Source organism: Cupressus sempervirens, chromosome 2 (genome assembly GCF_028749045.1).
Source record: "Cupressus sempervirens isolate cs-2001-9-10 chromosome 2, ASM2874904v1, whole genome shotgun sequence".
In the NCBI taxonomy this organism is placed as follows: Eukaryota; Viridiplantae; Streptophyta; class Pinopsida; order Cupressales; family Cupressaceae; genus Cupressus; species Cupressus sempervirens.
In genome coordinates this window covers 638,237,852-638,309,940 of record NC_143119.1, presented here as the reverse complement: position 1 = coordinate 638,309,940, position 72,089 = coordinate 638,237,852, and positions in this window count along the sequence as shown.

The following is a 72,089-nucleotide window of genomic DNA, read 5'->3' as shown; positions in this document are numbered from 1 at the left end:
TTTTCCTTTGAGATATAAGGATGACATGCTTTGCAGATTTGAAAAGGCATTGTATGGATTGAAACAAGCACCTAGAACTTGGTATGCAAGATTGGAAAAGTATTTCATAAGTTTAGGATTTGTGAAAGGTAATGTTGATAGTAATCTGTATTTGAGACATAATGAAAATGCCTTACTAATTGTTGAAATATTTTGGATGACATAATTTTTGGAGGAAATGATAAAACAAGTTAGGTATTTTTAGAGGGAATGAAGAAAGAATTTTGGATGAGTATGATTGGAGAGATGAAATGATTCTTGGGATTACAGAATCTACAGAGCAACGATGGCATTCTTATATCACAAATGAAGTATCTTAAATATTTGTTGAAAAGATTTGGATTAGAAAGTTGTAAACCTATTGGAACACCAATGATAACTAGATGTAAGTTATCTAGCAAAGATGAATCCACCACTATTGAATAGAAAAAGTATAGATCTATGATTGGTGGATTGAAATATTTGACACACACTAGACCTGATATAGCTAATGTAATTGGAATTGTGGAAATATTTTAGGCAGAACCTAAAGAGACACATTATGCATCAATAAAAAAAATTAGATATTTGAAAGGTACACCTAATTATGGATTATGGTATGATAGATCACATGATTTCACTTTATGTGCATACATTGATGTTGATTGGACAAGAAGTATAGATGACATAAAAAGAACCAATGGTGGAGCATTCTTCTTGGGAGGAAGATTGGTTTCTTGGCTGAGCAATAAAAAATATTATATATCACAAAGCACCACAAAAGTAAAGCATGTAATAGCAACAAATAATTGTAATCAAACTATTTGGATGAAGTAGATGGTGAAGGATATTGGAATAGAGTTTACTGAACCTATTATCATACATTGTGATAATACAAGTAAAGTAAGTATGTTAAAAAATCTAGTTTTACATTCAAAGATAAAGCATATATTTATTAAGTATCACTAAGAGAGAAAGTTTCACATAAGAGATCAGATTGGAATATTTCAATATAAAGGAATATAAAGCAAATAAAGCCACAAAACCTTTGGAAAAGGACAAATTTGAGTATTTGAGAGGTATGCTTGGGGTTATGCCCCAACCTACTTTAAAGTAGATGATGCAAAGATTGCATCAGTCTGGATGGTAGTAGAGTACTATTTCTTTGTCTGGACTAGATGCTTGATGCATCCTCTATGGGGAAGTATATGTATTTGAGCTAGGTCATTAAGGACTATTCGTATTGGTAATAGTGTCTTCTAATATTGGAGCTTGAACAAATTATTTTGGAAATGATTGAACTTAGAAAATTGGCATAATGATATCTTTGTTATTGATGTCAATGAGGGGGCGGGGGGGGGTCGGGCGGTGAGATTATATATACATGAAAAACATCCTTTGATATGTATGTTTGGGGAGAGAGTAGTATCATTATCCCTTGGGGGAGAGATGCATACTTTTCTAAGATATTTATTTGATTGATGAAGAGGATTTATGAAAGATGATAACGTGTGTGGGAGATTAATACCTTCCTTATGCATGTTGGTTACTTGATGAAAAATGACATTCTTGAGCAACATGAATGGGGGAGAAAAGGTAGATAAGGAAGAAGTATATTTGGTATTCTTGGAACTTACATGTTTTTCATCTATGGTGTCATCAATACCAAAGGGTGGAATTTTAATTATGATCATATTCATATGAGGGGATTATATTAGCATTGTTGGAGACATGATTTAGAGCTTATGAGTTGTATTCATGAAAGAGTTTGTTATTGATGTCAACATATTGGTTATTTAGTGAAGACTGGCAGAACAACAAGGAGAGATTGGCTTCATGTGGTTTGAGGATTGAAGATAAACTTGTGTGAACTTGGGATTATGTTCTATAGTATCTCTAGATTCTATAGTTAAGAGCATATATAGAAATATGAAGACTAGATAGAGTTATGAAGATTTTAGTGAAGACAACTTTTAGATAGCATTTCTAGAAAGAAGGCACGGTTGTTTGGATTTTCTCTCCTAACAAAGATGGAATATGGCTGAGTGAGTTTGGATAGAGGTTGAAGACATCTTGAAGATGATGTGGTTAAGATAGCATGATCAAATATTCATCGACTGAAAAATTATGAAGACTATGAGTCAATAGATTGATTGTAAACTTGAAAAGACGTAATATTGTAATGTAATGTACATTGCAATATCTTATGATGGTCCTATATTATTATTTTAAATTGGGAAAGCCTCAAGGATGACTTGATAACTTGTTTTAGGGCTTTTTATAAAGGAAAGATTATCTCCTTGTGGTAGTTTGTGTATGTGGTGTTGAGATCATTATTGGTTATGCAAGCTTGAATGTGAATATCTTTTGGATCATAGTAGAGTTTGGTGTAGTTGAGGCATGGTGAGATTTCTTGGAAACTATATCTAAAAAGACAAGTTTATGGTTAGAAAGTTATTGTTTTACATTGTATTATTTGGAAGGAATAGTACATAATCTATTTTGATAGTGGGTTCAATGGTCTTTCTTTCAACTCCTAACATAGTTAGCACAACTCCTAATAGGGATTCGAAGCCTCCTAACAAGGACTCGTATGTACTGATTGTATTTTAATAACTCCTAACAAGGTCTATCCTCTTACTAGGAACTTTTAAATTAGTACATCATTTTGTGGGTACCGTCCCTACAGGGGTATTCCCTTTGATCAAGGGTTTCCCTAGTTAATAAATGTGGTGTCAATATGCATGGTTATCTTTCTATGGTAGTGCATCTATTGTTTACATGTTTCAAAATTGATAAAGAAGATATTGAGAGTTGTTTTAATTACATAATTGATTCACCACCCCCACTCCCTCAGTTATCTTGGTGGAATTTTTTTTCTAATACCTTGCATGAGTCCAAGTCTTCCATAGTGTAGCAAAGATATTAGAACCAAAAACCTTAATCTTAAAATCTTCTAGCAAGATATCACAAAAGTGTATACTTCTCCATTTCTTACCTTTAGAGATAGTGTATCTTTCAATATTATTCATAAGTAATACCTTCCAAGGTTCATTTCCAATAATTGCTTTCAAATTCCATTTGGATGCAAGAGTTATTCCATGGGATTTAATATATTTTAAACCCAAACCCCTAAGTCATCTAGGTCTACCAAACCAACCCCAATTAACACAATGTCTTTTCTTATGAGTTCCATTAGACCATAAGAAGTCTCTGAATATTTTTTCAAAATTTTCCATCTGATAATTGGCAATAACCAAGCCAAAGCAAAGTAGATATGATGAGAAGAAATAACTTTTTGAACCTCTTGTAATCTACAAGCTAATGAGATGATGAGTTTTCCATTTAACATGTTTCTTCTAGATCTTATCATATAACCATGTCCACATGTCTTTAGGAGATGGTTAAATAGAAAATTAAATACCTAAGTATCTTACAATGGTATTAGGTCCTTTCCATTGCCACCCATGAGAGAGAATCCAATTAGGAGGAGATTCAAACCACCTAATAACTGAAGATCCTGGGGAGCTACGTTAGCACTAGAAGTCTTATAGAAAAAGGTGAGCCTCACAAGGGTGTTAGAAAAATTAGACTCCACTAATTCTAGAAGTAGGGAAGTTTCATTAGTGAATTGGGATTTAACAAGTTTGTCACTATTAGGAAGAGGAAGACCTTTAAGGGGGAACCCAAAGAAAAGGCCCTAAGAATATAGAGAAGATCATGATCAATAATAACAAATAGGGAAGGAGCAATGAGGTAGCCTTTTCTAATAGATCTTTGTAGGGGGATGGGATGAGATAGATTACCGTTGACATCAATAATAGTAGAAGAATCTTGAAATAGGATTGGATCCAATTGCAAAAGTATTCAAGAAAATGAAAATCCTGTAGCACACCAATAATGAATGACCACTCTATTCTATCCTACTCTTTTTAAAGTAAAAAAGAACCATTACAACACTGTGTCCCTTCATCTTAGCCTAGTGCATGACTTCCCAATTTATAATAAGATTTTCCAAGATATATCTATTTTTGATGAACCTTTTCTATGTGACAAAAATGAATTTGTTTAACATATCTAAGAGAGTAATCTTACCAAAGTCATATCCCTTGATTAGGTATAAGCTTTATGTTCCCTGTATTTATTTTAACCCCCAAAGATCCTTGAGCATATGCATCTTCATATAGGACCAAATGTTCCTCAGCAATCCAGTTAATATTCATTTTGTAAAGTGAAAAAAGAAATCCATCTAAGCCATGAGATTTGTCATTAGCCAAACAATTAATGAAAATTTTGATTTCTTCTAATGAGACATGCTTCTCCAAACTTTCAATGTCATCAGGAGATAACTTCTTCGAGGTGAAATTTAAGCATTTGTTAAGGGCTTTTTGGTTCTCAAGACCATGTTTAGAAGAAACAAGTTGGCAATAATAAACATAAAAGGCTTTTTAACCACCTCAAGATTAAAAGAGTGACTATCATTAGTCAGGATGGATTCTATAAGTTCCCTCTTTTTCTTGACTTGAATAAAATTAAAGAAGGATTTTTGCCTTTGTCAATCTCATGAAGCCAATTAAATTTTGACCTAACTCTCTGATTTTGAATGTTATAATTTTGCACCTTCTTAGGTAGTTCTTAACCTTGATTAGTTCAACTTCTAGCTAGATATCCTCAATTTTGGATTGTAATTCTCTTTCAATATGATTAAGTTTAAATTTTGCCATTGATTCTTCAATATTCATGTCTATGCTTATCTTTTTAATAGTAATTTGAAAATTCTTCTGCAAAGACTTGGTTGATCTTCTCATTGTTCCCTAGGTCTAAGATGATGGTTTCAAAATTTAGATAGATTTGAGACCATTTGAGTAGTTCTTTTGGTATTAGAATCCTATAACATAGATAAGTTTAATTTGAAGGATCTTTTAATTGACTTCAATCTATTTAGAATATCTTTTTCAATCTTACTAGATGCACAAATGGTTGAATGGCTAGAAATTGATGTAGGGGAGACAACAATAGAAGAGTGTCAAACATCAACAAGAAATGAAAAAAAAAAAGTCATGGTAAACATGATCAAGTCTGCAATATAATATCTATGATCCTTTTTGTTTAATAAACCATGTAAACCAAGTATTATGAAATTCATTTTTTCCTTTTCTCTATGGGGTCCATGATAATTAATTTCCTTTTGGATATATTCTAGAAGAACATTTCATTCCCCTTCCACTTAAAATTTGAGCTCCTGATTTGTCTTCACTATATTCTATCATTTTAAAATCTCCTATGAATATTTGGTGAGTGTTTGGTAGAGAGGAAATGGTCCACTACCATAGATTTATTCTGTCTCTATAATTATTAGCTCCATAAAAATTGCATATCTCAAATCTATCACTATCTTTATTAAAAACAATCCAAATTACCCTCTAGCAATGAGGAAATACCCTTATCAATAATGTGGTGATTTATTTAGGACCGACTAAAATGACAACTCCCTCTTTACCATTTTCATGGTTAAAGTGAAAGCTAATTGTATGATCCCATAGAAATTTGAGGATTGTGTGGGCTTGGAAACATGTCACTTCAATTTCTTGTAAACAAATGAAATCTTTGTGCTTTGGTTTGTTGCACCATCTGTTGGTGTTTTGAAATGCTATTGGTTTCAAATTACCCTGATGAGAACAAGACATGTCTAGGGGCACAAAACTCCCATCCTTAACATGTTATTTCAAACATCAGGCCAACTATAAGGCTAGACCCTTCTTCTACTTCAAGCTCTGCAAAACCTAGGTGGGTGAACCCCAGTTTCAATTAATATGGTACCAGTGCTAAACATATTCTTGAATTTAACAAAGTAGATAAAACCCCTAAATCTCCTATACTTATGTAATCACAAAGATCTGCAGTGGAAAATTGCAACTCTTATGGAATTCACAAGCTAAGTGAGGGCATCCTTTTCAGCTCTTCAACATGAAAGGGGGAAAACATTTGATTAATGATGTTGATTTTAGCAAAACCCCAAATATGTAGCAGTAAGAACTAAATGATCCTATAACTAATCAGTGCCTAATCCATTGGGTAATTCTATGAATCAAATACATACATACAGATATCTAAGACATATTCATAGATTCAGATATCTCATCTATCCATTCACCTTGTAAATAGACATCTATCTTCATAAGAATCCTCACTACTTACTGAATATCCTCCTGATGAAACCTACAACCTTGTCAAGGTAAATAAGCATTTACTTGGCTCTTTGTTCCAATAGCAAACTTATCTAGACATACAACCTTAAGGGATTGCCAATGATTTTAAGCTCTTTGTTTTTAAACACAAAACATTGCAAATATCAGAGGAAGGAGATGAGAATCAAAATGAAACTAAAGAGATTCTTGCTCAATTGTACTCATTTCCTTGAAATTGTACATTTATATGCCTAAAATTAAAACATAGAAATGCCTAACAAATCAAAACTAGCTATATTATCTTTCCTACTGTTGTTCATACAAGAGAAATTGCTAAAGAAAATGTGGTGTCACAATAATGAAAACACATCAAAACTAGAACCATTGGTCTCACAGATCTTAGAAAACTCCAGATTGGAACCCTTGTGGTATCACAGCAGTGAGTCTTTTTCTCTCCAAAATGGGAACCAACCCTTTACAATGGATGAAAGAAAGAAAGATATAGACAAGGAATGGATTCCCATATCTAATCTAAAGACGAACTATGTCCACTTGAAATTCCATCCTTTTTTGTTGCAAAACCTCTTTTCTATTTCTACCCATTTGATCTGATATGGTTTTCATCATTATTGTATAACTGACTTGAAATAACTTTTGTTCAATGATGAAAACTTTTATGCAACCAAAATATCTAAAATGCATCAAGAATGTTGAAGGAATTAAGGTTTAACTAATTTGAAAGTGACCCAATTCGACCCCAACTACCTTTTTACCATGTTTTACCAAGCCTGTAACTATATTTTCACTTTTTGCCCATTTCACTAAGAAGGCCCCAAATTTCACATTTCTACCTATAACTCGAACTAGTGAATTCCTATGCAAATTTTTTTTCCATAATCAAAAAGTTTGTCTTCTCCCAGTTCTGGTGATATATAATATGCCTATATTCACCTTCAAAAACTTCTAGAACCTTAGTTTGAAGAATATACCCCCTCTGTATGGCTCAGGTCTGCATTTTTGAATTTCTTCAAAAATTTAAAATTTTCTAAGGTTTGAACTTTAGAATATACCTTTTTCAATTTAAAAACCTATACGTGCATTTAGTTTTGAAAAATAATTAAAGAGATTCATTTTTTAATTATTTTCTAAGTTTTGCCTCACCCTTGAATTTTGGGGTCAAACCTAGTTTGACCAGCTTGCCACATGGCAATATCTGATTAGCTACCCAACCACTGCACAGTCATCATCCACACATTGCCACATGGTAAATTTTGATTGGTTTTCCCACCATGGACTGCCACATCATCACCCTGGATGCACCCGCTACCACGTGGCAGCTTGGTGCTTCCCCGCTTTGCTTAACTTTCGTGCAACTCCATAATGCGAGAATGTGCCAACCATAGGATGGACCATGTGGCACAATCATGTGCATCTACTTGAGCTTTTTGTGATTCATCCATTCATGCAACATGTCAACATTTTATTTTCTCTTGGGTCCATGTTTTCTGCCATCTCATTGCTTAGTTCAAGCCTGCCCCATCACCTCTAGGCGGGGCTCATTGACATGTGTTAGCTAGGTGCTTTCCCACATTATTTAACTGTCGAGCATCTTCATATTGCGGGGAAGACCTACTGTTTGATCTAGCCATGTGTCAACATCCTGTGTGTTGGGTGCCATGTCATCATGTGAGCATCTTCATTCAAAATTTTGCCTACAATTGGATCCAGCTGTCATCCATGTCTAGCATGCACAGGCCCACCACATTAGCATACAACCTTTCAAAAGGCTCTTGTCTTTAAGACATTGTATGTTATGTGTGGGTTTGTATTTAAACATTCAAAAAACTCCCTGACTTGTGAATGTGGGATATTTGGTTTTTACTATTTTTTCTTTAAAATGCTAAGCACGAGCTTGCCAATGAAAGAGAAGCACTTTACTCCTATTTAATCATTGATTTCCTCCTCCATCAACACCAAGTGCGGTAGGATGCAGCTCTCGACTGCAAATCTTCAACCCAGAAAAATACTTGTAGCCCTCATTAAATTGACAAATCGATGTCTAAGCAATTAAAAAGAGTATGAGTGAGTCAAATTACGTGAGATGAAATCTGCATAGGGTCCATTAAAGGATGGAAGAGAGCATCCTAGCTTAGCCCGTGGCCTCCAATGGGACTAGGGGTGGAAACAAAAGAAAAAGCAATGGAAGGGGTAGTGATTCTCACCCTTTTATTTTCCTTTCCAATCTACTCTTCCCTTTACACGTTTTCTTCCCTTGCGTGGTTTTCATTTTATGTGTAAGACTAAGTTTTATGCAATGGTTTCTTTTTCTTAGCCACCCCTTTTCGAAAACATGGTCCTCGCACCCATCATACCCCTGTTCTTTTCATTTTGAAACCTGAGGCTCCCTTTTGTATGCATTTTTGGCTTCAACATGGGTGTTGACTGCCTTGATTTCTTTGTGTCCTTACTAGTATATGTGTGAGTGTCCTACTTCAAAGTGTATTGCTTCTTTTTTGCATACGTTTTCTCTCAAATCTCCCTGGCGTGGATCACTTCCTTCCACGTGGGTTCTCCTACCTCTTTGATTGTGTGGGATTCCTCCATGTCACTATGGTCTCCTCTAAATACTACCAAATTTGGTTTTTTAGCATTTAGGTTGCATTGATAAATAATACTAGGTGTGAGAAAGCTTGTAAAACCAATAAATATCTCATCATATTTATGCCTTCCAAAAACTCCACTGACTAACCCAATATCAATTGGAAAATTATGAAGCAACTTGCCAGATTGCAAGTCTTGTACTTGGAGAACATACTTAACATCACTTAAGTAACTTACTATAATTTGACACACACAACTAATCAATCAAATCCTTGTCCGACTCTAGAACTACATCATCATCCAAAAAAACCACTTTCTGAAGGTCTGGAAAAAGCTCTGGGAGATATATGTGGATATGGTTCATTATTGAGAAGTATTTAGGACTTTGTGCTTGAACTTTAGCTACCATGAAAGTGGGACTCGAGCTTGTTCCATTGACACTGTCATGATCATAGTTTCTTTGAATATCATGGTCCTTCATCATGGCATTCAAAATAGGGATGTTGTCTTTTGTCATTCATTTAAATTGATGAAGACCTTTCACTTCAATAATTATTGGAGGAAGAGGATGCAAAGAAAACCAGGCATGCATTGGTGCATATGTCTTCTTATCTGTAATAACATGAACAACTATCCTTTCCAAGAATCTTCTTATAATCCTTTTAAAAAAAACTTCATTCCCCATATCTTATTGGTCTGATGCAATTAGTCGGGTCCCAGAGCGGTTCTGGCTAAAAAACATTTTCATTTTTGGACAATTGAATCCTCAAATTAATTTATAGAACATATGATACCGATTTGATGAAGAATCAATCAGTTTGCATCACCTTTTAAACTTTTTAAAACTTATTTCACCCCTTTATGGAACTTGTCAATTTGGTGCCAGGAGGTCCTTTGACTGACTTTGAAAACTGATAAAAATACTTGACCGAGCTCTAAAATCAGAAACGTTGATTCTTTGTTCTACATACTCTTAACCTTTCAAATCTCATCTTATGAAAAAATCTCAGTCAAGAGATTTTTACCATCAAAGCTGCCCTCTTAGAACTACCTACAAGAAAACATGTTAGAAAACCATAAAATTGTGTTTGGATTTGGCTTTGAAAACTGAGTAAACTGACACTTGGGGAAATGAAAATTGGGGCATAGATTCATTGTCATGAGGAAAGTATAAATTTGTGATTTGGGCTCATGAAAAATAATAGGATGCATTTGGTGAGCAGTCAAAGTGGGCTACTCATAATTTGCAGATTGAAAGCACTAACAGAAAAGCATTTTTTGCAAATGGAATTGACCTGGAAAAGTGTGCAAATGGATTCATCATGATTTGAAGATTGGCACACTTAAAGTATTTTCAGAGTAGGACATAGTGGTACAATCCATTCAATCTCATCTATCATAGATTTTGAGATATAACATCATGAACAGGGGTACCGATCAATCTGCGCCTTTTGACACCAGTAAAAAGTTAGAAATCTCATTTGGAATCGCATTCAAAAACTAATCAAATGGATTCGTCATAAGTTCAAACTTGAAACATAAAAAGTCTCTAACCTCTAAAATGCAACGTCAAATGGATTTTCTCATTTGGGTCAACTAGGACAAAGCTATAACAAGTCAAACAGGGCTTCCCAGAATTCAGAACAAATCATATCAGCATGACATCAGTAAATAACCAACTTTGAGGGATTCAAAACCTATTCAAATGGATTCAAAATGACTTGAGATCTGAAACATAGGCTCTCTAATATGAACACTAGACATTTCCAAAGTGGTGAGTCATAAAACATTACTGAGTGTGAGATAATCAATTGCAAACAAGGCCTCCTATTGCTGTTTGACATTCAAGCAAAAATGCAAAATTAACAATTGCTCAAAATGAGACTTCACAAAATGGCTTGGAATGACAATTTATCATCATGACATACATAGAAATACTAAATTCAAGGTGTTAGAAACATTAAACACCTCTTAGGCTTCAAATGGATAGCCGGGTACATATGCATTAAAAGCGCTCGTGGGGCTTGATTTCTCAATGGTACTCAAAATCAGGGCTTCAATTTTGAGTCCCAATAGTGGCTTTGTCTGGGGATGCATGTCCCTTGTAGGCATGGAAAGGATTTAGATCTCTAGAATAATCAGACCACACACTTTAAGCAAAACTTCTCTTGCACAGCTTTATTGAAAGCAAGAAAACTACTCCTACTATGTACAAGTGATGACCCCGAACCACCGAACTTCAACAAAACTTCTTACCTCTGTCATAAATCTAATTTTCATATGAATGTGCATGAGGTAAGCTAGAAATATTATTTCTATCAATTTCATGAATCATATTAACATTCTAAATCAACTCACTTGGCCAAACTGAATCTACACCTTCACTTTCATAATGCATATAAAAACTAGCTTCACTTTCAAACATAACTTTCTCATTATGAAAGTTCTGATCAGCACACTTAAAAATATCAGACTCAAACTGAAATTCTTCTTCTTTTAATGAATATTGCATGCTATCAATCTTGAATATGAAAGCTTCATATTCAACATGGGGAAAAAGGTCACAAATACCTTGAAAATATGCATCCTTATGTATAGTCGGATTGTATTCAAATGAATAATCAGATTTCTACTCACACATGTTATCAATGTCAGCATCTAAAACTAATCCAGGATCTTGAAATGGTCCTTTGAAATAAACAAATAGATTAGTCATTACGTTAGAGTATTCATCATAAAACTCATTACAAGGTGCATGTTGATTTTCACTAATAACTTCGTCAAACACCTTGTTATTATATTATGAGATGCAACATCATCATCATAATCACTGTCAAATTTGGAAGAAGAACAATCTGATCTCTTGTAGTAGTAGGATAATGTATCATCATTAAGATCATCCTCAACTAAATCCGAACATTCCATGTCTTCTTCAAAAAATGGGTTGATAACTCCATGTAATGATCCTTGTTGAACATCTTGAAAAAACATAGGCTGATCATTATCAAGATCTTCATCATATAAAGTATTAGTATAAACCTTGAAACCATGTCTGACATCATTGTCATGAGAACTTTCAGCATGTGAAGAGGAAAAATCAGAATCATCACCATCATTACTTGAAGACATAACATCCACTTCATCAACTAAGTAAGTGGAATATAAATCAACATTTCTCACATCATCTTCACTAAGATGATCCAAATGACTTACCCACCAATCATCTCTTATTTTATCACTAGGTGCTGTTTTAGTAATTGTAGAATTACTTATATGCTAATTATTACAGTTACACACAACCCCATGGCATTCATCTACACAACTAGGCAATTGATCTTTGTAAATAATCTCTTTGTCCTCACATTGTGTACACAATTCCTCTTCAAAACTTTTAACTACATGCTGGTTTATACAATTTAAAAATAGAATTTCACTTTCATTTTTAGATCTAGAAGAAGAAATTATACTTTTACTTGGATAAGGACACTTACTTTCCTCATTTCTCTCTTCTTCCCAATCAACATCAAACTCATATAAAGATGAAGATGTAATATCATTTTCCTCACTTTGATTCGAGTAACCACTCTCATCATCTTCTTCATATGATGCCTCTTGATTATATATCAGATCAACAACTTTATTGTCATCACTTGAAACATGACTTTCAGCTTCTTCGTTCTCATATTGAGATGAATCACTAATACATTAGGGGTCAATTTGCGACGGTGGATAAATGTTATGTGTTTTTGGCTTCTTCTTTTTTCAATTATAGCTTGACAATGTCACAATTGCGACGTCTAAAAAAGTATGTGTCACAATTGCAATGTAGTCAGGCTACAATTTTTTTTAAAAACATTTGGCACGTTTTGTTCAAGTATACAATATATGTCATTTGAAACATTTATGCCCGTCACATTTTCATTGGTACAGAGCCAATGTGGGCAAGGGGATTGGAATGCTTTGAGAATTTGGATTTTGATCAGGATTGAGATATGAATTTGCTTTAGGGTGTTTGGTGATCTTGAAATTTGAGCATTCTAGATTTGGAGAGGGTGTCCATTCAGGTGAGGAGATCGGTTCATTTGTTAGATGTTATTTGATGGCTTCAATTTTTGTTGAGATTGATACAAATGTAATGACATCTTGTATCAAATTCAATGAGTGAGATTTGTTATATCTTCATTTTTTTCTATTTCTTTTATGATTGTAGTCTACAAATCCTCTAGTACTAGCTACGAAACCAACATACATTTCTTCCTCCAGAATCTCGGACATACATTAACCACGTTCCAAGGGAAAGCCTAGGTTTTGTACTGTATAGAGCAGCTAGTTGAAGGAAGGCTGATTTGTAGGAAGAAGGGTCTCACTACCAATGTCTAGTACTTACATATCTCCATTTTTTTTTAATGTTAAAGGGTTGTAGCTTTTTTTAATCAGTTATATGTTAGTTTGAGATATTGTTATTATTTTCCCCATAAGTTTTCCTATGTTAAGAACTATTCATTCTATATGTTAGCTATAAAAAGAATTCAATCATGTATATAAGAATGTTTTCTTCCCATCTTGTGCTTCATTCTCCTTAATGTGCGATGGTATTTTCCTTTTCTATTTACCCTTTCATGTGTTCTATTTTATTCCTTAGGAACTCCAATCCATGCTGATCCCTCTGTATTTCTTTTCAGGATACTCCTGCGATGGCTATACTTCATATCCACCAATGTATTGATTGCTTCTCATTCATAACCCAATACTCACAATAATCTCAAATCAATGCAATTGTGGGTTTGTTCAAATTTGTGACAAGAAATATTGCAATATTCAGAAGAAATTATTCTTTCACTAAAGAGAAGGCACAAGAAATGAAAGTTACTCTGATACCATGATAATAATATGAATAAATTGATAATAACAAAATATTAATCTGAAGGCCGATACTTATATTTCTATTGTTGCATGTTATATATATTTTCTAAGTCAGCCCTCATACTAATATATATACAGACAGCCACTTAAAAGTCATACTTTATTAGTAATGACCATTCATACAAATGGTGATCATTCATAATGAAAATTAATTATAATTATGTTTATAACTTTATATATATGCATGTATGTATGTGTGTATGTTTATTATTTCCACATATATATTAAATATACAAATATATATACAAACTCATATCCATTCCAAATAATAACCAATATAGTTCATATAGAATTCAAGATTAATTCTATATTAATCCATTACTAATCTAACTAAAGCTATAACACTAACAGCAATATCATAGATTCATGAATTCAAATACAATTGGCCACAAACAATACAGGCTTACAGAACATACAGGTATATACCTATGCTCCACGGTATAATGGCTCGCCTAGGGGAAGACATGAAAAATAGCAAACTGCATTTTTTCAACCTAAAAAAGATATAATACACTATACATTGAATTCCCTCAAAAGGCTATGAAGCACTGTGGGAGTTCAAGAAAATGGCATGCTTATTCAACAAACCTTGGTTCTGGTAGTGAACGGGCCATGGGTTTGGAATTTTATTACACTGTGCCAAACTATTCACAAAGATCTACCAAAACACATAGAGCAAGGAATCAAAGCAAACTAACTAAGAATAACAAGAAAATGTGAATTTCAATTCATATTAAGGTAGTTTCTCGAGTTGCAAGCCAGACTGTGACAAAATTGCAGTGTAAATGCTATTGCTTGCTATTAAGGTTTGAACAAAACCTCAACCAACATGTACACTAGGCCTTGGATGACCTTATATATCTCCATATGTCATGTTCCAACTATTGGAATTGACCCATAACCACCTTTGGAGATTTTGTAAAATCTTGCCCAAATGTTGAAGTTAAAATGACAACTTTACAACTTTTCAGCATCTTGACTCCTATCAACCTACCATCACCTCAAATTGATGCAGAATGCCTTCCTCAGCTACATGAACTGTGTCTCCATCCTTTTCAAACAATTACACACTTTTTAGGGTCATTTGGCATGATCTCATTTTGCCAAACTTGGCAATTTCTTGTCACCTATTGGAAACTTTTGCCCAAACACATACAAACTACCCTAACACACCACTTAGACCCTCTTGGAGTCTTTATTCATCAATGACCTGGCTAGGATCATAAAGACACACAAACTACCCTGACACACCACTTAGACCCTCTTGGAGTCTTTATTCATCAATGACCAGACTAGGATCATTTACAAGCTAGAATATCTTGGGGTTTTAGCCCAAACCCTAGGTCCTCCTACACCACGGTGCTAGGAACATGTCAAACAGGTCTACATAAGAAAACCAGCCAATTCAAAATAATGTTGAAAGAAACATAGAATTGGAATGAAAAGGAAAAAACTCAAAGCAAATGTTTTTGGTTGATTCAAGATTACCAAGAACCACTTATGCTCCTACATCACCTTTATAAACTTCTAAATTTGGCATGAGCTTTAATGGACATCAACTCATCAAAATTCCCATTTGGCACAAGCATAGATTAAGTTTATTAGAATAAAACAATCATGTGTCCCACAAGATGACATATAGTGAAGAAACCTTTCAAATACTTCATACAAACATGTGTCCCACAAGATGACATCTAGTGAAGAAACCTTTCAAATACTTCATAGGCTTGCAACTCCCATTCCACATCTAGTAAAGAAACATTTCAAATATTTCACAGGCTTACAACTCTAATTCCACATGCTCTAATAATGGTCAAAAGGTTGTAGACCTCGGCTTTATTCTTGCTAATAGCATTTGATTGTTAGTTTACGAGGCATTTTCAATAGATTTAATTGTGTATATCTAGCAATCATTACACACCATGAAATAGCATACCATACTAACTCTAGAATTTTATCAATGTTACTTGGGACGCGTCCCCGACCTAATTTCCCTTGTCCCAACACTAAGGACATTTCCAAGTCTTGGGAACGGCCAATAGACATCCCTCCCACGTCCTAATTTTTGAAGAAAAAAAAAAGGAACGTCCCAAAAACTTGGGGACTACGCCCAAAATTGGGGGGCATGCCAAGATGTCCCAAGGATGACTATAGACCTCTTGGAAGTCCTAGTGATGAATACGCATCCCTAACAGGATAGGCTACATCTACACTTTAAAAACACATTTTTCTTTTATAAAATTTTATTTTTTAATATTAGTATTTTTTGGTAGTTGATTATTGCTATTTGGGGTCCTCTATTTAGTAGTTGGAATTATTACAATAAGAATGTTAAAATCATATTGCATACTCATAATCATATAGAAAATTGTTTGCAAGGTTTTGGGAAAGTATGAAAAGTGCATTACAAACCTAGACCATGCATCTTTATGTCATTTTATGGTAATACATCAGTTCTAGGTTGGTTTTGTGTTGATTTGGGTCCTTTTTGGAAGATTTCATGAATTTTGACATCTTATAGTATCATCTTGATCAAGGTTACAATCATGTTGCATGATTATAATCATATAGAACACTATTTTCTCATTCGGTGGCAATACATCAATTCTTTAGACTCGGATTCTTTAGAAGCATTAGCATTAGCATCAGCTCCAGCAACTAGCTCCACAATTAGCAACCCTTCTTCTTCCTGCTTCACAATATCTTCACTCTGAGATAGGATCTCAATTGATGATTGAACTATGGTTGGAGATTCCTGTTTTTCCACCAAGTGCATCTCAACCTCTTCAGTTATATCTTGTTGCATGGGAGTTTCAAAATTTTCAAGTCTTTTTTCACTAGAATCAACCTTACCTAACTGGCATCCATCTTCCTCAAGTGGTTCATTCGTTTCCTTTGGTTTTTCTGAAGACTCTGGTTTCTCTACTTCACCATGTTCCTTAGTAGCACTTGGATGGACAGTTGGCATATCAGTGGCTATAGAATTTGATGCCTCTTCAATCATGGCTCTCTCATCTAATTGAGCCTCAGTAGAAATCTCACCAAGTGATGAAGCACATACCTGTGATAGACCATTCAATATCATTCTTCAGAAAAAGCATAACCTTAATTTACATTGAAATTAATTGTAATAAAATTAGAACAAAAGTGAATATAAAAAATTAGAGAGCATTTGGCATCCCCAGATTTTCATAACAGAAAATGAGTTGTCTCTTAACATATGAACATAACTCTTCTGTACTAAACGATAATTGTGTGGTTTATTTTATTTAATAAGTATAATTATGGAGAGGAAAAATTGATAAAAAAAATTTGGGAAAATTTTGCTAAAAGTGTTAGATGATACTCATCAATGGCAAGTTAAAGCAATGTAAAGTTCTTCTTTTCCTACAACACATATAATAGCAATGTAAACTTATCTTGAAACTTCTTCTTTTCCTGCAACACATATAATAGCAATTATAAGTGCTTGCAAGGTATATACTTATGAATAAATATTACATCCTAATTTAAATGTATGAAAACAATTTTCATTCCTTTTAAGCTTCATTCATCTCGAGGTGCAATTCACAAACTCAAGAATAGTGGCTTTTGTTCTTCAGGATACCTTTAGGGGAAGAGTATGTGAATCCCTTGCACGAGTTATAACCGTGCACTCGGGTATGAAAATTGTATATTTTTTAATCTAATGTATATTTTAACTAGACTTTTAGCTTATATGTTTTGAAATTTCTATTAGGCCTTGTAGCTTGTATAACTTGATTGCTGGAGAGCTTCTACAGCTAAGAAAGAAGGTCGTTGCACGAGTTATAGCCACGCGCTTGAGTATGAAAATTGTATATTTTTAATCTAATGTATATTTTAACTAGACTTTTAGCTTATATTTTTTTAAATTGGTTTTAGTGGCTTAATGTTGTAAGGTCTCTTGAAATAAGACCTTCAGGTGGTTGGTCAAAGTTTTACAAATAATCTTATCCACAAATTTGTCTAGAGCAATTGACTGAATGTTACAAAAGGTGATTGGGTTAAATGTCTTAGGAATAAAGTCAAAGAAAGTATTCTTAAAATATTAAATTATTTAGCTAGGTCTAAGAAGATTTGTGTACTTTTGAAAATTTTTCTTAGTTTGTGAAAGTTGTAGATCGAAGTTTTCATAGCTCAATTTTTGCTTCTTGCGAAGAACGATCATGTCAGATAATATAAGTGAAGAACAAAATAGGGAGAAAATTGCTAGATTGTGGTCTAACTTGAAAAGAAAAGGTGATGGAAAATGTTATTATCCTTGCAAAATTTTTAAGGGCTTAAATTGTAGAAGACTGCTAATCAAAACAGTTAAGAGACATTGTAGGGAGAATGGTCACATTGAAGGGGGGCATGACTATCATCCACTGGTAAGTTGTTCATTATATCATTTTAAAAATTTATATGCATATGAAATCACTTGATGATGAGTTGATGATCATGGTTTATTTATGTTAATCAATTTTATATAGGTTGATCTCCCCAAGGAAGTACATGATATGAACCACAACAATCTGAAGAATATGGTTTTCGAAGTGGAGGAACATGGAGGTGCGAATATCCAAGGTGAAGATAATGATCCCATGGAAGATGATGATCATGTGCCAGAAAACACAATTGAAGATGATGGTATAAATACATTGATCCATGAAACATTTAGTCCAAGTGTATCTGATCATGATGATGATGATAGCCTCGATGTACCTCTACTTGAGAAGGGATACGAGCCCCTATACAAAGACTCCCAAACAACTCTTCTCTCTGTTGTATTGTTGTTGTTGAACTTGAAGGTTATGAATGGTTTATCCAACATAACAATGTCAAGTATGTTAAGGTATGTCATATATGTCTTTATAGTTAACCAAGGGTGAATAATGTACCACTAATATTGTTTATATTAACAACTTATATTTTTTACTGTAGATTGATAGGCGAGTTTCTGTTACCACCATCAAATATTCTACCTCGCTCATATTGAGAATTATCTGCTATTATGAAAGATATTGGAATGGAGTATGAAGCAATACATGCTTGTCCCAATGATCATATTATATATTATAAAGAACATGAATTTGCAACACAATGCCATGTATGTCATATGAGTAGATATCGAACAGATCGACTAACAAAAAAGGTGCCTCAAAAGGTTCTTCGTTACATCCCCATTATTCCACGGATGCGACAATTATTTAGGTGTAGTAGCTTGGCTCAATTTATGGATTATCATACATGCAATAGAAATCAAGATGACATTATTCAAATCCCTACGGATGGTTCGGAATTTATGCACATAGAGGAAAAGTGGCAACACTTCAAAGAAGAACCTCATAATCTCAAACTTTCATAGGCAGTGGACGGTGCCAATCCATTTAGAGAGATGAGATCTGTTTACTCGGTGTGGCTTGTTTTTATTATCAATAATAACATTCCTCTATGGATGTCAATAAAGAGGGAGCACATTATGCTGGAAATGATTGTTCCAAGTATCTTATCATTTGATAGTTATTAATTTACATGTACTTACAAATATTGCAGTAAAACGGTCACAATAATTATGTAACGTTATTGTTCATTCAAGTAGGTAAATATCAAGTTAAATATATGAATGTATATATTGAGCCTCTTATCAACGATTTGGTGGAGTTATGGAACGGTGTCACTATGTATGACATGTCTAGACCAATAGGACAAAGGCAATTTCAATTCCATGCAATACTTGCATGGACAATACATGATGCCCCAGGGCTAACAAATTTTTGTGGTATGTTATAGTGAATTCAAGTTGCGCACGGTAATTCTAATTATAAAAATCAACATATTTAATAATCCAATTATATCATTATCTTGTAGGTCTTCAAACAAAGGAAAAATTTGCATGTCCAGTTTGTGGTCCAAAGATGAAATCTCATCATTCAAAAAGTTTAGGAAAGTAGGTGTTTGATGAGTGTAGACACTTCCTCCACAGGAATCATAAGTATTGAAGTACAGAAAAACATCTTTTCAATGGGAAAGAAGAGACTACATCAAAGCCACGAAGAATGACACCTCGCCTATGGAAGTTGGAATATAATAGAATTAATCGTCGAGGTATAGTCATTCCACCTAATGGATTATGTTTGTAATTTATATATTTCTATTGTGATTTTTGTTTACTAATTGTGTAATTGATGATCGTGAAGGTCGTCAAGGCACTACTGACAACCTTCCAAAGGGACTAAAAAGCTATCCCAGACAATTTAGTAGGTTGCCCTACTACGAGCACTTACAAATTGTGCATTTGTTTGATACTATGCATATTCGAAAGAATATAACAGAGACATTGTGGAAAATATTGGATGGAAGGTGTGACAAAGAAAAAATTGTCAAAATTTGTAATGATATTCATGAATCCAATCATGCATTGAAGAATTTCATTCACTCAAATAGCAACAAAGATCAGATTAATATAAGTGTCCTTCCTTGGTTATTAATAGAGTAGCAAAGTGGTGCCATAAAAGAAGTCATACAAAAAATTTGATTTCCCATAGGATTTGCTGCAAACATAAACAATCTCATATCAAAAAAAAGTGAATTTGGGTCAGGGCTCAAAACGCATGATTGGCATACTTTCATCAAGGTAAGTTATGTTCTTCTGTATTTACAATATATTCATAAACTACATGTACTGTTCATCATGTTATGTTAGAAAACAATGAAATGATTGGTTTATAATTACTACAGTACGTGCTTCTTCTATCTCTCCCAGAGCCCTTCAACAATAACATCAAACAAGTGATATACGATCTTGGAAAATACATGAGGTAAGCAGTAATATCTGTTCAATTTTTCATATATATTTATTATATTTAGGATTTGTTTTTCTTTCTATGTAATCTATTGTATATTATTTTGTAAAGTCTCGTATCTATATTTTTTTGTGACTTGAATCTCTTAATGTAGGTGGTTGTCATCTAAAGAAATCCATAAAGAAGATATAAACTATTGGAAGAGAAGAATTACTCATTTACTGTGTGAAATGCAAAAGTGTCTACCTCCAACTTTTTTCAATGCACAGGAACACTATCTCATACACCTAGTTGAGGAGATTGAATTGTGTGGACCTGTAAACACTAGGTCAATGTAGATGGTTGAGAGGCACTAGAAATATTTGAAGGCTTTGGTTCGACAAAGAGCACATCCTGAGGGTTCTATGGTAGAGGGATATATGGTATACCAGACTATGGTGTACATTACTGAATATCTTCTTAAGTTTTCATTAAATATCCATGTAGATCGCATTTGGGATCTCGAGCCTTTTAAAAAATTAGAAGGGGAGTACTTGATGGGGAAAGGCACATTGAGGAAAGTGAGAGGTAATAAATTATAAGATGTTATTGTAATAAATTATTTCTTAATCTTCAAAATAAATTGGTTGTAAGTTGTCTATTTTTTTTTTGTACAGGTGCTCGAGAGTGGGATGCACTACATTTGTATATTGCAAACAATCTGGATTGGATGATGGTATGGATTGAACGATGTCAACATTCTAGTCAAACATTAACATGGGAAGGTGTATCTTCATTGGTTAAAGAAGCTCATCGTAATGGAGATTCCAATGTTATGCAAAGGGAAATAGATTTAGCACGTGGTTTAAGAGATTTCTAGGTACGTACAAATTTATTAATCACCTATATGTTTATCAACTCATGATAGAATAATTTTGACATGTTTCACTTATTATTGCAGGTTAAACACCACAAGGCTATGTTTTGTAATGGTCAAAAATTTTGCGTCAAAGTGTTGGATGACACGAAGAAAACTTGTGATTCAAGAATAACTGCAGTCTTTCAAGTGACTAATATTTCATCTAGAAATGACTTACATCCTTGAGAGTCTGAAAATTGATACTATGGCATTTTAGATGATATACTTGACTTTGACTTTAGTTCCTTCAAATTAGTACTCTTCATTGTCAAATGGTACAGGCTATGACTTAATCCAAATGATCTTGATAGAACTGTTGTTGAACATGATAATGGATTTACAATGGTTAATACAAGGTCATTTGAGCAAGTTGGGGATGAGCCCTATGTTCTTCCAAGCCAATGTGAGCAAATATTTCACTCAAAGGTTCCACATAAATCGGGTTGGTCATTTGTTATTAGACATGAACCGAGAGGAAGGCCAATAAAGTATAATGCGATGAAAGAAGAAGATACAGAAGAAGTAGAAGATGATGTAGATGCTACTACTGATGATGATGATGAAGATGATGTTGATGTTGATGATGATGATGTTGATGATGACGACGATGATAACGATGATGATGGCGAGGATGATGATGATGATGACGATGATGATGATGACAAGGATGATGATGATGATGATGATGACGACGAGGATGATGATAATGAAATTTAGAGGTATGCCATCAATCCTTAATCTATTTAATATTCATTTCTTGATAGAAATATATTTGTTTTATATGGTTACATAGTTTATTCATTATCTATTTAAAAGCTACAAGTTTCAACTAGAAATAGAATATTGCTAATCTAAATTAACTATTAATCTAAATTAATTAAATAAAACTATTTAAAACACATATTGATGTGTGAATGTATTGAGCTTTATTTTCTTTCAGGTCAAAAGCATTTGTAAGTGTTTAGTTTAGAAAAGGGAATTCATTAAATATCTAAAAAAGGGAGTTTTACCTAGAATAAAATTCATAGGGAAAACATAATATAAGTGCTTAGCCCTTCACTACACCTACTTCCCTAGTAGGCTTATAATGTGAGCCTGATTTAAGTGTTATATTGTATACCTTTTAATGTTTTTAATTTTTATGTGATGCTTATGATGGATGTGATTATGATTATGATGTGATTATGCTCACGATAATTGAATTACATTTGCAAGAAACTGAACCCCTTTCAGGAGCATCTCGCATAGTCTCATGGATCGACAGGTATAAGTCAATACTCCTTATAGACAGTCTATTTAATACACTTATCAATAGTAAGATTGATGTCTTCTAAGATCTCTCCCATTTGCAGGTACCAATGAATAGGTATTTCTCAGAAGTGTCTTCCTTGAGTGAGGGAAATATAGGAATAGAACAGGAAAGTGAGACATGCAGTTTATCTAGAATAGGGAGATTAACTAGAGGTCAAAGGACTAGAAGGAAATTCAATAAATGCATGAAATTTTTCCTTGCTCAAGGGGGGTCATGTTCTTATGATGATGAGATGGAAGGCGACATCGAGGTGCCCTTGAGGTACCAACATCTATAGAAACATTGGGTACCCAAGGAACTTCCTCCAATAAACACTGATTTTTGTGTTAACAAGAGGATATATTGCATAGCACCATCATCATTACATGGTTTGGGCCTATTTTCTATGGACGGCGTAAAGGTGTCTTACAACAAAGTTTATGAATTGATGGAGTATGTTGGACCATGTTACGATTACAAAAGTCGGATGCATATTGTTCAATAAAAAAAAAAGTATGCATAGGTATGCCCTCTTGGAAAATTATATACAATAGCTAGACAATAATCAAAGTAAAAGTGTGGCTATATACATTGATGGAAGGCCAAAAGCAACAAGGAATATTGCAAGTTTTATAAATAGTACACGACCTGGGTCAACTATAAAGCAACCCAATTGCATATTTGAGTTGCATGAGGGAAATCATGTATTCATCTGTGCGATAAAATCAATATGTGCAGTGGAAGAGCTTCTTATTGATTACAATTTGAACCGCATAGATACAAATGAGGCTACTATCATGGGGGTGGTACATACTATTAAACCAACTTCTAATCAATGACTCCAACATACCATTTAGTCAATAAATTTTTGGTTAACATTTTTATTCTTGATCTTTGACACAGGGGCACAATATGGAGCAACTGCCCGGAGGGGATGCTGGCGATGTTCTTGGCTCATCTACACATGAGCAGGTAAAACTCATTGTAATTGTGAAAACTAGATAGAAGCAAAATGTTATTTTTTTAATTTTGTTTTCTTCATTGTTTTGGAGTAATTTTGATAATACTAATACTATTTTTGTCATAGAGGGCCAATGGTCGGAGGGAGGGAAAGGAACCTACAGTCCCTCAGCAGCCCACCCCTAAGGAGGACCCTTTTTATATTGATTTAGCAGAGACCGATGACCCAATCGGTTCGATTAAAAAGTTGCTAAAGAAATTGGTAAAGAAATTATATGTTTGGTAACCATTAAGCCTACTACTAAGGAAATAAAAGATAGGGCATCTGAATTGTTGCACACCTCTGAAACCTTAAAAGTAAGTATTAATGAAATTTTTAATTGTAACAAGAGTTCAATAATGGTTTTTATGTTATGCTCTTTTATGGAATTAATTAAAATATGGATGCATTGTCTTTACAGAGTTTTTTGCATTATTTTGAGCCCCATTCCCATGATGAGGGTGATGCAGGTGGTTCAGGTAGATCCCATGTTCCATTCCCCACTTGTGTTTTCCACTGAATATATATAGGAATTATCATAATCATTGGCAATACATGCTCAAAAAATCCTTTTTTTTAATGCTCTAACAATCTTGTCCATGCTAGTCCACGCGTTCTATATTTATGCATGCTCTAACAATTTTATTCTTCAACTTCAGATCCTATGACAACGTCGCCTCCATCTAGGACAACCACAAATCTCTTTTTGACTGCTGAGTCGACAACATGCAGCTTACAGGCATCAACTATTGCACCATCTACTGGTACACAAATCCCTCTTTTTCTCTCTTTTGTTATGTGTTTAAGTGTTATGTGTTTACGATGTAGATTGTAATGACCCCCCTTTGGTAGTCACTCAACGTTTAAACTTTTTCACAATTTTTTTACAACTATTTATTTGATATGCATTTGGTTTTTATAATTCACATGAATGATTAACCAGACTCACATGTCTACTGTCTTTGAACTCAAACATTACTTTTTCATGTATTTTTAACATCTTCTTGCATGAATCATCACCTTTTTTTGACTATTACAATTGCCAACTCCTGTTCAGTTGCTATTTCAATGAGTAGACCAAGCCTACACAAATTATACTTGTTTACTGCAGCCTAAACAAATTTACACTAACCACTAATGTTGTCATAGCTTTTAAAAACTTCGTTATGGCTTAATACATCTATGGTGGGCATGCAAGGCCTTTCCTATAGATAGTAGTGAATGTGAATGTGCTTGCTATATGCCAATTCTTCCACCCCACGAGTTCCAACAAATGTCTGCTTCTACTTAACCTATGCTTGTTTCGCCATATCGATGAGGAATGGAGCTATTAGCTTGCATAAAAGGGTATGGGTACACATTCTTGCACAATATTCTTAACACTAACACATAGATGTATAGCCTCATATCCTTGTGATGCCTCAGGAAGTTCATGTGTTTCATCAGATTGTAGCAACTATAAACTTTCCTATCTGTTCCTTCCTTTAGTTGTCTTGACATTGATCACTATCTCCATTGGAAGTCACATGATGAATTGTTATACTTTGCTTCTTCATGTCTATTCATTTGACTATCTTTTGCTAATCGCTTGTATTTTGTTATGTTTTGAGGTCCAATTCCTTTCTACTTAAGCCTATATCCCTCATGTCATGACCTGGCATACCTTTTGTGACTATAAAGTGGTCAATTCTTTCATAATTAAAATGGTGTACATACTGAGCTGCAACATCTTCGCTACAATTAATCGATAAATACATGCATTATGGCTCCTATTTGATAGAGTATTGCCTAGTCCTATCATGTTGAAAGTGGAGTATATTCTCGAGGTGCAACATTGTATAGATGCAACAAATCAACCAGCTTAGAGGTCGAAGCCATTATTTGAGTTGTATAGCTATAAATATCTCTATCCATGTTCTTACCATGTTTATGTCTACAAAATTTTCAAAAAATTTGGCCTCAAATTCCCCATGATCTTAATATGATTAGTTGTCCTTTACACTCTCCAGATGAACTCTGTTTAGCACCTGGATGACCAAGCCATGTTTTTGTTTGTAATATTTTATAAGACCATCTGCCATATATATATGCATGGCAAGCCCTCGATTTGGAGAAATGATGATCAAAAGTATGCCATTGCAAGGTGTAAAACATATATGGTATAACAATTCTACAACTAGCATTAAAAGCACTTTCCTAAGCTAGTTTTTCCACATTGTCAGAGAATTCCTTTTCAGGAATCCACAGTGACATTTTAGAGTTGGTTCTATTCCTTATTTTGTCTATAGGGAACATTGCACTAATGCACCTGGGACTACATAGAATTACAGCTAGTTGGAGAGGAAATAAATGTTAAGGTTCAGGATCATTGATTAGATGTTCAACCATATCCAGTGAAATTTGATTTCCAAACAATTCCCTTCTCAATTGAAGCTTTGCCAATTATCTTGTAGCAAAAGCTTGATATGCTTCCATAATGGCAACTTCAACTTACCCCTTCTACTTGATGGCAAGTGACCTGACGGACAAGTCATGAGATTACATACATCCTTGAGTAGTATCTTATTGCCCAGATATCAAAAATATATCATGACTAGCCTTTAAACCATCTTCACATTAAAAATTAAAAATTCCATACGGCTCAGTTGAAGGCTGAAATGATACTTCAGCATGACAATTAGATTCAACAAGATGGCTCTCAATTTGTTGTATATAAGGCTCCTATTGTTCTTGTTCAAGAAAAGAATGTGATTGTTGGACTTTGAAACTAAAGGCTTTGTCTTCCTATATAAACCTCACTCAGACAGCATGCACTTGATGGTTTTTTAAAAAATCTCTTTTAACATTTTAGCAAACAGTTTGTATGCATTCTCCCCAACTTCAGCTTCTTTTGGCATTATGCAAAACAACTCATGCCTGAGTTGATTCTGCAATTCAACTTCTGATATTCAAATCCACTGAAAATCAACATTCTCTATGTAAAATTTATGAGAGTCCTCATCAAAACTAACGGATGATTTTTTGCAAGGCTACTTTATGACATTCTTGGAGCAGACCACAACTGGAACAACATAACAGCTAGAGGTTAAAGATAATTCCTGTAGTTGTATGTGCTATCAAAGTTCAACAAAAAAAATTTTACAACTTTTTAACATCAATTATCATTTGTTCTTTTATACTTCATGACAAAGACTTATGAAACTTATGAAACTTTTTGCAATAGGAGCTGCAGCATCATTTCCTGGATGTTCCTATGTTCCTAGTATGAAAACAGTGAAGGATGTCATATTAATCATCAACAACGATGAAGGCATTCCATTAAAAGTAACCAAAGTTCCAAGTACTTTAAAGTTATTATTCTATAGTGATATAATATTAATTTAGTTTTTGATCACTCTTCATCGACTAATGATCCCATGATTGTTTTGTAGGGAATGATGTTTTTTGGAGAAAACTTGGTGATGAGTGTTTGCAAATATTCGGGCCCACCTTGTGTACTTGGTGGAACATCATATCCTAACTAAAACCTCAAACCAATATTTTGATTTTGTCATGTCCCCTTTTCAAATAATAAAAAAATAATAATCTTTGCTAAGACAGGCAGGCCCAAGAAAGTGAAGTTTCGGAAAAAGGGGGGTTAATCTTTGGAAACCGTTGGACTAATAAATAAAATTATTATTAAAATATGTTTCATTAACCTCTCTTGGAAGTGAGTTATGGTTATGGCCTCTTTTAAGGGGTTTGGAGGCATTTTGGGCAGAGGGGAGAACTTGATTTTTGCTCATTCTTTGTTATTCTTCAGAGGCTGCCAAACCTGTGGAGAAGGAGACCCAAGAACGGGAGTTTGCAGGTTTCCAGGGAGACCCAAGAATGGGAGTTTCCAGGTTTTTAGGAAGGCTAAGGACGGGATTTTGAAGCCATTCCATGTGCATGCTCATACAGAGTTTGCCTTTGTGCTGAACAGTGTAGATTTGTGGGTTTTTGGGTGTGTTTTTTGCATGAGTTTGGTGTTTTCAGTTGAGCATTTCATATCAGTTTTGGTTGCTGCTGTATTTCAGACCTTAAGATATTAAAATAGAGCTGAATATATGTATTGGTACGTGATTAAACTTTTGAGATAGTTTATTAGTGTTGTGTGGTGTTTCCGGGCATTTTTGTGTTAATTTCGGGAGCCCAATGAGCATAGTTTTTGTCCTACATTTGAGAACTGTTGTGTAAAGGTTATATGGATCTAGACATGTCATTTTTTAGGCTGTTATGCTGCTGAAATTTCTGTAAAAATGTCCACTTTCAGATTTATTAATAATTGGTGAAGCTGTGAAGCTTTTAGCACAATTTCTGGCATACCCGATTTGGGGTTTCTTGAGAAATTTGGAGGATCTTTGTGATATTAGTTGTTTGATCTTAAAGATCTGATTAAAGGTTGGAAATATCATACAAAATTAGAAAAGGGGAAATTTTAGTGGTATCAGAGCCATGATCTTGCCAGCCTGAGGGTTTGTAGAAGTTTGCATTTCAGTTTTGACAACTACCCAGATCTTGCATGTCAGTTTTGACAACTACCCAGATCTTGCATGTCATAATTTGGTTGTTGCATGTTGCTTCTAATTAGTTGCATGTCAAAATATATGGTTTCATGCTACTTCTAATCATTTTTATGTTAGTTCTTGGCGAATTTGGTGGTTGTAGAAGTTTGCATGTCAGTTTTGACAACTACCCAGATCTTGCATGTCATAATTTGGTGGTTGCATGTTGCTTCTAATCAGTTTCATGTCCAAATCTATGGTTGCATGCTACTTCTAATCATTTGCATGTTAGTTCTTGGTGTTTGAAGAAGTTATATCCTATTGGGGTTACACTCTACTTTATCCAAAATGGACAGGTATAGTACAGAGTCTTAGAGGACACGATCTTGGAAAATTGATAGCTAGAGTCAAAATAGTAGAAAGGATGGTTATTTAGACATTCGAGATAAACTTATGAAAATAAGCCATGACATGTCTAAATAGTTGGTTGAGCACCATCGTATAATGAATGACATGTTATCTGACCCAGCTAAGGTGGATAAGTTGACTGGATTTCTATTTGGCAAATTTTCTCACAGGACAGATGACACAATTCCTAAGAACTTGCATGAGGAGTTTGAGAAACTAGCTAATAGCCAAGTAGAGGTCTCAGATTCTACTCTGCCATAGGAGGTGGTGGGAAAGGATATTACACAGATTGATAGTAACGGTCAACTTGATACTCAAATTGAGACAATTGTTTACAGGTTGTCAAAGGGTGATGCCACAGGTATTCAGGATGGTATAGTTACAACAGGAAGTGACTACAGTGTAGTGGGTTTAGATGATGATTATGAGGATGTTGTTGTGCAGGATGGTGAGATACCTGGTAGAGATGAGCAGACATTGAACATTCATGAATTTGCTGAGAAAGAGCACCAGGCACAGTTAGATGCTTCATCACATGAGGTTGAGGCTGGTAGTACTTCACATGATTTGTCCAGCCAGCTGAAGGTGAACAAAGATAGTATTGTGACTTCATTATCTCATCATGATAGGTATGTGGAGTTAGTTGGTATTGGTCATATTACTCAGGTGAGGAGTTTGCTTGAGTTTCCAGTTGATTCTAGTTTACAGATATGGACTCAAGATTGTTATATTGGCATTTGGGATTTAGTTGACTGGAGATCTTTATCACTTTTTGGTAGCAGTGTTTGCTTGGGTTCTATCATGGATTTGATTAGCAGATTACACGGTGTTGTCTTTTCTTGTGCTAGTATCTTGTCTAATGTTGGTATTAGTTTTTATACACCGATGTTGGGCTTTGTTCATATATCCAGTCGACCATACTTGTTGGAATGTGTTGATGATATTTCATATTTGGCAGTATGTATAGATGAGTCCCAGGATCATATTGGCATTGATGACATCCAGGAGGATGCAGTGGGCAGTTTTGAAGACTTAGTTTCCTTGGGTACAGAGGAGCTAGACAGTAGTGCTAATGTTTTTGATACTTCGTATGTTGATATGAGCTTTAGATTTGATTCACAGGATATGGATGGTAATACTCTAGAGACTAGTAACTTTGAGGATACTCCTTTAGACAGTGCATCAGAGGAGGTTTGTAGGAGACAGTCAAGCCAGTGCCATCATGTGTCTAATCAGTTGAGAGTTAGTGACTGAGACATTGCTATCACTTGCCAGCATTTCGATGTTGCTCGTCAGTTGTTAGCAGTTTATGGATGGGGTTCTCCTACTAGTGATGAGGAGGAAGGCAGTTATCTTTCCTTGATAGAGATCCACTCTTTATGGGAGGCTATTCGAATTCTGAGACAGAATTATATGCAGTTGGTAGCTGACAGAGATTATCTTATGGAGTGGGGCAGTACAGCATATGATGCATTGTTGGCCAAGGAAGATGAGGTGAGTGAGCTTACTGAGCAGCTTGAGGTGACTTTTGAGATTCTTGAGAGTACACAGTTGGCTTTCAAGGAGTCACAATTTCATTTAGCTAAGGTGACCATGGAGTTAGAGCGACTACAGTCTTTACTTGATTCTATACAGTCACAAGCTATGGTGTTTGGTGATCCGAGGATGTCCATGGCCGAGATTTTCAGAGATAGTGGAGATGGGGATGCATCCATCCTTGATACTAACATTGGCATATCAGGTTCATTCCCACTAGAGTCAGGTTTAGTTGAGTTGGGTTTTGTAGCAGATTGTTGTATGCCTGACATGGTGGTGGCCTCTAGTACTGATGGCACAAAGACTAGAGATGTATCAAAGAGCATGTGTGATGTTGGTGAGTCGACAGTTGGCATGGTTCCTACTAGTAATACTACTCCCTTGGTGATATCTTCAGAGATAGTAGTCAATTCCAACATGGTTAATGATCAATTGTAGTTAGTTTCATCTGGATTACAGTCTGAGCCACTGACTAAGATTGGCACATTCTATTGGCATTACACTGTGAGGTACGCTCATCAATTTAACTTTGATGACCATGTTAATGAGATTATGATACAGAGATGTACTTTGGTTCCTAGTGCTTATCATCAGTTATGGAATAGTTTGATGCCTCAGGATGAGAGTTGTGATGGGCACAACATGGTGATAGGTCCTGCAGTTGATAGCTTGATAATACATGACTTAGAGCAGGAGTTTTGGAGTGATGCTTCAGCAGGGTATGTACATCAGTTAGCAATTGATCCTTGTGTTGAGGAGTTGATGGTAGGAAAATTTGGTTTGGGTTCCATTTCTTGTTGTTCATCTTGTGATGGCTTTTCACCATCAGGGGTGCATGGGAGTTATGGTTATGAGACAGTGGCCGATGATCTACAGAGTTGTGTTGATTGCAGGAGTTGTACAGTGTGTGGATTCTCCATACTTGGTATAGTTTCATATGAGAGCATTCACCATTGTTGCAGAGTTGGATTGTACATTTCGTATAGGCCAGTGGGATGCGTTGATGGTATTTATTATGTTGGCAGTTTGATTTATCCACTTTACTTGGGTTTTGATGTTCTAAGAGTTTGTGTCTCATGGGTTTTTGACTATGGTGGTGGTGATTTTGGAGTTTGGTTGAGCTATAATTGTCAGTTTGATTATGGATTCCTCTTGGTCATATTGCAGAGGATATTGCAGGAGCCTGTGTTAATTGGTAGTAGTATAGTTCATGACTACATTTGGGATCCAGGTGGATTGATTGGTTTATTGTTCAGCCATTTCTTGAGGACAAGCAATGTTTGGGGAGGGGAGGACTTGTCATGTCCCCTTTTCAAATAATAATAAAAAAAAAATCTTTGCTAAGACAGGCAGGCCCAAGAAAGTGAAGTTTTAGAAAAAGGGGGGTTAATCTTTGAAAACCGTTGGACTAATAAATGAAATTATTATTAAAATATGTTTCATTAACCTCTCTTGGACGTGAGTTATGGTTATGGCCTCTTTTAAGGGGTTTGGAGGCATTTTGGGCAGAGGGGAGAACTTGATTTTTGCTCATTCTTTGTTATTCTTCAGAGGCTGCCAAACCTATGGAGAAGGAGACCCAAGAACGAGAGTTTGCAGGTTTCCAGGGAGACCCAAGAACAGGAGTTTGCAGGTTTTCAGGAAGGCTAAGGATGGGAGTTTGAAGCCATTCCATGTGCATGCTCATACAGAGTTTGCCTTTGTGCTGAATAGTGTAGATTTGTGGGTTTTTGGGTGTGTTTTTTGCATGAGTTTGGTGTTTTCAGTTGAGCATTTCATATCAGTTTTGGTTGCTGCTGTATTTCAGACTTTAAGCTGTTAAAATAGAGCTGAATATATGTATTTGGATGTGATTAAACTTCTGAGATAGTTTATTATTGTTGTGTGGTGTTTCCGGGCATTTTTGTGTTAATTTCGGGAGCCCGATGAGCATAGTTTTTGTCCTACATTTGAGAACTGTTGTGTAAAGGTTATATGGATCTGGACATGTCATTTTGTAGGCTGTTATGCTGCTGAAATTTCTGTAAAAATGTCCACTTTCAGATTTATTAATAATTGGTGAAGCTGTGAAGCTTTTGGCACAATTTCTGGCATACCCGATTTGGGGTTTCTTGAGAAATTTGGAGGATCTTTGTGATATTAGTTGTTTGATCTTAAAGATCTGATTAAAGGTTGGAAATATCATACAAAATCAGAAAAGGGGACATTTTAGATTTCATATCATTGCTAGAATAGTTTTCCTTTTCATCCATTTCTTGAACTATATTAAAGGTAGCTTCACTTCATTTATGAGTCTAACATATTTTTTTTTACTTAAAAGGTGGAATAACCAAGACAAACCATTGAAGGAAGATCTTATAGAGAGCATGACCCAACTCTTTGGACCTCGTGCATTCGAGAGAAACAAGCTCCTTGAAAAAGCTGGTTTATGTTTGAAGTATATTAGGGACCAGTACAGAAAAAATTTACTGGATAACCCTGGGTACAAGCATCTGCCCTATGTTCCTGAGGCTGAGTGGCAGGCTCTGATTTTGGATGGAAAGTATAAAGTTGACAAGAAAAATAATATTACACTAGTAGAGAGTATAGAAAGGTATGTGATACTGTTGAGAATGTAATTATGTACTAAGTAACCTCAATATTTATACTATCTAACATATTTCAAACTTTTCATAGATTGCTTGACACATCAAAGGCAACAAAGGCAAGACTAGAAAAGCACGGGACACACAAGCTTGGCTCTGGTGGTTTTTCGAAACTTCAAGCACGAGTTGTAAGTATTAGTAAATGAAAAATTGTATCAAATTTTTTATATATTGTGATGGAAAATGCTAGGATAGACTAGCTTGTTTATGCTCCTGATCCTCAACTTTTGCAACTTTTGTATTTCCTTTTGATATTTTAACTACCCTCCATTGGTTGATGAAACAATGCAAGTAAAATTTACCATACCATGCAAAAATGCAGGGATCAGAGTTCAAGAGATGCCTCATAGAAGAGGATAAGAGAATTGGCTTCCAACAAGGCTATAGAGCCATGGTTGAACAACTACAAGCTAAAATCAGTGTGGAAGGTTCTAATAATGATGCATCTGAGCCACAGGTAAATAAGCTAAATGAAATTTATTTCAAATTGAATACTTTACCAATTATTCTATTTGATGTTAAGTTCCAATATAAAGTGAGTATATCTGTTTTAAGCAAGCAATGATAATAATGCGTAAGATGTTGGAATGCAGCCTGACAATCCTTCTACATAATCTGTGAATGTTGAAGGTTCACATGATGTGCATCCCAGTGGTGGAGGTATATATTTTCTATTAAAAAATTTATATGTAATTGCAATTGGTGTTTGGATTAACGTAACATTTTGTATAGCAACTGTAGAGGATCGAGGGGTCGATGTTCATGAGTGTGTTGACGTTGAGTCCAGACAAAATGATGTGGTCAGATCAGGTAAAGAGCGCTACAGTTATGTTATTTAAAATAATTAAATACTTGTAACAATTATAATAAATTATTTTTAATTTAACTCTTTTATTTGTTATTATAGAGGACCCCCCTTTGCAATAGCATAGGAATTTGAGATCATCAAGAATAGAGAAAATAACAACTGATGAGGGGGGAATTGATGATGACACTGATGCTCCTCTTAGAGCTTACATAGAAAAAAGAAATAGAAAGAAAAAAAAGAAATGATTGTCATCTACATACCCTAATTGATAATGACTGAATTTTATGTCTCAATGAATTTAATTATGTGCTAATGAATGTTCATGAATTATGTGTTAATGCAAAATATTGATGAATGTTGCATGTTTACGAATCTAATGTGTTAATGAATGGTATCATGTGATATTGATTGAATGTTACATTTTATTAATGGTTGAAAGAATGAATGAATGTTAGATGTTAACAGGGAATGTAGAGTGATGTTAGGGGGAGGGGGGTGGGGTCAAATGAGCTTTCACCTTCACGTGGTTGGCCCTATTTAGTAGAGAATATTACACTATTATTGAAACAAAGTGAAGCTCAATAAGATACTAAATATTTCTCTATTTTGTCCTATGTTTAGACTGTTGTCCTATACATCTAAGGCTTCATGCTTTGAACTGTCATGAAGTTTTAAACTTGTAGCTTTTTTATTGCATCCTTCGATCTCAGCACTATCTTGGGACTGTATTATCACCAATGATATGATTATCATAATTAACTAGGGACTAATGTATTATCGATGCCAAATGTATTAGTGAATGGGAAAAGTTGACTAATGAATTGCTGAATAATATAAACTTCTAATTAGGCCATGAAAAAATCATAGACAAATTCATTCAAGCAAAGCTTAAAGATCTCCAAACATTAGAACCATGCAAAGTGAATTAAGCATATCTAAAAGGTGATCTAGTAAATGTAGCTGGGCAAAATCTGCTAAATTTATGCTCACGTTGGCTACATTTGCCTCTTCTTTAGGCAGGTCATTTCTCTTGCACCTCAACATGAAAAGGACCATTCTTGTTATTTGTTTGTTTAACTATTGTTTTTTCATCGACTAGGATGTGGTAGGCTTGCAGGTACTGGGTTCACAATGAAAGCATGGAAAATTTCATGAACTTTCTATGTATATAAAATCACTATTAATATTAGTCATTTTGTCAATAATACACATCTTGTCTATTGCTATGTTCAGTTTGGATGATATGCATATGATATAGAGTAGATCTTAATGTTTTGATTTGCAGCTAAACGAGAGTGTTGGTTGCAAGGAAAAGAATATGGAGATTAAGAAGAAGGTTCCAATTTTGTTTACAGTACTATGCAGCTTTTGCATTTGTGGCTCCACAAAATGAGGTCATCATTTTCTTGTATTATTCTTGGTTGAATTGTTGGTCGGTCACGATTTTCTTGTATTAGTCTTGGTTAAATTGTTAATCAGTATCAGTGAGTGCCAAAGTAATTTGGATAATGAATTGCACAACATAGACTTAATGCTTGGAAGTTATAATTGTGTTTTATATATGAACAGTGCTTACATTGAATTTATTTTGAGATAATCAATGTTCAAAAATTATAAGAGATTTTAGGAAGTTCGTGTCTGAAAATCAAATACCATATATTATTAAGGATATGAGTTCTCTAGAGTCCGTTATAATTGAAAGCAATCTTGTAGGTTAAACTGATTTAATGGATCTCAATGACCTATTGTAGGTTAAACTGATTTTATGGACATTTCTAATCACACTCAATAATGTATTACAGAAAGAAAAAGGATCCAAAAGTTTAATCAAAAAACTTGTTTTCAATGTGTGTGCATAGTTTTCTTTTGATTTCCTCTTACTAGTGTTATATGATGTTCTAAAGTTTCCTAAAGAGGAACATCTCTATCTAACTTGGTTATGCTTGTTGTGGGCATGATCTCAATGTGGACATCCAAGTTTTTCTGGAGTTGCGTGCATACTAAGAATCCTTAATGTGGAAGGATTTGAACTGATATTACCTATCAATAGAATTATTTTCAATGGTACGTAAGGGAACATTTTTTTCATGATCTACCAGTCTAAAAACTGATTTCTTTTTTCTTGAGGCAATGTTGGTGTGCTCAATACTTGCTCTTATGCTTTGATGTTTTTATATTCATGTTATTAGTTTTAACTGCCTAATGTTAAAAACCACTACTTCAAACCTACTCATCAACTTGGCTCTGAGTGCATGATCAACCTACTTTCTTCCATCTTTCGTTGCTGAGAAATGTTTTCTATTACTCCACCTAGTGTTTCATGTTGCTTCTATACCATCCTTGACAACCAACTTACACCACAGCTTATGGGAGCATTTCTCACAATCTTCATTCTAGATTAAAAACTATCACATATATTCAATGATTTCTTTCTTCCTAGTTAACAAATTAATGGGTATTATATCTTTTTATACACACCCATTGGCCCTAAGCACTGATTTGTGTGTGTAATATAACCAGTGACAGTGCCACACCATGGTAGATTCATAAGGGAGGCAATGAAAACTCCCACAGTAGCGATATATGACTACATAATTGTGGGAGGAGGAGCAGCAGGATGTCCACTGGCAGCAACACTTTCATAGAAATTCACAGTATTGCTTTTGGAAAGAGGAGGGAGCCCATATGGGAATAACAACATTATGAGACTAAAGAATTTCTCAGCGAATCTGGAGGACAATTCCCCAACATTGCCCTCCCAACAATTCGTGTCAGAGGACGGTGTATACAATCATAGAGCACGTGTGTTAGGAGGAGGAATTCATTAGTCAACTTTGCCCATTCACTAATACATTTTATTGCATCCTTGGATCTCAGCACTGTCTTGGGACTATGTTATCACCAATAATACGATTATCATAATTATCATAAGGTGCTAAAGAAAATTGGCAGAGAAATTATACATACTCAGCGTCTCACCTCATTGTAACTAAGCCTATATTGGAGAGTTCAATCTTTAGAAAAAATCGCAAACCTTACTTTGATTTCCACTTTTTTGTATCATGGATTGTTTAAGCAATATACAAATCTAGTCCTAATGTCATTATTTTTTTTTCTTATGAAGGTGTATGGGCAGGTATGAAAACTGTGCGCTATTATGATGGGAAAACTTATGAATGGGTGGGAGTAAGCAGACAGCATAGTATTATGGGTAAGGTAAGTATTATCTTCATGCTCAATTTTCCTTATCCAAGTAGAAAAGTATACTATTTTTTAAAATTTCCAATCTAATTATATAGCTCTGGAAATAATCTATTCATAAGGCAGAATGTTTACCTATCTCATCTTTTAGAATTGTCGATTGTATCTCTCAAATCTTAGGAGATTCGTTTTATGTGATGATAAAAATCTTAACTAAATTAAATCCAGAAACCAATCACTATGACTATAATAAATAGTAGAAATTTAATATTTTATTCTCTATGATTATAAATAAGAAGGATATATATGATATAGATTTCATATATATTTTCTTTACAATGTTGTTTAGATGAAATTGGGAGGGTCAAGAGAAGACAGCATATGTAGTGATTAAAGTTGAATCATTGTAGCTATTTTGGATTGGATGACTTAAACATCACACATTAAGGCTTTATTTTTAGGCTAAAAATATTAAATAATCAAAGTCTACTTATTTTCTAAGCTTTGTTTTTCTCTTGATGTTTGATGTTTAAGAATGGTCGTTCTGAATTATATAAAATTTTATAAGAAAGAATGGCATGACACAATTTTGATTTGGTTGATGGCAATCTTATGTGATTTCTATTGGAGAACATTATAAAGGAAGCGTGAGGGCTCATCTGGCTACAAAGTCTCATTATTAAGTCATGTCATATGTTTTGGGAAGGTAATAGATATAAACTTCAGAGCCCTATTAGTCAGATATATTTTGTATAAAACTAAAAATAATCCTTTGGACCCATTGCTTTACAAGAGTCCATTAGATTCTACATGGATCAAGGGGAATATGTGAATTTCTAATATTCTTCTTCTTGATTATATAATAGATCAAATTATGCACTGTAATTTGAGTCCTTTATAAAAAAACAATTCTATGCTTATGTAATACTGACAGTTCATTTTTCAGATTCATTTACATAAATCAGATGTTACATATTTTTTAAAGATTATTTTACCCATCATTTAGATAATCCTTAGAATTTATATTGTTTGATTCAATTCTAAAATCTCAATTTTTTATTCAGTGATTATAAACTTAAACAACAATATTTATAAAATACAATCATAAACATATTTTTTCTTGATAAATTTTTGAAATACTTTTGTTTTCTTGTTCATATTATACAGGTCTATTGATATGTAGATTTTTATTCCTGAATTTGATTGTATATTTTTTTTTGGATCAGCATTCTGTCATCTTGATGACAGATTGCAATCAAATCGAAAGACAGAAATCTACTATTCAAACTAATCAATCATTTCTTTCATTTTTTTATCCTTCCAACCATCCATAGTTGAGTTTGATCCCTCTTTATTGTAACTTAATTGAGAATGTGAAACATTTAAAAACCTTCCCAAATCCCTACTTTAGCCTTATCAAGGAAAAATGATATTTGTTCTATTCCTCTGTTTCTATGGATGGCAGTTATTTATTTTTTTCTCATAAATTCTCCATTTTTTTGACTGTTTTGTCTAATTTTTTCAGCAAGGATGCAGCCAAGGAGTCAATCTTCTATTCATACTCTAAAACTATTGATGGGTTTGCTGCTAAACTCTAGGAAGATCATGCTCTTGCCATTTCAATTAAATTCTTACAACTATGATTTTTTCTTCTCATTATGTATTGGAAAACCATATGTTTAAGATCCCTAACATAATAGTTCTACTTCAAAGCTCCCAGGAGTAATATATGTGGTTCCTAATAGTCTACAAAAGTTGCAGACTACTTATTCGTGGGCTTTCTTGGGCCTAGAAAATGCCAATGAACAAATCCTTCTGCAATCACTTTGGAACAAAACAAAATTCAAACAAGATGTCATTATTGCTAACTTGGATTCAGGTAGAAGCTCATCAGAAGCCCTATCGTTAGACTATATATACAGGGGATTATGTCATATATAATGCAATATAACTAATCTTTTTTTGCCTCGTGTCAGGTGTGTGGCCTGAATCTGCAAGCTTTAGCGACAAGGGTTATGGCCCCATTCCTTCACGGTGGAGGGGAATCTGCCAAAATAACACCAGATTCTCTTGCAACAGGTACTGTCTTATACCCATCACAAAATCCAATCCGGTATTCTAAGTTTTCAAAACATTTTTGAGCAATCCAAATGTCAATTTAGAGTAATCAGTATAGAAGATGCTTTATATTTATATTCAAGGTTTTCGACAGATAAGTGTGTGCGGGATGTTCTAATTGTTAAGAAGAACTAGGGATCTTTAGTAATTAGATAGAGTGAATAAGGATCCGAGGTTTCAAATAATCGTTGGGTTATTGCACTTGTATATACCCTCGATATAACTAATCCCTAAAAGAGATTTCCAAGTATTAGAGGAAGAATTGTAATGCCCTACCAAGGGATCCAAAGAATTACACTAAGTTTACCTAACAATTTTTATTTTTTTAAACATGAAAGATAAACCATTCACAACACTTATGGAAGAAATAGTAACATCCAACTGAAAGTAAACATAACATACATAATAGATTACATTCTTTAAAGATCCCTTAATGTTGAATCACATCTAATCATAACCATTCTTCTAACATCACATCCTTATGAAATAACAAGGATACATTTGATGTTCTTAAACAATATACAAGTGTCCTTTTTTGTAATTACATTTTAGTTTAGCTCAATCATCCACGGTACATGTCACAATGTATGAAAAACTTAAAAGAATAAACATCCATATAAATAAAGTACATCATCATCCAATATTAATTCATGATGCAATTAAAGTAAATGAAACCATATATCATACATGATACATCATCATCATAAAACAAGCCCTAAAAGAGTTTAGCACGATAACAAAATGCGAACCAAGGGCAGGCACTACATCCACCCCCCCTGGGATTAGGCTTACTCCTGGAAGCCTACAAGAATGAAAAACTAAGATACTCACTTTGTGGGTCCCATTGATCCCTTTTCCTCCTGTAGGGAAACATGATACCATTGAGGATATTACAACACCTTTAGAGCAATATGATTCTGGTTTATTGGTAAACCGAAAACCATATCGATCCAAGATTCATTCTTTTAACAATTACTAAAATAGATCCCCTAATACATTCTAAACAAGAGCAACTTAATGCTTACAAAGATAATCAAAGGCATACTACCTTAAAACATAGATAGAATGATACATGTTTTGTAACTAGAATGAGTCTCAATTTTCAATTTTGCCCATGTTTAGGTTTAAGTAAAATTTTCAGTTTTGAAAGCTAAGTGTTGAAGTATGAAAAATATGCAAGTAACAGTTTAAGTCGTGTTTCATCCCACCTAGTTTCAAGTTTCAATTTGAAAGAGATACACATGATAGTTCAAAGTTTTTCATTTTGTTCAACTAGTTAATAACTAGTAGCATTCCAATATACCCAGAGCTCCCAATGTTGAAACTCGGGCTCTGATAAGAATGTCCCTTTTTAATGGATTTGTTGATGAATGTCCCTTCTTAATATCTTCCTATTCATTCTGGTGATGGATCATGAAGTGTGATTCGAAATGTTGATACTAAAAATAAATATAATCAAATTCAGAAATCTATGATAACAATTATGATTAGATTGTGGAAATTTGATATCTCTGGTGGATTTGTAGAATCAAAAAATTGTGTCTTAAGATTATTTGTTCTCCACCAAGAAGTTGATTGGAGCAAGGTACTTTCACAAGGGATTTAAGGCTGAAACTATGCCTCTTGAAGGAGGGGAAGAACTTTTGGCTTGAGACATGAATGGGCATGGATCTCATACCTTGTCCACAGCTAGTGGGAATTTTGTGGAAAAAGCAAATGTTTTGGATATGCCAAGGGAGTTGCAAAGGGAGGGGCTCCTACTACCAAAGTTGCAGCCTACAAGGTTTGTTGGAAGTCGAACAGTAGCAGCACAGAAGTTGGATGCTATGATGCAGATATTCTTGCAGCATTTGATCAAGGGATATATGATGGAATAGACATATTCTCTATTTCTCTTGGAGGTTTTCAAGGTGCATTACTATGCCTTTCTGATGCGGTTTCCATTGGAGCACTTTGTGCTGTCCAAAAGGGAAGGGTTGTGGTTTGTTCTGCAGGAATTAGTGGCCCAACTCTAGGCAGTGTGTCGAATGTTGCTCCTTGGATTTTAACTGTCAGAGCAAGTACTACTGATAGAAAATTTGCCTCAATTGCTTTCTTGGGAAACTAGAAGCATTATAAGGTGATCACTGAAAAACTATTTTATAAACATATCATTTTCATGAGCTTTTTTTTTTGAAATTCCTTTAGGGTATCATATTTAAATCAATCTTTTAAGATGGTTATAAATTGAATGTCATTTTGTTGTAGAAGAAGAGAGATGATCTGTAGAGAGCACTAATGTTTAGTCCAGAGGGAAAGGTTAATATTAAGTTATTTGCATCACACAAACACATAAGCACACTCTAATTAGTAACCATTCCTGGCCTGGACAAAAACCAGAATCTAATTACCAAAATTGTAAAGGTAATCTAAAAGAAGCCAACAAATTTTTATTTTTGTTTTACTTTGTATCTGTCACAATTGCGACGTCAACCACAACCATTGTGATGGGATTCTTGTAGCAGCGACGCCCATTGCCATCGTAATTGCCAGGGTTTCTGTCGCAATTGCAATGCCAGCCACAAGCATTACGACATGCTTGTTGTAGTGGCAATGCCCACTACCGTCGCAATTGCCAGGGTTTTCATCATAATTTTGACACCAGCCACAAGCATTGCAATGGGCTTGCTATAGCGGCGACACCCACTGCCGTCACAATTGCCAGGGTTTCCATCACAATTGTGACACCAGCCACTAGCATTGCAATGGGCTTGTTGTAGCGACGACGCCCAACAACCGTCACAATTTCTAGGATGTGTGTTGCAATTATGATGCCAGCCACAAGCATTGTGATAGGGTTGGAGTCACAATAAAGGGGTTACATAGCGACGAATATGCATCATAATTGTGACGTCATATGCTAGACATCATAATCTATGACGAAAAAATAACGACGTCTATTACTATCGCAGTGGCGACACATGGCTGTTGTAATTGCGACACGTAGTTGTTGCAAATCGATGCCAAATGTATTAGTGAATATCTTTCAACTTCAAATCTTATAACATTCTCAACATGATGCAATCTATGAATAAGAGAAATCATTTCTTGCATATCTGACTGATCAAGTGAATCCACCTTATCATCCATTGCTGAAACATTACAAACATGTGTGCTCTATTCTTTTGACTATGACTGAGACAAATGTAACACACACTCTTCATCTTGTGTTATCTCTCCATGGCATGTCAAATCAGAAATATCGAATTCATGACTAGAGACATAACTTTCAACCTCATCACTTGCACAAGACTAAGATCTAGGTGCAGCAACTTCATATCTAGAAACATTAGCAACATCATCATGTACATAATCAGCATTACAAGAACTCGCTACTATAGCTAATCATTGATCTGCAATATCATCACATTGCTCATTTCTATCAAAGTCTGAAATATGTCTTACTATTGTAACATCATGAACATATGTGTCTTCATTTGCAATAGACTCATTCTTCTCTACACACACACCCTGATTTGAAATTTCAATTTGATTATACATTACAGCAGGGGTGTTGATATTCTAATTTGGAATTAAAGTGTCAACACTATGTTCCTCTTTTCTTTCATAACCATTATACTGGTAGTCATTCATAGAAAAATGACCTCTAATCAATCCATACTTCAAATTGTTTTCCATATCCCTAGTGGTCATAAAAGCCTGATATAATGTATGTGGTTCTTTATCCCTTAGTAGATAGTTCATGTTCTTGTCAAATGCATCAAAGTAAATAGCTAAACACATTGATCATTGGGTCTATAATTCTCAAGGATATCATTCAAAAATTTTGCAAATTTAATATTGAATTGAGGCACAAGTTCATCACACTTAACATGAATCTTAAAGAACTTATAATAAAAATGGGATATGCTTACGCTTTCTCCAAATTGCTCCATGAAGGTGGAATGCAACTCACCCCAAGATGAAATAGAACATGCTGGTAGGAAAGAAAACTAGTCTCTAGCATCACCTTCCAAAGTCTAAACAAACAACTTCATATGAATGTCTTCATGAGCAATCTCATAGTCACCCATCAAATTACTCAACAACTCAACATGATGACTAGCTGAAACAAGATGGTTCCCACTAAACTTATGCAATTCATTTCTAACATCATTAGGACTGACATTCGGGAAACCATGAATACCATCATAGCATAATGGCATATACTACTTGGCAGAAATAGATCTAGAAATTTCACTGACAAGCTACATACTAGATGAAAGGAAACCTGACATTCTTCAAAGATTTGAAACTCATTCACCAATAATAAATCTCAGATTTGCAACTTCTAGCGGATCTATACAACCTTCTACCAAATAAATTTCTTCAAATACACTTCACAAACTTTATACAACAAGCTGAAACTCAATCCAATGAAGTGTATGAAACTTGTCAAACTATTTTCCTCCTCTTAGTGCTAAAACTCACTTGATGGGGAACACTTTTTTAAAGCTTACTTTCATGGAAATGAAATCACATGAAAGTGTTGCTGCATGAAAACATTGATTTGCTGATTGGCATAGGTACTTATCTCAATTTTTCACACCACTGATCGAATCCTTATAGAGTTGCCATCTCCTTGAGGAGAACCAAATGAAAGCATTTTTGTGATTCATTTTATCATTCGAACTTCTTATGAGAGCAAATCAACACAACACTTTAAAACCCATCAGTCAGGAACTTATAGACTCTCTCTTGAAGCCTAACACTTAACATAACTTTCAAATCTGCATTACCAAGCTGAAAAATCTTTGAAAACATTTATATATAATCATTCTATACTGGTACAGAGATCCTTTAGAGAGTCACCACTCACAATTGTGAGAAAGATTTAAAATATAATTCATAACATAAAAAATCTGAATTGAACTTTCAACTCATAGGATTTGCAAATCTTTGAACACTTCAAAGAGAGAAACCACTTTTGATCAATTCTGACTCTAAAATTACTGCAAGACTTTGAAAATAACAACCGACTGAATTGACTAGAAATAAAACTTAGTAACAACACAATTTGCATTCAATCCTTCAAAGCTACTACTGTCTTGAACAAAGCATCACTGGGTACATGACATTTTGAATAAGAAAACTAGAAAAACACATCAGAGAACTTACTTCTACAACTTTTTCATGCACTTCTCCTACTGTATTGAATCTCCCTTTTAAATTCTCAAGGTTTTTCTATCATTCAGATTCAATACAATCCCCATCAAAGTCACCATTTTGTTGGTGTTTTGAAATGTTACTGGTTTCAAATTACCTCGATGAGAACAAGACACATCTAGGGGCAACTAACTCCCATCCTTAACATGTTATTTCAGATACGGGGCCAACTATAAGGCTAGACCCTTCTTCTACTTCAGGTTATGCAAAACCTAGGTGGATGAACCTCATATTCAATTAATATGGTACTAGTGTTAAACATATTCGTGAATCTAACAAAATAGATAAAACCCCTAAATTCCTATACTTATGCAATCACAAAGATCTATAGTAGCAAATTGTAACTCTTATGAAATTCACAAGCTGAGTGAGGGCATCCTTTTCATCTCTTCAACATGAAAGGGGGAAAACATTCGATTAATGATGTTGATTTTAGGAAAACCCCAAATATGCAGCAGTAAGAACTAAATGATCCTATAACTAATTAGTGCCTAATCCATTGGGCAATTCTATGAATCAAATACATACATATAGATATCTAAGACATATTCATCGATTTAGATATCTGATCTATCCATTCACCTTGTAAATAGACATCTATCTTCATAAGAATCCTCACTACTTACTAAATATCCTCTTGATGAAACTTACAACCCTGTCAAGGTAAATAAGCATTTACTTGGCTCTTTGTTCCAATAACAAACTTATCCAGACATACAACCTTAAGGGATTGCAAATGAGTTTAAGCTCTTTATTCTTAAACACAAAACATTGCAGATATTAGAGGAAGGAGATGAGAATCAGAATGGAACTAAAGAGATTCCTGCTCAATTGTATTCATTTCCTTGAAATTATAGATTCATATGCCTAAAATTAAAACATAGAAATGCCTAACAGATGAAAACTAGCTATATTATATTTCCTACTGTTGTTCATACAATAAAAATTGCTGAAGAAAATGTGGTGTCATAGTAATGAAAGCACATCAAAATTGGAACCATTGGTCTCATAGATCTGAGAAAACTCTAGATTGGAACCCCTATGGTATCACAACAGTGAGTCTTTTTCTCTCCAAAACTAGAACCACCCCTTACAATGGATGAAAGAAAGAAAGATATAGACAAGGAATAGATTTCCAAATCTGATCTAAAGATGACATGTGTCCACTTGAAATTCTATCCTTTGTTGTTGCAAAACCTCTTTTCTCTTTCTACCCATTTGATCTGATATGGTTTTCATCATTATTCTGTAACCGACTTGAAATATCTCTTGTTCAATGATGAAAAACTTTTATGCAACCAAAATATCTAAAATGCATCAAGAATGCTGAAGGAATTGAGGTTTAACTGATTTGAAAGTGACCCAATTCGACCCCAACTGCCTTTTTACCATGTTTTACTAAGCATGTAACTGTATTTTCACTTTTTTCCTATTTCACTAAGAAGGCCCCAAATTTCACATTTCTGCCTATAACATGAACCAAAGAATTCATGTGCAAAAACAAATTCCATAATTGGAAAGTTCATCTTCTCCCAGTTTTGGTGATATATAATATGCCTATATTCACCTCTCAAAAACTTCCAGAACTTCAGTTTGAAAAACATACCCCCTTTGTATGGCTCAGGTCTGCATTTTTTAATTTCTTCAAAATTTTAAAATTTTCTGAGGTTTGAACTTTAGAATATACCTTTTTCAGTTTAAAAACCTGTACGTGCATTCAATTTTGAAAAATAATTAAAGAGATTCATTTTTTAATTATTTTCTAATTTTTGCCTCACCCTTGAATTTTGGGGTCAAAACTAGTTTGACTAGCCTGCCACTTGGCAGTATCTGATTGGCTACCTGACCACTGCATAGTCATCATCCACACATCACCATGAGGTAGCTTCTGATTGGTTTTCCTACCACCAGATTGCCACATCATCACCCCGGACACACCTGCTACCATGTGGCACCTTGGCGCTTCCTTTCTTTGCTTAACTTCCATACAACTCCATAATGCAGGAATGTGCCAACCGTAGGATGGGACATGTGGTGCAATCTTATGCATCCACTTGAACTTGTTGTGATTCATCCATCCATGCAACATGTCAACATTTGATTTTCTCTTGGGTCCACATTTTCTGCCATCTCATTGCTCTATTGGAACCTACCACATCATCTCTAGGTGACGCCCACTAACACGTATCTACTAGGTGCTTTCCTGCATTATTTAACTATCAAGCATCTTCATATTGCGGGGAAGTGCCTACTATTAGATTTGGCCACGTGTCAGCATCCTGTGTGTCAGGTGCCATGTCATCACATGAGCATCTTCATTCAAAATTTTGCTTGTGATCGGATCCAGCTATCATCCATGTTTTGCATGCACAGGCCCACCACATTAGCATACGGCCTTTCAAAAGGCTCTTGTCTTTAAGACATTGTATGTTATGTGTGGGTTTGTATTTAAACATTGAAAAAACTCCCCAACTTGTGAATGTGGGATATTTGGTTTTTACTATTTTTGCTTTAAAACCCTGAGCACAAGCTTGCTAGTGAAAGGGAAGCGGTTTACTCCAGTTTAATCACTAATTTCCTCCTCCATCAACACCAAGTGTGGTAGGACATAGCTCTACATTGCAAATCTTCAACCAAGAAAAATACTTGTAGCCCTCATTAAATTGACAAATCAATGTCTAGGAGAGTAAAAAGAGTACGAGTGAGTCAAAATACATGGGATAAAATCTACGTAGGGTTCATTAAAGGATGGAAAGAGCATCCCAGCTCAGTCTGTGGATTCCCATGGGACTAGGGGTGGAAACAAAAGACAAAAGCAATGGAAGGGGCAGCAGTTCTCACCCCTACATTTTCCTTTCCAATCTGCTCTTCCCTTTACACATTTTCTTCCCTTGCATGGTTTTCATTATATGTGTAAGACTAAGTTTTATGCAGTAGTTTCTTTTTCTTAGCCACCCCTTGGCCAAAACATGGTCCTCCCACCCATCATACTGCCCTTGTTCTTTTTTTTTGGAACCTAAGGCTCCCTTCTGCATGCATTTTTGGCTTCAACATGGGCATTGACTGCCTTTTTTTGTTGGCATCCTTGCTGGTATATGCATGAGTGTCTTGCTTCAAAGTGGACTGATTCTTTTTTGCATAAGTTTTCTCTCAAATCTCCCTAGTGTGGATCACTACTTCTCACACGGGTTCTCCTACCTCTTTGACTTTGTGGGATTCCTCCATGTCGCTATGGTCTCCTTTGAATACTGTGAGATTTGGTTTTTCAGCATTTAGGTTGCATTGATAAATAATACTAGGTGTGAGAAACCTTGTAAAACCAATAAATATCTCATCATATTTATGCCTTCCAAAAACTCCACTAACTGGCCCAATATCAATTGGAAAATTATGAAGCAACTTGCCAAATTGCAAGTCTCGTACTTGGAGAATATACTTAACATCATTTAAGTAACTTACTAGAATTTGATTGCCATTAACACACGTAGCTGATTCAAGCACATCCTTGTCTCACTCTGGAACTACATCATCATCTAGATAAGCCACCTTCTAAAGGTCTGAGAAAAGCTCTAGGAGATATATACGGATATGGTTCATTATTGAGAAGTATTTAGGACATTGTGCTTGAAGTTTAGCTGCCATGAAAGTGGGACTCAAGCTTGTTCCATTAGCATTGTCATGATCATAATTTCTTCAAATTTCATGGTCCTTCATCATGGCATTCAAAACAAGGATGTTGTCTTTTGTCATTCATTTAAATTGATGAAGACCTTTCACTTCAATAATTACTAGAGGAAGAAGATGCAAAGAAAACCATACATGCATTGGTGCATATGTCTTCTTATCTGTAATAACATGAACGACTATCCTTTCCAAGAATATTCTTATAATCCTAAAAGAAGACTTCATTCCCCATATCTTATTGGTCTGATGCAATTAGTCAGGCCCTAGAGTGGGTCTGGCTAAAAAAAAAATCATTTTCAGACAATTGAATCCTCAAATTGATCTATAGAACATCTGATATCAATTTGATGAAGAATCAATCAGTTTGCATCACCTTTTTAACTTTTTAAAACTTATTTCACCCCTTTCTACAACTTGTCAATTTGGTGCTAGGAGGTCCTTTGACTGACTTTGAAAACTGACAAAAACACTTGATCGGTCTCTGAAATCAAACATGTTGATTCTTTGTTTTGTATACTCTTACCATTTCAAATCTCATCTCATGAAGAAATCTCAGTCAAAAGACTTTGACCATCAAAGTTTCCCTCTCAGAACTGCCTGCAGGAAAACATGTCAGAAAACCATAAAATTATGTTCGGATTTGGCTTTGAAAACTAAGTAAACTAACACTTTGGGAAACAAAAATTGGGGCATAGGTTCACTATCATAAGGAGAGTATAAATCTATGATTTGGGCTCATGATGAATAACAAGACGCATTTGGTGAGCAGTCAAATTGGGCTACTCATAATTTGCAAATTGAAAGCACTAACAGAAAAACATTTTTTTGCAAATGGAATTGACCTAGAAAAGTGTGCAGATGGATTCATCATGATTTTAAAATTGGCACACTTAAAATACTTTTAGAGTAGGACATAGTGGTACAATCCATTCAATCTCACCTATCACGAATTTTGAGATATAACATTACGAACAGGGGTACTAATCAATTTGCTCATTTTGACACCAGTAAAAAGTTAGAAATCTCATTTGGAATCGCGTTTGAAAACTAATCAAACGGATTCGTCATAAGTTAAAACTTGAAACATAAAAAGTCTTTGACCTCTAAAATGTAACACAAAAGGAATTTTCTCATTTTGGTCAACTGGGTCAAATTTATAACAAGTCAAATAGGGCTTCCTAGAATTTAGAACAATTCATATTAGCATGACATCAATAAATAACCAAATTTGAGGGATTCAAAACCTAGCCAAATGGATTCAAAATGACTCAAGATCTGAAACATAGGCTCTTTGGTATGGACATTAGACATTTCCAAAGTGGTGAGTCATGACACATTAGTGGGTGTGAGATGTTCAATTGCAAACAAGGCCTCCTATCGTTGTTTGACACTCGAGCAAAAATGCAAAATTGACAATTTCTCAAAACGAGACTTCACGAAATGGCTTGGAATGACAATTTATCTTCATGAAACACATAGAAATATTGAATGCAAGGTGTTAGAAACATTAAACACCTCTTAGGCCTCTAATGGATAGCTGGGTACATATGCATTAAAAGCACTCATGGGGCTTGATTTCTCAATGGTACTCAAAATTGGGGCTTCAATTTTGAGTCCCAACACCATCTTCGAACTATATACCACTTGTCAGCTATTTCTAGACCCCTTACATTCCAACTATGGATATTGATTATTAATATTATTAAGGATGTAGTTTACCATTATTATAAAGTCTAATAAAGCAATAAGGTAGACTAGATTGTTTGTTTTTATGCCTACTACTACTCGACAAATTCAGATTATCTACACCCTTCAATGAAGTGACCATCCTTCAATGGGGACATGTCTACCATGGAAGAAATGTCTACCATGGAAGGCATGGTATCATCTATAGTCCTAATCTTTTAAGATATGGATTTTTTGCCAATCTTGTTGATTTCAAGCCTCTCAACAATGGTCACTAAAGCTAGTTGTTGTGCATCAAGTCTGAAGGGGGTACTATGATTGGTCGTTGACTCACATTTTTCCTTAGAGCATATAATTTATCTCGAGATTCTTGGAGCATTAGGAGGAATCTTAGATCTAAGAGAAGTATCTCTAGTAGCAAGTAAGACATCAAAATCATTCTCAAAGAGAGGGTTGGCTAGGGTAACAATATCCCCATTTTAAAGGATAGAGTTATCTTTAGTAATACCAAATCCCACTATCTCACTCTCCATAGATAAAAATAATTATTACCAATTTTAATAGGATCCAAAGAAATACCAAAGTTAGTAGACTGAGGATTAATCAAAGCAAAGCAATATTTTTTGGCATGGCCATTTTTCTCATAATGGAAATAGACTCCCATATTTCCCAATAAACTTATGTCCCAACAAAAGATTTCATTTTCAATGCTAAGAAAAATAACATTTGTGTTAGTTTGTGGTGACTGATCAAGGAAGTATTGTACATGCTTCATGAAAAAAAAATTGAATCGTGGCCCACATATGGCCGACATGTTGTAACCCTAAAGCAGCATAAAATTACTTGTATAAAAGGGCTTAGGGTTAGGTGTTTTCATAAGGTGTGATGCAAAAATTGGTTCTTGTAATGGTATTGAGCTGTAAGGGATTATGGATTATAATCAAGTTGTAATCACTGGATCATAATAATATCAGACTTGTTTGGTGGATGTAGCCTAGGGATTGGGTGAATCACGTTAAATCTCGGTGTCTTGTATTCTTTTTTGTGTGATATATTATTTTCTAATATTGTTTATATTTGAATGTAATTTTTATTTCTATTTGTGGATTAATCCTAAAAAGTGGTATCAAAGCAAGGCTATTTTTCAGTTATCCTCTGCAAGAAAGTCTCACAGTTGAGTGGGAGTCTCAGATTAAGTGGAAGTGATGACAGATGAGGGAAAGCTGAGGGTTGACAGGTTTAATGGGAAGAACTTTCAATTATGGAAGATGCAAATGGAAGAGTATCTTTATCAGAAGGATTTATGAAATCTGTTGGAAGGAAAAACCAAGAATCAGGGATCTATGTCAAATGACAACTAGGATCTTTTGGACAGAAAGGCACTTGGAAGCATTTGATTATGCCTGACACCATTAGTGATATTTAATATTACAAAAGTAAAGATAACAGAAGAGTTCATGCAAACCATAGCAAAACTATATGAAAAGCCCTCTGCTTCAAACAAGGTATTTCTCATGAAGCATTTATTTAATATGAAAATGACAAAAGGTAGATCTGTTGTAGATCATGTAAATGAGTTTAATACTATTACTAGTTAGTTATCTTCTATGGGTATCAATTTTGATGAAGAAATTAGGGTTCTCGTGGTTTTGTGTTCTTTTCCTAAAAGCTAAAATAGCTTGGTAATGGATGTGAGTAATTATGTTCCTGGATCTAGTACTCTAAAATATGATGATGTGATCAGTGTTTTTTTGGGTGAGGAAACTCGTAGGAAATCCTTAGGTGGATCTACATCAAGAAGTGCTTTGAATGCACAAAGCAGAGTGAGAACGACTAAAAGAGGAAGTAATTCCAAAAAATGTGGGAAATCAAGAGGAAAGTCAAAGGGGAGGAGGTCTCAATCAAGAGGATCAAACAACTGATGGTACTCTGGGAAACCAGGGCATAAAAAGAAAGATTGTTGGACTCGAAAGAAAAATGAAGGAGACAAATCAGATGAAGACAAGGAGGCAAATGAGGTAAGTAGAAAATTTGAAGAGGGTGCTTTGCTTCTATCTTTAGAAAGTTTTGATGATTCATGGGTTTTAGATTCTAGTGCTTCATTTCATGCTACACCTCATAGAGGTTATTTCATTGATTATGTCCAAGGGGATTTTGGACTTGTTTATTTGGGGGATAATGAACCCTATCAGATTGTTGGAAAAGGAAAAGTTAAGATTAAGTTGCAGAATGGGAATCATTGGCTACTACATGAGGTAAGACATGTTCCAAGGCTAAGTAGGAATTTAATTTTAGCAAGGCAACTTGGTGATGAGGGTTGTGTAGTTACTTTTAATAATAAAAACTGGAAGGTTTAAAAAGGTTCCCTTGTAGTAGCAAGAGGTGTGAAAGTAGGCACCTTATATCTCTGTACAAGTCATATTGTTCCTTCTACTTTAATTGTTTTAGAAAAAAATGAATGTTTAGGAATAGTTGTTGCAATTTAGCAGGGAGAAAAAATAGCTACTGTAGGTTTTGATATAGCATTGTGGTACAATAGACTTGGGCATATAAGTGAGAAAGGTATGTAAGTACTTCATTCAAAGAAATTATTACCAGGTCTGAAATGTGTTAATATGGATTTATGTAGAAGTTGTGTGTATGGAAAACAAAAGAGAGTGAATTTTGTGAAGACTAGAAAGGAAAATAAAAAGGAGAAATTAGAACTTGTGCATATCAATGTATGAGGACCAGCTCAAGTATCTTCCCTTAGTGGCTCTCATTATTATGTTACATTCATTGATGATGCAACTAGAAAAGTGTGGGTTTATTTCCTTAGACAGAAATCTAATGTATTTCAAACTTTTAAGAAATGGAAATGCTTGGTTGAAAATGAGACTGGTAAGAAATTAAAATGTCTTAGATCTAATAATGGTGGTGACTATTGCAGTCATGAATTTGAAGATTATTGCTCCACTAATGATATTTGTAGACAAAAAATTGTTCCAAGGACTCCATAAGAAAATGGAGTGGTTGAATGCATGAATAGGACTATAATGGAGCATGCAAGGAGCATGAGGTTGCATGTTGGGTTTCCCTTACACATGTAGGCAGAGGCTATCAATACTACTGTATATCTGATTAATAGAGGTCCCTCTACTCCTTTGGGTTGTGGTATTCCAGAGGAAGCATGGACTAGTAACAAGGTGAGTTATACTTTTCTCAAGACCTTCGGTTGTGAAGCTTTTGCTCATATAGATTCTAAAAATAGAACCAAGCTAGAATCTAAATCAAAGAAATGTGTATTTGTTGGAAATGGCATTAATGAATTTGGTTATAGGCTTTGAGATTTTTAAAATCATAAAATTGTAAGAAGTAGGGATGTCATATTCAATGAGAAAGTGTTGTACAAAGATCTGTTGCAACAACATGAGAAGAAAGAAGATGATTATGTAGTGTTGGATGATACTCCAAAAGATGATGTTCTAACAATTCCTTATGATGTGCAACAACCACAACAACAAATACCACACAACCCTGTGAATTTTAGACGATCAATAAGGCTAAGTAGACCTCTAGATAGATTTTCTCCCTCTTTGTATTCTATTTTACTTACTAATGTTGGTGAACCTAAATGTTATGATGAAGTTGTGTAGGTGGATACTAAGATTTAGTAGGAGTCTATGATGAAAGATGAAATGGACTTTTTGCTAACAAATAAGATATGGGATTTATGCAAGTTTCCTGTAGGTAAAAGAGCTTTACAGAATAAGTGGGTTTATAGGTTAAAAGAAGAGGATGGAGGTAAGAAAATATTTAAAGCCATGTTAGTTGTAAAAGGATTTGCATAGAAAAATGGCATTGATTTTGATGAGATATTTTCTCCTATTGTTAAGATGACTTTTATCGGTATTGTTTTATGTATTGTGGCTACTGAAGATTTGCATCTAGAGTAGCTTGATGTTAAAACAACATTCCTTCATGGTGATTTGGATGAAGAGATATATATGGCTCAGCCATAGATATTTAAGGTCAAAGGTAAGGAGAACTTAATGTGCAAATTGAAGAAAAGTTTATATGGCTTGAAGCAAGCACCTCGGCAATGGTATCTGAAATTTGACAATTTTATGCATGAACATGGATATAGTAGGTGTCATTTAGATCATTGTGTTTATTTTAAGAGGTTGGATGATGATAGCTACATTAGTTTATGTTTATATGTTGATGATATGCTTGTAACTGGGTCCAACATGGATCACATTAAGGGGCTAAAATGCCAAATAGCACATGCATTTGCTATGAAGGACTTGGGGACAGCAAAACAAATCCTTGGTATGAAGATTTGTAGAGATAGGAAGAACATGAAATTGATGCTATCTCAGGTTGATTATGTTGAGAAGGTGTTGCAACATTTCTCTATGGAGAATGTTAAAGCTTTCAGCACACCTTTACTTGGTCATTTGAAGTTGACTAAGGAGATGTGTCCCAAGACACAAGAAGAGGAGGATAAGATGTCCAAGGTACCCTATGCTTCAGCCATAGGAAGCTTGATGTATGTTATGGTATGTACAAGGCCAAATATTGCACATGTAGTAGAAGTCATTAGCAGGTATATGAGTCATCCAGGAATTGAGCATTGGAATGCAATCAAATGGATTCTCAGATATTTGAGAGGAACATCGAATAAGTGTTTACACTTTGGGAGCTCTACTACTAATTTACAAGGCTATGTTGACTCAGATTTGGTAGGGGATATTAATACCAGGCGGAGTACTACAGGTTATGTCTTTATTGTTGATGGGGCAGCTGTAAGCTGGGTTTCTAGGTTATAGAAGATTAATGCTTTATCCACTATAGAAGTAGAGTATGTTGCTACTACAGAGGCAGCCAAGGAGATGATATGGCTTCAATTCTTCTTGAAAGAATTAGGACACCCTTAGAGGGATAATTATTTGCTTACAGATAGCTAGAGTGCCATTCATCTTGCCAAGAATTCAGCTCTGCATTGAAAGACCAAACACATTCAGTTGCAGTACCATTTCATTCGATCAATTTTGGATGATGGATAGTTAAATTTGGATAAGATCCATACAGATGAAAATCTAGCAGATATGTTTACAAAGGTAGTGACAACGGAGAAGCTGAATACCTCTTAAGCTTCAGTTGGTCTTCTAGACTGAACATGAATAAAAGAATAGCAGAGTCTAGGTTGGTTTGATCTAGTGGGAGCCCCGTGTGGTAGAGGTATTGTTAAAGAATTAGTCTCCAAGTGGGAGATTGTTATCTAATGTGGAGTCTGATCAGTCCCCAAGTGGGAGATTATTAGTTTGTGGTGACTAATCAGGGAAGTATTGTACATACTTCATAAATTCTTTTGGTTTCAAGGCAACACCCCAAATTTTTTTGGCCTGTGGCCAATGTTGCAGCCAACGTATGGCCGAAATGTTGTAACCCTAAAGCAGCATAAAAATACTCATATGAAAGGGCTTAGGGTTAGGGATTGTTTCATTGTTGTGATGCCAAAACTGGTTCTTGTGGTGGTATTGAGTTCTAAGGGATTACAAATTGTAATCAAGTTGTAATCACTGGATCGTAATAATATTGGACTTATTGTTTGGTGGATGTAGCCTAGAGATTTAGTGAACCACTTTAAATCTTGGTGTCCTGTGTTCTTTTCTATGTGATCTATTATTTTTTGATATTGTTTATATTTGCATGTAATTATTATTTATGTCTGTGGTTTAATCCTAACAATTTGGAAAGCATACTCTTGGGTCAAGGAATAATAAAACCCTAGCATTAAATGAGGGAGATTAAATTTCAAGTTTTCAACTTTAAGAACAAAATTCAACATTTAGATTTTTAATTTCAACACAATTTGGAGAGGACTTAGCAACAAAATCTTCAAAATCTCCTTTTGGGGACCAAGTAAAGAACAAAATAATGATTTATCCACATTCCAAAACTTATTCTTGAGAACTCTAGCTTGCATTTTATATGTTTTCACAAACAAAATAAACAAGCCCTTTTGAATCATTCTACAAACAATAACATGAATACCTAGCTTTTTCCCCCATAAATTACTAATCCACATCAAAGAACTTATTGTTGGAAATTTGGCTAGGTTAGTTAGTATGATGTTTTCATTTATGGCAACATATAGTCAAGATTAAGTCACCAGATCTTGGAGATAAAGTTTTGTATTAGAAACTTAGATAATTGTCTAAGTACAATAGGATTTATGTGTTAGCACAGGTACTATTTTGGTCAGCATAGTTTGCAAAAGCATTTCTAGCATGTGCACACTTTCCTAGAAGAAGTATAGTATCTCACAATGATGTTTGCATGAATGGGAGGTTGTATGATTAGTATGGACAAAGGTATTTCAGTTTTATAGTGATAGTTTTGTAAAGACAGAACATAGAAGACTTAGGAAAAGCATTTTTTTGGGTTAAGGAAATATTTTATTTATCAAAACAATTACTTAAATAATTAGGAATGACATCCTATATGTTAACCCTAAGTGAGAAAGAGTTAATTTTGTAATTTGTCAAGTGTGTGAAGTAATGAAGGCTGACAGGTTAAAGAACTAAGGTATAAATGAAAAGTTTTGAATGTGCAGTTAAATGTAGTTTGTTTGATAAGTATTCTATATGTTTATGATGTGAATTCTAATGTAAGATCATAGCAGAGAATTTTTTTGATCAAGTTTATGTGAAGAGCAGTGAAAGGTAAATTCAAATATTGAAGATATCAACAACAGTGAAGAGGTTTTCGTATCTATCTCTTGTATTGCATAACTTTATTGTATATTGTATGTTTAGATAGTGGGCTCATATTTCATACTTTTTATAATTGTAATAACAACTCCTAAGAGGGTTGAGGCTTCTAACAAGGCCTTGTCCTCTAATAAGGACCAGGACACTATGCAAGTGTAATAGACTCTTAACAAGATCAATATCTTTCACAAGATACTTTTGATTAGTGGATTATCTTGTGGGTACCATCTCCACTAGGGTATTCCCTTGGCCAAGGTTTCCCTAGTTAACAAAATATGGTTTTATGTGTTGCATTACTTTAGGGTTATGTTTACTGCTCAACATAATTAGTTTACTTTCATATGCGAGTTATAAGTTTGTTAATGATATCCATAATTGGGAAAAAAAACTTTAAATATTGATTAACCTCCCCCCCCTCTCAATATTTCCTATTTCTAACACTTACGTGAAGGAAGAGAATCTCTATACAAATAGGTAAAAATGATTGCAATATTCCTAAGTCATGACTACTCAGACGAAATGACTCTTACCGTATCCCCATTTGGTGAGAGGGAGAGGGTCTTCAAATCATAAGGTAAAGACTTACCTTTCTCACCTCCTCTAAGGTCAAAAATCATGATATGGATTCCATCTTGACATCCACTTCAATTAGTTGGGGTTCTAATGCATGGTTTCCATCTTTATTACCTTGACAAATCACTAGTAAAATATGTAGAGGGTGGGCATGAAGTAGAAAGTTCTTTTGTGATAATGGCCTTGTAGGAAGGCTTGTTAATGCCCAAAGTCAAAGAATCAAGAGTCTTTTGAATTGATAAACCCATATTCTCATTATTACCTCATCCTCCACCCATCCCCATAATAGCTTTGAGGGTACCATTTGTAACATCTTACAATGGATGCACCCATCTTTTAAGATCATTTAGCACCCATTTCATAGTGACTTCCTAGACCACGGATGGATATGTACTCAATGCCTTCTTTCTCCTATTTTCTTCTATCTTTTCCTAAATCTTTCTACATTCCACATAAGCTTTCTGAGGCATACCCCTTACCTTCTCTAGGAATAGGTTGACTCAGTTTGACCTAGTACAAATGAGGTCAACCCAAGGCAACCTCTTCCCTAGTGATTACAAGGCTCAAGGCTCGAAAAGTCTTAGGGTTCCAAATTGTTAACTCTCACTCTCTATTCAGCTTGTATTATTTTCCCTTCTAAAAACTAGTATACAAGGGGGCTTGGATGCTTAATTTTCAACCATAAGAAAACCATGATCTAATCTTAAACTTACATGCTACAATTATACTTTGCATTCAAGGAGTTCAAGCAATGAAGGCATGCAAGCAAAGGAGTTTCATCAAGCATTGAAGGATTCTTTGTGATTATTTCCTATTCAAGATCTAGCATATTATTGGTCGTCAATGGAGGAGATCTACGCTGAGGCATTCATCATCTTCTTCATTTATGTACATATATATTCATGACTCTATGACATGGTTATGGTAGATCCATTGCAACTTATGGAGATATCCTACATTTACATACTGAATTCAACATCCACAACACACAACAAGATAAAATCCTTATTGACAATGGTTTTTACAAGTAGTGAATACTTAGATTTATCTTGTTTCATTCATGTGCATTCACACTTCTCAATGTAAGGTTGATTCTAGTCTAGGGATTGACCAAGGGAATCCCTCATCCACCCAACAACAAAAATCTCTATTTTATGTGTGCATGAGTAGGATAGAAAAATTATGATTGCAGATCTGGAAATAACTATTTGAAAGGTTTCCAAAGAATCTAGATCAACCATGTTATAGTGGCCAGGGAACATGGTGACATCATGGTAATTGTTCTAGAACAATTACCACCAAGTTGACCCGTTCCTTTCTCCTAGGCTAGAAAATTAGTTTATGAATTTTTCATTCTATTTAGGGATCTACAATCAAATTTTTAATTATAGATTTAGATCCACACTTTTTAGAGCTAAAGAAAAACTTCCTCTACAAACTTCAAGGTAAGTCTTTTATCTTTCATTTCCATTCATAAATTTAGCATAAATTTTTATCTTGATTGGGCTGATTGTATACACTTAACATCTAGATCTACATTACTTAGTCAATTTGTTCAATTTTGCATTCACATTATCACACCTAGGACAAAGAGAGTATTTCCCTATGTCGTATTCCTTTTTCACAATTCAAATTCACTATTGGAATCCCTTCCTTTTGGGCCATGCTAATCTAATTTGGATTCAAAAGGGAATCATATTTAGATATTCTCCCTTTCCCTACACATACATTTTGAATGCTTTAGCAGCACAAAGTGGAGGCCTACATTATTTTAAAGCGCATCTATTGATGAAAGGAGGGGTGAATAACTAGGGCCAAAGGCACACCCAACTATCCAAACCACTTTGCAAGAGTTAACACGGTGGAAACACAACACACAAAATAATAACCAAAGGAGGAAGAAGAGAAAAAACTTATTGAATTATCAAATGATCAGCATACATGCCTAGCTGTAAGGCCTTTTGGGTTACGGCTAGATACAAAATATATTCAAGATCAAAGATCCAACATCAAATTTGCAACTCTAGATACATATGCAACAAACTTTCCAATATTTCGCGTTCTACTCTAGAATCCCTCTCAAAACTGCCCCAACTCTAAGCCTAAACACTCTATATATACTTGCCAAAATGGCTTATAGGTCATTCTAGAACATTACATAAGAGGAAGGTTGACCCAACAATGGTCTAGACACATCCCAAGAAAGGATCTTAACATAAATGTCACGATCAAAATAAATCTCACACATTAGCTCGCAAAAATCACAACCAAATGCTGACACTCAGCATAAATAGGAAAGCTTGGCACATGAAGGGTCACTCAACATACACTAGGTAACTCGGCACATGAAGAGTCACTCGACATACACTAGGTAACTTGGCACATAAAGGAACACTCGTCCAACACTAGATTGCTACAGTAACTCGGCATCCACTAGAGCTACAGTAACTCGACATCTATTAGAGCTACAGTAACTTGGCATACACTAGAGCTATACTAACTTGACATCCATTAGAGCTTCAGTAACTTGGCATCCACTAGAGCTACAGTAACTTGGCATCCATTATATCTATAGTAACTTGGCATCCACTAGAGCTATAGTTTCTCAGCATCCATTAGAGCTACAGTAACTCGGCATCAACATGAAGAATGAACAAAAATGAGTAGGATAATAAGGCAACCCAGGATGCTCCTGCATCAAACAATCAAGGTTGAAAGAAATGATTCTCCTGAATCATTGAGATGTCACAATCTGAGTTAAACCCAACTCAGATTGAGAAATCCATGAAGCATCTTGAATAGGCCTGTTCTTCCACTTCACCAAATATTCATAGTAATATTTTCCTCTTGTGCTCTTGCCAACTCTCTGATCCAATATCTGTTCAACTTCTTCAATTTGCTTCTTAGGATAATCTTCTAGTATAACAACTTCATCATTTGACTTGTGATAGGTATATCCATTTCATCAGGTAACTTAACTTCATAAGCCTTACCACTATCAAACTTCTTCAATATCTTGCAAGGTCCAAATTTTTTCATCTTCAGCTTACTGTATGTTCCAACAGGAAATCTTCCTTTCTTTAAATGAACCATCACCTGATCACCAACTTCAAAATCATGAAGTCTTCTAGACTTATCAGCATTCTCCTTATACTTCTAATTACTTTGTTCCAACGTCAACTTCACTTCCTTATGCAAAGACTCCATAAATTGGCAAATTCTTCTCCTTTAGTGCTTCTCTTTTCTTCACTAGCAACATCTCTCAAATTTGATATATCTCTAGGCTGTATTCCAGTAACAATCTCAAAAGGTGTTTTCCCTATACTCTTATTCAAAGAATTGTTATATGCAAACTCAGCTTATGCTAACACTACTTCCCAATTACTTGGCTTATCTCCAACTAAATATCTCAGCAAATCACCCAAGCTTCTATTTACAACCTCTGTCTATCCATTTGTCTATGGATGAAACGTAAAACTAATCTTCAACTTAGTACACACCTTCTTCCACAAAGTCTTCCAAAAATAATCAACAAACTTACTATCTCTATCAAAAATGATAATTCTTGGTAATCCATGCAATCTCACAATCTCTTTAAAGAAAATTTCAGCAACATGCTTAGCATCTGATGTCTTCTTACATGGTATGAAATAAGCCATCTTAGAAAATCTGTCCACTACAACAAATATGGAATCATACCCCTTCACTGTCTTAGGTAATCCAAGAACAAAATTCATATTGATGTCACTCCAAGGTTTCTCAGGAACAGTATTAGGTGTGTACAAACCAATATTCTGACTCACTCCTTTTGCAACTTGATAGACTCCACAACTCTTTACAAAGTTCTAAACATCCATATACATTTGTGGCCAATAATACTTCTCTTTCAGCAAACTCAATGTCTTATCAATTCCAAAATGTGCAACCAATCCACCACTATGTTTTTCCTTAATCAAATTCAACCTCATAGAACTTCTAGGAATACACAACTGAATACCTTTGAACAACATACCTTCTTGAATGAAATACTCATCATACTTACTTATGTGATCTATTAAATTTGGTGCTCTACACTCTCTCCTTGCTTAGAAAAATTAGGATCAGTATCACACAACTCTTTCATTTCATCAAAACCAAGAACTTCAACCTTTAATTCAGTCAACAAAGAATGTCTTCTACTAAATGCATTAGCAACTCTATTAGTGACTCCACTCTTGTGCTTAATCACAAATGTAAAATTCTGCAAATCCTCAACCCACTTCATATGTCTCTGATTCAATTTATGTTGACTTCCCAAGTACTGTAAAGCTTTATGATCAATATACAACACAAACTCCTTAGGAATCAAATAATGTCTCCACTTCTTCAATGCTTGAACAATAGCATAAAATTCTTGATCATACATAAAATATTTCCTTTTAGCATCATTCAACTTCTCACTAAAGAAAGAAATAGGTTTACCTTCTTGAGTTAATATAGCTCCTATTGCACTACCACTTGCATCACATTCAACTTGAAATACCTTATTGAAATCAGGAAAAGTGAATATAGGTAACTCAGCAACCTTTTGTTTCAATGTCTCAAAGCTCTTATCAGCGCCATGTTTCCATTTAAATTCCTTTTTATCTCCTCTCATTGTCTTAGTCATAGCATTACAAACAGAACTCAAATTTCATATGAACTTTCTGTAGAAACTAGCCAAACCATGAAATGATCTTACCTCACCCACATTCTCAGGTGTAGGCCATTCTAAAATTACTTATTCCTTCTTAGGATCCATCTTCAAACCATCAGCTAAAATAAAAAATCCCAAATACACAATTTTCTCTTCCATAAAAGAACACTTCTTCAAATTAACCATCAACTTCTCCTCTTTCAATCTCTACAATACTTGTCTAACATGCTCAAGATGTTCTTCCATAGTCTTACCAAATATCAGAATGCCATCCAAATAAACAATCACAAACTTACCCAAAAATCTTTTCAGAACTTCATTCATCAACCTCATGAAAGTACTAGGTGCATTAGTCAAACCAAAAGGCATAACCAACCATTCATACAAACCATCTTTTTTCTTGAAAGTAGTCTTCCATTTATCACCTTCTTTGATTTTGATCTGATCATAACCACTCTTCAAATCAATCTTTGTAAAATACTTTGCTCCACTCAAACAATCCATTATATCATCCATCCTCGGCATAGGAAACCTATATTTCACTGTGATCTTGTTAATAGCTCTAGAATTAGTACACATTCTCCATTCTCCATTCTTTTTAGGTGCTAATACAGTAGATACAATAGATGGACTCAATCTTTCTCTGATCAAACCTTTCTGCAACAACTCATGCACTTGTCTATTAAGTTCTTCATTCTCTATAGGTGTCAATCTATATGGTGCTTTGTTCGAAAAACTAGCTCCAAGAATTAGATCCATACAATGACTTATGCTTCTCATTAGAGGTAAACCATCAAGTATATCCTCTACAACAATCTCTTTATACTCATTTAGCAATTCTACAATTTCTTCTAGTACTCAGTCAATACTAATAGTTGTCACTTGGTCACCACTAACTGGCACTCAGTTAACACTATTTTTTGGCACTCGGTTATTATTGACACAACTCAATTTCCTTGGAATTATAGCAAAAATAACTTGATTCTTTTTCATTTCCTTTTTAAGTTGTTTCCCATTAACCATGCAAACTTTTACAGCAGTACAATTAACCTCATTTGGATTTTCAATTAAATGCAGCAATATTTGTTACTTCCCATTCACCCAAAGAGTATATTGATTCAATCTTCCATCATGCATAGCATATCTATCATATTGCCAAGGTCTACCCAACAGAATATGACAACAATCCATAGGCATAATATCACACAAAACTTCATCAAAGTAATGTCCAATCTTGAACTTCACAAGGCATTGCTCACTTACCAATATCTTATGCTCATATTTGATCCATGAAACATGATAGGGTTCAGGATGCTTCAGCCTCTGCAATTGTAACTTTTTAACCAACTCTTATGATGCCAAATTTTTAGAAGTTCCAATGTCAATGATCACTTTGTAGCATTTTCCAACAATCTTACATCTTGTCTTGAAAATACTTCTCCTTAAAACAAGTTCCTCATTGCTTCCCTTATTACATAAGGTTCTTCTCACCATCATATTTTCTCCAACCTTAGGTCTACTTGGTGAACCCTCATCATCTCCTTGAATCACAACATTTATGTTACCTTGCCCACTTTCAGAGGATCTACATTCAAAAGATCTATGTCCCTCTTTACCACATCTGAAACAATTAGCATGAAAACCACCTCTAGAATAAGAATTACCTCTTTCTTGGTAAGAATTAGTACCTCCTTGGTAAGAGTTACCACTTTTCCATTCTGTCTTGCCTTTGTCGTCATTCTTCCAATCAGATTTGCCTTTATCCTGTACAAAATTGTCAGATATGTCGCCTTCACCATAAGATCTATCTTTGCTTCTCTAGAATTTACCACCTCTACCTCTTTGTCTTTGTTCATGCTTCTTTGTCAAGATCTCCTCAGCCTTCAAGGCATATTGGTATGCTTCTTCCACACTTTCCAACTTCACAAAACTTATTTCATCTTGTATTCCAAATCTCAATCCATTTATGTACCTTGCAATTTTCTCGACATCATCATCCACATGTCTAGATCTAATGTCCAATCTATAGAATTCCTCAGTATACTCCTTCACACTCATGTCTCTTTGCCTCAAATTTTACATCTTTCTAAACAAGCTAACTTGGTAATCAACAGGAAGGAATTTTTTGTTTACTTTGTTTACCATCTTTGGCCAGGTTTTGATATTTTCCTTTCCTCTCCTTTGTCTATCAATTTGCAAACGTTCCCAATACAGTGAGGCATGACCCTTTAACCTTGTAACAACAATTTTCACCATCCTATTATCAGGAGTGTTTTCATACTCAAAGAACTTCTCCATATCAGAGATCCAATCCAACATAGCATTGGTATCCAATTTTCCATCATAAGGAACAACTTCTAAAATAGGCTTTGAATTTTCCTTAGACAACACTCTCAACAACCTTGCTTCATCTTGGTCTTCTTTAGATTCTACATTAGAGTTTGTTGTTACTGCTTCATCATCACTTACATCATCTAGATGTGTTGCTCTCCTCTAGGCTATCTCCATAGCATCTAATCTAGTTTTAATTTGTCTCAATGTATCTAATATTGCATTATCAACATTTCCTCTACCTCAAACCATCTTTACAAATTAGGTTCCTACAAGATCATAACCCTCTGCAAGTTATAGGTCAAATCTGCAGATCTGCAACCCTACAACCCAATTCACTCAGGGTCCTACACGATCCAATCACCACAAGGACAAACCTCACGCTCTAATACCACCTGACACAAGAAGGGGTGAATAACTAGGGCCAAAGGCACACCTAGCTATCCAAACCACCTTGCAAGAGTTAACACAACACACAGAACAACAACCAAAGGAGGAAGAAGAGAAAACACTTATTGATTCATCAAATAATCAGCATACATGCCCAGCTATAAGGCCTTCTGGGTTATGGCCAGATACAAAATATATTCAAATCAAAGATCCAACATCAAATTCATAGCTCCAGATACATATGCAAAAAACTTTCCAAACTTTCGCGTTCTGCTCTAGAATCCCTCTCAAAACTTCCCTAACTCTAAGCCTAAACACTCTATATATACTTGCCAAAATGGCTTACAGATCATTCTAGAACATTACATAAGAGGAAGGCTGACCCAACAATGGTCTAGACACATCCCAAGAAAAGATCTTAACATAAATGTCATGATCAAAATAAATTTTGCAAGTTAGCTCGCAAAAATTATGCCGAAATGATGACATTCGGCATAAACAGGAAAACTCGGCACATGAAGGGTCACTCAGCATACACTAGGTAACTTGGCAAATGAAGAGTCACTCAACATACACTGGGTAACTTGGCACATGAAGGAACACTCGGCCAACACTAGATTGCTATAGTAAATTAGCATCCACTAGAGCTACAATAACTCAGCATCCATTAGAACTACAATAACTCAACATCCACTAGAGCTACAGTAACTCAGCATCTATTAGAGCTACAATAACTTGGAATCCACTAGAGCTATAGTAACTCTCATGCAGAACTTCTTATTTGTGCCACAAATGTGAATTACAGATTTCTCAAGTACAATAAGCTAACCCACGTGGGCACCTTCATTACAATAATCTACAAGACAAGCTGCGAACTATCACTCAGAGCTGTCTCAAACAATGTTCAAGCCTTTCTTAAATGGGCAATTTTATGTTGCTTGAAAAGGTTCTAGACATTGAAACTTAATACCTAGGGCTGACAGACCCTAACAATACATATAGAGTTGGCCAAACACATATTTGACAATTATTTTAGATATTTCGAGTAGCCCAACTTTGAAAGGCCATAACTCACGAATCATTGCTCTGATTGGCTATTATAACCATTTTTCAGAAATGCCAGCTCATGATCTACATGCTTGGAACCATGCTAGCGCCCTTGCATCGAGTTTTTGGACCTCATCTGGGCACTCTAAGGCCTCCAACAGTGAGCTTGAAGATTTTTCTACAAATTTTTCCACCGAAAATCTGCAATAACTTCTCTGATACTTATGCTTGAGCAATGATATTTTTCTGGTAGAATTACAACTCTAAAATGAACTTCCTATAGAAAATAAGAACATTCCAAGCTCATATGAAAAACTTATTAAAAATAGTAAGTTCCCATAAATAGTAACCACCCTGTCTACTAGTCCTTATAAAAATAGAAAAGACTAAAAATAAAATATTTTTGGGTGATGCAAGATTGCCCTTGCACCCAGGATGCTCCTGCATCAGACTCGACATCCATTAGAGCTACAATAACTCGGCATCCAATAGAGCTACATTAAATCGACATCCATTAGAGCTACAGTAACTCAACATCAACATGCAGATTGAACAAAAATGAGCAGGATAACAAGGCAACCTAGGATGCTCCTGCATCATCTATTTCACCACTAAACACCATCTCCACTTTCCATCTTATAAATAATTCTAATTTCATCCATCAAAACTCTCACGAGTGAAGTAGGCGAGGGTAACACACAAAGATGAAAAGGGCATGAAAAGAATAAAGGAGATTCCAAACCAACCACCAAAAAATAATAAAAGAAAGAAAAGAAAACAAAGAAATAATAAAGACACATTATAGGAATACAATCTGAGAAGGGCTTAACAATATCTCGCTCAACCAATACGAGCAACACACATGAGTGAACTAGGCGAGGGTAAAACACAAAGATGAAAAGGGCATGAAATGAATAAAGGAGATTCCAAACCAATCACCAAAAAATAATAAAAGTAAGAAAAGAAAGGAAAGAAATAATAAAGAAACATTATAGGAATCCAATCTAAGGAGGGCTTAACAACATCTAGCTCAATCAATACGGGTGCCAAAGTAGATGTGTTTGGAAATCGTACATATTCAAGTTGAAGTTTTGTAAAATAATTTCTAATAAATTATACGTGTTCTATCACCAAATCATTGTATTATATGAATTAAAAATCAATTATATCATATTATTCATGCACCATGTTTGGTGTTTACACATTTTACATCATGTTTATTGAAATTTCGTAACTGCAATCTCTTCAACCTATAAAGCTTTCCCTACCTTGACAAGTGTTGTGCTTCGAATTTCTCACTATTATGAGAACAATCGATTTTATTTTATTTCATTAAACCTATTTTATACATAACTTCTAAGTATTTTTGAAATGATAAAAAATAATTATTATATTACAACTAATTTAATTATAAATTATTTTATTAATTTTAAATAATATAAAAATTGACAAATAGAAATATTTTCCACACCAAGTCAAATTGTAATATTACTATAAAGATTCATCTATACAATCTTTTGGTCAAATTCATTAAACATGTGAACTGTGAATGCATAAACAAGCATGTCAGCTATTTGACAAAATACCTTGATGGAAGAGCAAAAAAACATGTACTAGGCATATGAATAGTTCAACAAAATACCTCAACGAGGTGTTATAAATATGTGCAAAAGTGGTAATGAAGACAATGCATATTAATGTCTTGACAATATATTCAAAATAAAGTTTAGTCATGTAATAATACATTTGATGGATACACACAAAATGGATTTGATGAATAGACTTAAGATTATTTTTGCAACATAAAAGCTAAATTATACAACATTTTGAGAACCTGCATGAGATTACATAGTTCAAGCACAAATATAACTACAATGTCATCTCCAAATTATATATTGGAAAAATCATCCTTAGTAGGGAGATACACCCCTTGATTGTTTGGGGAGAATGAATTATCTAAGAAAATCTAGAAGAGTGCATTAATTGCTATAAAAACAAGGTTTGGGCTAAGAGACATCCTTTTTTTATTAATCCAATAAGCTCAAAGGGATCTGATCTCACATCATTCACTTTAGCCCAGGCTATGACTCTATTTAGGAGAGTGTATACCATACTATAAAATGGATTATGGAAACCCAAAATCAAACATCATCCTGATAAAGTTTCATTAAACTCTATTATAATCCTTCTCGTAATCTAAAAACAACATCTCTATCTGTTGACCAGAACATCTGGCCCAATTCATTACCTCCTAACAAGTAACTAGGTTCTACAAAATATATCGGCCTTTTAGAAACCCAGTTTGGGTTGGGTTGATGATGCTACGAGGAATGTTTTCAAGTAGCAAGGAACTTATAGGAAACATTCAATAGGGTAATAGGGTTTATTGAACTCATGCACCCCTTCTATTCTATTAACCAATAGGCTATTTGTGGAAGCTTTACTATATGAAAATTAATTTTTATGCTAGAATATTGTCAACCCCTCTGCCTATATTTTTTTTCCCAATCATTCAGATCAATACTATCATCTTACTTATTTTTTCCAACTTTAATTGTATTTTCCCCCTTATACTTATCTCTTCTTTTTATCCTTATTTCATGCATTTTTAGATTTTAATAGAATTTTGATCAATAAGTAGGAGATAATTTCCACAACAAGTCAAATTTTGATCGATTCATTATGAGATAAAACTAAATTTGTCAAGATGCCCAGTAATAGAGAGAATTTTGTATTACTATACTCATATTTTTAGCATAATGAACTTAGTCGATTATCACTCATCTTCAAAGGCAACGAATTACAAAACATGAGCCAAATCTAATAATTGATATACTAGTCATCACCCATTTTGATCATAACATAATAGCTTTATGTTATAAACCAATCTAATTAATAATAATATTGGTAGAGTATTATATTAATATAAGCCTTGTTTTGGGCCAAAATTGTTATTGATTTATGGTATCTCAAGAAAAACCAAGCAAGATGAGGTCAAAGAGATACAAAGAGGACCCAAACTAAGAAGTCGACACCATCTAAAGGCAAGGACACAAAAATTAGGAAAGGAATAACAAAAAAAATTAACAACCACTAATATCATATTGATTTTTAATATAGAGATATTTACCATCAGTGCCTAGGTTGGCTAGACTATGTGTCGCTTTGCTTCCTTCATGATGTGTGCGTGTGTGTGTGATTCTAATTTCTTGGAATTTGTCAACAATTATTAAAGCATATTTCAGTTTGGAGTTAAGTTTCCAATTTAGAGCAGTCATTTTTCTTAAGGCATTTAAAATTATTTGTGAATCCCCTTCAATAATCAACTTTTTATACTTAATTCTAAACTAATTCTTAAACCCTCCATTAGTGCTTCTAACTGTGCTAGATTTTTTTACATTTCCCCTAAATTTTTTGGCACATTCGATAGTCCAAGGCCCTTTATTCTGGTGTATGATACAACCTAATTCTGTGTTACTAGGATTGCCTCTAGATGCTCCATCAAAGTTCATTTTGGCTCATTCTACTAGTGGAGATTCCCATTTACAATCTGCTCTTGCCTGTTTATTTGATTTGGAGTAGGTCATTTGGGGGGGGTTAATGAGTTTATTCTAGTTCTTTTGAATTTTTGCATCCCAATATGAAAAGGTCCCTTCTTCTTTGATTGAATTCTTTAGGTCATTGTTTATTATTTTGTATTATACTTGTTGGAAATATGAGATAGACTAAGTTACTGAGAGGGGAGGGGTGAATCAGTAACCAATAAAACTTAATCTTAATTCACCAATTAATCCTTCATATGTATTCTGATCTAATTGCATACATGAAAAATTGAAAGCATTAAAATATACATAACACTTTGACACACAATATGGTAACCCATAAACCTTCCAAATAGAAAGTAAAAATGGGGTGGGGATGATACCCACAAGCTTTAGTACTGCATTATAAAGTTGGCCTTTTAAGGCTTACAATGATCATTTATGATGATTTTCCCCGTTAGGAGCAATAAAGACTGCTAGGTCCACCTTGCAAAAGGATTTACAAACATACAATAAAGTATGTATTCAGTAAAGAGATTTACAAAATATTGTTAAGTCTACCTTGTGAGAGGATTTAACTGTTCTACCTGTTAGGATGAACCAGTGGTTGATCTCTGATCTACAACTTGATTTGTTGAATGAGATTCCTTTGAAGTGTAATGATCACCTTGCTATGATAGATAAATCTTTGCTGCTCCTTATACTGATGTATCCTTTTACTTCGCACTTCTACTCTTATTCATATCCCTCTATACTCATGTTCTATTCATTGGATGTGATACAATACATTGCATATATATCAATCCATTTTACAATTCATCAAAGTCAGCTACAATACAAGTTTCACCAAAATACACAAAGTGCCCAACTATAGGTATTCAGATTCTGAAGACAAACTCGATGAGGTTTTGACACTCAACAACCATTATCAATGCTTGGCATCATCATGCACTCGGTAAATGTAGAAGCTCAGCTCATACTAATCACTTCCAAGTAGTTTGAACTCAATTTGCACTGGTGACTTGGCGAACACTGTGAAACTTGACATATAAACTTAATCACTTGGTTGACACTGCATAGTTTGGTCAACACTATCACTGCGAGCTCATTATAAACTAAATCACTTGGTTGACACTGCAAAGCTTGGTCAACACTAGATTCACATCACTGAAGCTTCAAACTCAATAAGCTCTAGAAAACTCAGTTTGCACTAAGAAACTTGGTAAACACTATGAAGCTCAATTTACACTGATAATCACCAACTTGGTAGATACTGCTTGATGTGAACTGAATACTGTTCCTAGAACTTAGTAGCAATTGTAGAACTTGGTAGAGCTTGAATTACTTGGTTAACACTGTAAACTGTAGTATAAGCTCGATAGCTGCTAATTATCTAATTAAGTGTGTGTGTGTGTCACTAATAAATAAACTGGACTACAATATCAACAATCTCTCCCTTTGGCATTAGTGACGAAAATACTTATCAATCAAAACTAAATTATCAAAAAGTTCAAAAAAATCTTTAGTCTCCATCTTGTGTCTTCAGCTCGGTAACATACTTTATTTTTGAAAAAATTTCAAAATTGCTTTTGTAAGAGATGTTTATTTGAATATCTTTACATGTATATGTATAATATTATGATGCTCCCCCATACATATATTCAACATACTTTACATATTATACACATCTTTTCATCTTCTTATCTTTTATTGCATCTTTTCATATTCTGCCCTTTTATATTACATCTTATATTACATCTTCTCCCCCTTTTTGACATAAATGCCAAAGGCGTATACTAAATTGTTATTCCAAAATGTGACAAGAAGTTAGAATGTACCTTTAAAATTAGTGACATTGTCTTGTCCCAATTTTCTTGCAACACCTTGCTTGCATGTAGTGCAATCTGGACTTCTGCTAATAATTTCATCATGTGATCAGCAATGGAGAAGTTGTTATCATGGATGAGAGTTTTAGCATGTGCAATGTGTTTCTACAATGCATCCATGTTTGGAAGAAACATGCCTTGTATATCTACAAGTGTGGCCCTTATCCTGGCTTCTTCCCTTAGTAATTTTGCTTGCATATCAATCATAAATCTAATTTTTGTGTAATGAGCAGGACTGTAGCTTGGATCAAGTGACAACTGGTGTACACTTGCCTTTAGATCCTCATCTATTTTGGAGAGTTTATCTTTAATTTCCTATGTGAAGATAGATGTATCATAGAGTTTACCGAATAGAGAAGTGACATTATTAGCAGAGGTTTTCAATGAGCCTAGAATAGTAGACAATTCTACTTGATATATTGCAATCTTTTGTGCAACTAGCTCCAATACTTTGTTTTCAAATTTCTTCTCTACTCTTTACAAAAAAAATTATTTCCCATTCAAATCTTCATTGAATTTTTGAACTACTTCTACTAATTGAGCTAAAATAGGTTGAGAAGTATCAACCTCAATGATGAGTGCATCTGCAAGAATGTTTTTTGCATCTTCTAGCACTTGATGCTCTCTATTTCTCTCTTGTCTAAGCCTTTGTTGCTTAGCTTTATTCTGTAATAGCCCACCTACCATATGCATTTGATCAGGATTTAGAGTAAAGATATCCCAATTTGGAATAACTATATCTTCATCAAGATCAATATCATCTTCCTTATCTTTACCTTTGCTAGAAACTTTTGTACTCGGTTAAGGCTTGCTCTCAACTGTCTTTGTACTTATTATTTATATGCTTGGAACAGTAACAATAGTGGAAATGGAAGGACTGCCAACAAAAGTATATATTACATTTATTGAAGAAATACCTTGCTACTGAGTGACCACAGTTGATGAAGGAGGAAGCACTAACTGCTCGGTAGATGAAGTGTTGATCACTTATGTCAATGAAGTAATAAGCTAAATAGTTGTAGAGATTGGTTGAGTGCTTGGATTTGCAGTGTTTTACACAATCAACTCGGAAGTAGCTTTCTCTAAGCTTGATGTCTTTAAAGCTTTGCTCAAAGAGTGAGGAAGTGAGGTTATAACCGCTGATACGATCTTTTCAAGGTCAGTTTCCTCAAAGCTCTGAATCTCAAGGAGATTCTCCTTGGTGGCTTCCTATTCTTGCTCCTCATCATCTTTATTCTAATCATTTGTTTCTTATTCATCATCATTATCTTCTTCTTCCTTGTCATCCTTGTCATCATCTTTATCACTAACATGAACAACAAAGTCACTCTTTTGATGAAGATTG